General features: G+C 43.7%; 4 protein-coding genes and 1 long non-coding RNA gene across 5 annotated transcripts; 1 reads left to right on the forward strand and 4 right to left on the reverse strand.

The window, feature by feature from the left end:
* Positions 1-3,540: 3,540 nt before the first annotated feature.
* LOC123371477 (interleukin-8-like) lies at positions 3,541-6,233 on the reverse strand. Its single transcript, XM_045019150.1, has 4 exons — positions 6,155-6,233; positions 5,107-5,242; positions 4,221-4,304; positions 3,541-3,693 (listed from the first exon to the last, which is right to left on the reverse strand). The coding sequence occupies exons 1-4, from the start codon at positions 6,216-6,218 to the stop codon at positions 3,663-3,665; spliced, it is 315 nt and encodes a 104-aa protein (XP_044875085.1). The 5' UTR covers positions 6,219-6,233; the 3' UTR covers positions 3,541-3,662.
* An 18,750-nt stretch (positions 6,234-24,983) lies between these two features.
* Positions 24,984-27,667, reverse strand: LOC123371478 (interleukin-8-like). The gene is made up of 4 exons (XM_045019151.1): positions 27,518-27,667; positions 26,503-26,638; positions 25,659-25,742; positions 24,984-25,132 (listed from the first exon to the last, which is right to left on the reverse strand). The coding sequence occupies exons 1-4, from the start codon at positions 27,579-27,581 to the stop codon at positions 25,102-25,104; spliced, it is 315 nt and encodes a 104-aa protein (XP_044875086.1). The 5' UTR covers positions 27,582-27,667; the 3' UTR covers positions 24,984-25,101.
* LOC123371480 lies at positions 25,139-44,054 on the forward strand. The gene is made up of 3 exons (XR_006579806.1): positions 25,139-25,302; positions 37,876-37,878; positions 43,949-44,054. It is a non-coding gene; the product is annotated as an uncharacterized LOC123371480 (long non-coding RNA).
* Positions 38,887-41,842, reverse strand: LOC123371476 (interleukin-8-like). The gene is made up of 4 exons (XM_045019148.1): positions 41,679-41,842; positions 40,630-40,765; positions 39,618-39,701; positions 38,887-39,081 (listed from the first exon to the last, which is right to left on the reverse strand). The coding sequence occupies exons 1-4, from the start codon at positions 41,740-41,742 to the stop codon at positions 39,051-39,053; spliced, it is 315 nt and encodes a 104-aa protein (XP_044875083.1). The 5' UTR covers positions 41,743-41,842; the 3' UTR covers positions 38,887-39,050.
* LOC123371479 (interleukin-8-like) lies at positions 42,908-44,972 on the reverse strand. Its single transcript, XM_045019152.1, has 3 exons — positions 44,820-44,972; positions 44,306-44,389; positions 42,908-43,780 (listed from the first exon to the last, which is right to left on the reverse strand). Exons 1-3 carry the CDS (start codon positions 44,951-44,953, stop codon positions 43,750-43,752), a joined length of 249 nt encoding a protein of 82 aa, XP_044875087.1. The 5' UTR covers positions 44,954-44,972; the 3' UTR covers positions 42,908-43,749.
* Between the last annotated feature and the right edge of the window lie 25,314 nt (positions 44,973-70,286).

A 70,286-nucleotide genomic window follows, 5' to 3' on the forward strand; every position in this document is an offset into this window, starting at 1 on the left:
TTCTCCTGTGCTGGGGCAGCCGTGTGCCACTCCAGCGGTGTGCACCTGCCCTGAAAGCCTGGCTTCCCAGCAAGATCATTCCATCGCTGGGGAATTGCTAAGCGGCCCATGTAAAGCCTCCTAGCAGCTCTTGGGAGGGTTTCTGCCACTGCCTGTGAATTTTAGGCTGCATGTGCTTGCGGCGGGACATCAGCTCAGTTCAGAGCTGCTTCCAGATTAGGAGTGGGGGGTATGATGACATAAAAGCGAGTGAAGCCGGCTTTCCCACTCTCCCTACACAGCAGCACTCAGGGCCAGCTTTTTAAAGGCAACTAAGCGTTAGGTGCCTAATAGAATTTTCAAAAGCACCCAGATGCCTACATCCCCGGGGAGAGGGGCAGCACAAATGTGTCTAGGAGCCTAAAGATGAAGGTAGGTGCCTAGTTGGATTTTCAACAGCATCTCATCGGGCTAAATGCCTAACTCTCCTTGAAACCAACAGAATTAGGCACCTAACCTGCTTAAGTGTATGTGAAAATCCCATTAGAAGCCTCAATACCCCTGTAAATCTCACTTTGAATGCACCTGGCTCAGTGGAGGTACATTCCTGATTGATATCAGTATAGGTGAGATCTGAATCAGTTTCCTCTTCTTGAGCTACTGGGTTCTTTAAAAAGCAAACAACAAATAACTGGAGAGAACATAACACGTTACAAGCACGATCCACAGATATACGGATGCAGCTATCCACGGATCTAAAATGAATATCCATAGATTTGCAGGGCTCTACAGATCAGGAGCGGCTTCTCAAGGGAGAGTGGAAAAAGTTGGAGCAGGACATGTTGGGTTTGTGCACCATTAATGCAGCACGGCTGTACAATTCCCCTTGTGTGTTGGTATGCAGGGGTAGTCTGGGGAGGCGGAGGCTAGAGTTTGATGGAACAGCGTCTGTGGGAGGGAAGGTGGCAGAAGCAGAGGATCTGGCATTACCTGGATCTTCCAGTTTTCCCTCCACAGCAGCAGTAGGATACTAAGGCCACGGAGGCTATTCCAGCCATGGTTGTAACAATCACATCTGGGTTTTTGACTTTTCCAATGTTCAGAGGTGTTCGAGTCTCTGGTTTTGGTTTGTCTCACTTTGTAAGTAGGGCCAGCCACTAAATTTGGATCTATACCTAAGTTTGGATACGTGTTAGTGTGCCTGGCTTATTTTTGCAGTTATTGGTTCTCTCACCAGTCTGATGCTTAACTAAAACTCTTTTAGAGCATCTGTTGCAACTGCCTTGGAATTGCTGTGACTAAATATTATTTGTTCACTCCTTTGTATCTCTGAATTTTATTGCTACTTAATATTGCTTTTGGGGAAAGTACAAAAATGATCATAGACCCTTTAAATACACTGAGTTCGATCAGTTGAGGAGGCGCAGAGTCAGAAACAGTATCGTAGTTTAGGGTAAATGGAGTTTACCCACTTCTCTTTTGGAGAATATTAAGTTAATTTAAGTGTTTAGCCCCTTTTTTACCACTACAGCACTGCTCAGGAATAATTCTAGTCATGTTCCCTCAAAAACCAGTATTAGAAACCATCTGTTATTAATTCACGATAGTCCTTTTGTTCCTATGAATCCAGCAACGCTGGGCAAGTTGCTTGGATATTCAGACTGCAGTTTTCTAAAGTCCAAAGCTAAAATATTTCTGACTACTAACAATATGCCTGTCTGGAAACAAATGCTTCACTGAGCCACATCAGAACCCTGATGCCAGAAATGGATCCTCTACTTACTGACTCATGAAGCTTATCTGCACTCAACAGATTTGCCCAATAATTCAGTAGGAGAAATGATGCTATACAGCAGTGGTTCTCAACCAGGGGTATGCAGAGGTCTTCCAGGGGGTACTTCAACTCATCTAGATATTTGCACAGTTTTACAACAGGCTACATAAAAAACACTAGTGACATCAGTCCAAACTAAAATTTCATACAGACACTCACTTGTTTGTTCTGCTCTGGATGTGACACTGAAATGTAAGCACCATATTTATATTCCAATTGATTTATTTTATAATTGTGTAGTAAAATGATAAAATAAATAATGTGTCAGTAACGGTGTGGCTGTGACCCTTGGATATTTATGTCTGATTTTGTAAGCAAGTAGTTTTTAAGTGAGGTGAAACTTGCGGAATGCAGGATGAATCAGACTCCTGGAAGAGCTGCAGTAGTTGTGAAAGGTTGAGAGCCATTGCTATAAGGAGCAGCCACCCCCCCAGTCCCAACATTAATTCATCCCTTTCAGAACTGTGGAGACCAAACCCCATGGAGCACCCAGAGAAGAAGGTTCGGAGTGTGCATGGCATAGAGCCACCAGAACAGGTCTAGTGTGTTTTGCACCCTCTGCTCATGGAGCTTGCGTTTGGCCATCATTTTGAGAAATGCCAACTTAACCCTAACTGGGTTACTTCCACCTGCTGCAAATCTGCAGTTGAGCTCAACCTGAGTCTGGAAACTGGGCAGTGATACACAAGAACGCTCATACTGCATCTGACCAAAGGTCCATCTAACCCTGTACCCTGTCTTCTAACAGTGACCAAGGCCAGGTGCCCCAGAGGGAATGAACAGAAGAGGTAACCATCAAGTGATCGATCCTGTCGCTCATTCCCAGCTTCAGGCAAACAGAGGCTAGAGACACCATCCCTGCCCATCCTGGCTAATAGCCATTGAGGGACCCATCCTCCAGGAATTTAGTTAGTTCTTTTTTTAAACCTTGATATTTTTATACCATGACCTTTTCTGATGACAAAGATCAAGCCAAGTGCCAACAACTATGAAACAGAACACATCTTTTTTTAAGCATATAGTTTAATGTAAAAATGATTGAATTCCAAAGTGCACAGGAATAAAAAAATTGCAACATGAGCCTCAACATTTTTTCCATTCATTGAATAAAATAAATAAAATAATTAACATAACAAAATCCTAACACACACAACAGCAGGAATGTTAAATATTCTATCTTCATAAGGAATTAACATATTAGAATCCAGATGAATCAAAAATCACTTAAATAAATAGTTTGTTTTTTCTACTCAAATATTACCTTTTTAAATAGAGAGTGAGAGAGAAAAACATTGATGTGCTATAGCACAATACATAATGCTCCCCAAATAACAGCACTTTGGCTGCTTCATTTCGGAAAGCCACAGAACCCCAGGCAGTAGCCAGCCTCAGGCTGGCTCTGACTCACAGTGCTGTTGATGCAACATACCCGTGCAGGGGAGGGGTAACTGTTGCCAGTTTGCTGCTCTAACAGGGAAAGAGTCAGGCTTACAATAAATACAGCTGTGCTGCAAGTGCATTGCACTCATACAACCCTGTTCAGCTTCAGTGGTTTCCAAAGGGTCATTTCCCTCAACAAATCACTTTTCCCCATCCAGTGCTTTCAGCTGCAGAAAGTGGCATATCCCATGCACAACTGAGCCTTTTTTTTTAAAAACACTCCTAAAATGAAGCACCTCAATAAATAAATACATAAATAGAAAATAGGTACTGCTAGCTGGAATCTGCCTGAAAACATGTTAACAGAAGGAGGTGGGCTGCTTGCAGATGGACTGGCATTTTCACAGAGATGTTTCCTTCAAGGGGAAACTGGAGGAGAACATCAGAGATTTTTCTTCTTTGGTTTCTCTTAGCGTTTTGCCTCAGCATTGGCTTGAGCTCTGTAAAGAGGGGGAGAAAAGGAACAGCTTAGAAACCTGCTCATGGAACAATTCTCACTAGTTAGAACCTGAGAACTCTTGGGGCTCTGAGCCTGCTCTCAACCATATCAGTGAAACTTCATTAATTGGACATAGTTACTTTTGGTTCACACCAAAGGAAAATCAAGTGGTGGGGACGACACCCTGGTGTTTCAGAAGCACTGAGCACCTGTGAGTCCAATTGTCTCCAGAAGGAGTTGCAGCTGCCCAGTATATGTGGCCATTATCAGTGACTTCCCCAAGCTCACACAGGAAGTCTGGGGCAGAGCAGGGAACAAGAAGAACCTAGTTCCATAATCTAACCACTAGGCCACCTTCAAGGTAGGATATGGTGATTATTTATTTACTGGATTGAGAGAGACAAGTTTGGGGAAGATTACTATGCCCTGAGAAGAGGTCACTCTTACGCAGTTTGTGCTAAGGAACCACCTAGCTATTCTTTGAAAATAATTTTTTTCATGAAATCCTTCTGAGAATGAATGACTCACTTGTCCAAAATTGCTTTAATGATGATCTTCACCCATTGAGCAGTGGGATCCAAGCACACTTCTCTGCCGTCCTTGAGAGTAGCGCTGCAAAGAAGGAAAACAAAGGTCAGGCATCTATTGACTTGGGGGACTCTGTGGACTCTCATCAGGGTATCTTTCAACCTCTTAAACTACAGGCACGGCTGGTGTCAATTGATATAATTCCATTGACTTCACTAGACAGCTACACCATTTTACACTAGCTGAGGAGCTGGCCCTACATTTATTTGCTTAAAAATGTTCCAGGTGTGCAAAAAAAAAAAATCATCTCCCTCCCCCTATATATATATATATATATATATATATATATATATATATATATATATATACATTCAAGTTTTTTTTTTTTTAATATTGCCTGGTATTTCTCTCTCTCTCTCTGGACGTGTATATATATAAAATGTCTTTGCCTGCATTGGTATTGCTTTTTACATAAAGGGCTGAATCCTGCATTCCTCTGTCGGGGAAACCACTTATGTACTCAGTGGAGAATTTTCAGTGGGAGTTTTGCCTGCAGAAGGACTGTAGGAATTGGGTTGAAAGGTTGTATTGGGTATTAATAATTTTTCCTGTCCTTCTAATGCAGGTTCTAGCACTCTATAGATAATGCCCATTATTCCCCATGGGCATTTGTATTTCCACAATAGAGATCCTGGACACTATGAAAAGCAAAGTGCAATACCTAAAATTACATCTTTAGAAAGACTAAAAATCACTCTTAGGGAGTCTCCCTGGGTGGTGTGGGCCTGCTAGTGTTTCCCACCCCTTTGAAAACTCCTGGACCAGTACAAGGCAAAGCAGTCTCCTCCTAGTTTAGCAGCAGGTAGCATTTTGCAAAGCTACTTACATGATTTCAGTGTTCTGGCAGTGAGGTCCGCTCGGGGTCAGCTTCACATCCCGAATGTTCCTGGGAGGGATGAACTTGGAATGCAAGTCGATGCACTGGCATCGGAGCTCATTCCCCATCCTTGCCAGACTCATCCCTGGAAAAAAACAAGAGTTGTGTCAGGTTAGCTGAGTATCTCGCCATCTATACATGTGAAGCAGAGGGCTTGGTTTTGCTTGTTGCTTGATCAGACATGCTTGCTCTCTATTTGTTTTTTTCCACAAGGGTCTTGGCTAAAAGGTTACCTTGGTCCTCACCTCTAAAAGCTAATTATGAAAAGGTATGGAGAGCAGTTGATGCTGCTGCAAAATAATGTTTGGATTTGTTTTTAAAGACAATTCTAAGTCACCAGTTTTTCTTTTTTAAACCTGCTCTTGCTTGGCCAGATTCTGATCTAGTTACAATGATGATGAGCCTAGATTTAAAATCATGTAACTGAGGCTAAGAACTGGCTCCTTGCTTTTCTTCAGTTTTGAGGACTATCTGTGATCTTGTTCTGTGCTCCTATTGCTTATTCCCCACTCCAAGTTAAACCCTCTGGTGTTTGAGACAAGCAAGAGGCGCAGGTGAACATTGTAATCAGACGAGCCCGCCTTTAGCCTGCCTTTAGAACCAGGGGAAAAGCAGATAGTGAGAATGAGGCAGAAGCATAACTTTCTATAGCAAAGAGACTGTTTCTCAAAATTTTCCACCAGGTGTCAGTCGCTGCTCTGAAGAGCTGCTGATTTACAGCTCTCTCAAATAGGGTGACCAGACAGCAAATGTGAAAAATTGGGACGGGGGTGGAGGAAAATAGGAGCTTATATAAGAAAAAGACCCAAAAATCGGGACTGTCCCTATAAAATCAGGACATCTGGTCACTCTACCGTCAAATGAAGATTGTTTGTTTGAAAAAGTTTTAACACGACCTCAACTTTTTTAAAATAAGCCTAAAATGAAAATGTCTCTCCAGGGATAATATGCGCATAATTAAGCAAAGTCCTGTGAGCCCGAGGAAGGATTTTCTTACCTTCTGACACCGCTGCATAGGTTAGGAAAAGAGCCAAGACAGCAGCAACCAACTTGCTGTTCATGATGAGAGGTGAGACAAGCTTCCCTCTTGGATTCTCCTGGCTCTGCTTGCTAGGAAGGAGCAGTGAGCTCTCTTCTTGTCTCGGGAGGTTTCTGATGTCTGAGCTGTGGAACCAGCCCTCTTATATACCGTCCTGGGGAATGCGAGGCAGCACTGTGTTTAGATTGTGTCAGAGGAAATTCCAAAAATGTGCAAGATGCTATTGCAAAATGGCGTAAAACCCCTTCCTAGAGGGCCCTGAACTTAGTTCGTTATCCTTCCAATCACGCTCCTTGTGAATGGATTAAATATAAAAGATGTACAACATCGCCGCGTAGTTAGATCAGTGTAACTGGTGGGTTTCTATAACTCATTATTATTTTTTTATTATTAATATGACTATCCCTTTATATTCTTTTTGTCTTATCATGTGGCAGGTTAAGAAGACATTCAACTCTTGAGTTTCCCTGAGCATTTCTTTAATTGGATATTCTGGGAGGGTTAGTAGAGTTAGCTCCTACTTTTCTCCGTACATTGATTTTGAACACCTGAAATCCTGGCCCCATTGAAATCAAGGTCAAAACTCCAAATCGACTTCAATGGGGCCAGGAGTTTTGACCCTCTGTTTGTAGGATATAGTCTTAGTCTTATTCTCTGGCATTTTTTTTCCCTCCACACCCTAACCAGGAGTTTTCCTCTAACACAATAGTGCTCTGTAGTGTCCTCAATGTCTATTGGATCTCCTCATGCATAGAAAGGTATGTTCAGGGCTTGGTCAAAAGCAAAATCCTATGACTCTTTTTTTTGTAAACTTTGTCTAAAAGTTACTGGTATGGTGGACAGTTATCAGATGGACAGACTTGTTCCCGGCCACCCTGGGGCCAAGTTCTGAGGAGTGTGAGTTGTAATGGAGAGACTGAGACAGTAGTGGGCAAGTGGAAAGCATCTGCCCCTGGCTGACTCCGCATGGCCTGCGGCAAGGTTTTCTACAGGGCCACACCACCCCTGGGTTCCCTCCATTTTTATCATCTCACTGCTAGTACTCTGACGGAGTATGCTCAGGCGTGCAAGCTTAGACCTACGCTGCCCTCGAAAAGATTTGCCAGTATAGCTGAACTGGCAATGCTACACTGCCAAACAAGTCTAGTGTAGATGCACCGGCAAAAGAGGGCTGTTGTCAGTGTAGCTTATACTGGTTCCCTGAACAAAATTAGCTATGCTGACATGAGGATTTGTTTGCCAGGACAACTGAACCTACACTTTTCAGAGTGGTAGCCGTGTTCATCTGTATCAGCAAAAACAACGAGGAGTCCTTGTGGCACCTTAGAGACTAACAAATGTATTTGGGCATAAGCTTTCGTGGGCTAGACCCCACTTCATCAGATGCATGGAGTGGAAAATACAGGAACAGGTATAAATACATGAAAAGATGTGAGTTGCTTTACCAAGTGTGAGCTCAGTCTAATGAGACAATTCAATTGACAGCAGAATTCCAAGGGAGGAAAAATAACTTTGGAAGTGGTAATGTGTGGCCCATTTCAGACAGTTGGCAATAATGTGTGACTAACAGTAGGGGGAAATTAGTATTGGGGAAATTAGGTTTAGGTTTTGTAATGACCCAACCACTCCCAGTCTTTATTCAGGCCTAATCTGATGGTGTCCAGTTTGCAAATTAATTCCAGTTCTGCAGTTTCACGTTGGAGTCTGTTTGTGAAGTTTTTTTGTTGTTGAAGAACTGCCACTTTTAGGTCTGTTAGTGAGTGACCAGGGAGACTGAAATGTTCTCCTACTGGTTTGGAACATTGTGATTCCTGATGTCAGATCTGTGTCCATTTATTCTTTTGCATAGAGACTGTCTGGTTTGGCCAATGTATATGGCAGAGGGGCATTGCTGGCACATGATGGCATATATCACATTGGTAGATGTGCAGGTGAACGAACCCTGGTGGCGTGGCTCATGTGGTTAGGTCCTATGATGGTGTCCCTTGAATAGATATGTGGACAGAGTTGGCACCGGGGTTTGTTGCAGGGTTTTGTTCCTAGGTTGGTGTTTTTGTTGAGTGGTGTGTAGTTGCCGGTGAGTATTTGCTTCAGGTTGGGGGGCTGTCTGTAAGCGAGGATTGGCCTGTCCCCCAAGGTCTGTGAGAGTGAGGGATTGTCCTTCAGGATAGGTTGTAGATCCTTAATGATGCGCTGGAGAGGTTTTAGTTGGGAGCTGTAGGTGACGGCTAGTGGCGTTCTGTAACTTTCTTTATTGGGCCTGTCCTGTAGTAGGTGACTTCTGGGTACCCTTCTGGCTCTGTCAACCTGTTTCTTCACTTCACCAGGTGGGTATTTTACTTTTAAGAACGCTTGATAGAGATCCTGTAGGTGTCTGTCTCTGTCTGATGGATCAAAGCAAATGCGGTTGTATCTTAGAGGTTGGCTGTAGACAGTGGATCATGTGATGTGATCTGGATGAAAGCTGGAGGCATGTAGGTAAGTATAGCGGTCAGTAGGTTTCCGGTATAGGGTGGTGTTTATGTGACCATCGCTTATTAGCACTGTAGTGTCTAGGAAGTGGACCTCTTGTGTGGACTGGTCCAGGCTGAGGTTGATGGTGGGGTGGAAATTGTTGAAATCTTGGTGGAATTCATCAAGGGCCTCCTTTCCATGGGTTCAGATGAAGATGTCATCAATGTAGCACAAGTAGAGTAGGGGTGTAAGGGGACAAGAGCTAAGGAAGCGTTGTTCTAAGTCAAAATGGTGTCATACTGTGGGACTATGCAGGTACCCATAGCAGTGCTGCTGATTTGAAGGTATACATTGTCCTCACCCACAACCATTTCACATTTGGGGACAAAGTCTCAAAGTTCAGCCTCCAGGTTTGCCGTGATGGTATCGAGGATGCTATTCCTGATGGCTTGTAGTCAATCTTTGTGTGGGATGTTGGTGTAGAGGGCTTCCACATCCATAGTGGCCAGGATGGTGTTTTCTGAAAGATCGCCGATGGATTGTAGTTTCCTCAGGAAGTCAGTGGTGTCTCGAACATAGCTGGGAGTGCTGGTAGCGTAGGGCCTGAGGAGAGCGTCTACATAGCCAGATAATCCTGCTGTCAGGGTGCCAATGCCTGAGATGATAGGGCATCTACGGTTTGGGGTAGCAGATAGAATACCCCTGGTCAGGGCTCCAGGGGTGTGTCAGTGTAGATTTGTTGTGTTTCTTTAGGGACTTTCTTGAGAAGATGTTGTAGTTTCTTTAGGGCTTTTGCCAGTTTAGAAATGTTGTAAAAAATTCATTCCCCTAAGGGACTTTAGTTTCTAGTGTAGACCTGGCCTTAATCTGACATTTATTCCCAATGCCAAACAAGCTCACAAGATCCACTCTTATGACATATTCCCAGGAGCACAAGTAATCCCACCTGTAGGATAACTGAGGTAAGTAGGTACAACCAAACACTTCTAACTGATAGGGATCTGTACATTGAACAGCTGCCTTTTGGATGATACCTTTTTCTGGTTTATTTTATGCCAGTATGTGTCAGCTGTTAGTCAGGACGCATTTAGATTGCAATACGTATCAGTTCTCTGTTTGTTATATCCCTTTGTAGTATTTACTTAAGGAATTACCATAGTTCTGTCTGTCTTTCTTATTGCTTACAATGAACAATTAGGAGTCACAGCTGTCCCTTTACGGGGGTTCATTTAGCAAAGAATGGTAGATCAGCTCTTATTTTATCTCAATTGTATATTCTGTCCCGATCAAGGGCCAAGAAATGTCAACTATTTTTTGCATGTAGTGTACCGGGAGCTGAAGTTTATAAAGCATAACTTAGAAAATAGCTACTTTTTCCTCTCGGAATGTGGCTGGTGAACCATGATGTTCGTCCATCATTGTCGATGAAGACCTCAACAACTCATTCTTTCGATGACCGGACTCTGTGCGTCCGAAGATGACTGATCAGTCTGATTCGGGCATGGAACGTCCTGTCACACGTTGGGCAGACATGTGATGGCACTGTCGATGATGTGCGGGCAGCTCTGGACTTGCGCAGCTCACGCTTTCTTTCAGCCTCAGCAGTGCGCCTCGCCTCAGAGGTATTACTGCCTGTGTGAATGAGGCTGCGCCATGCTGGACGGTTCAGTGCGAGGGTTTCCCATGTGGCAGTGTTAATCTCAAAGGACTTCAGAGAGGTCTTCAGCGTGTCCTTGAACCGCTTCTTTTGTCCTCCATGGGAGCGCTTTCCCTGGGCGAGTTCTCCGTAAATGAGCTGTTTAGGAATGTGCTCGTCTGACATTCTCACGACATGTCCAGCCCATCTGGTCTGGGCTCTCATCAGCAGTGTGTGAACTGATGGCAGACTGGCTCTGATAAGGACTTCAGTATCGGGCACTCTGTCCTGCCATCTGATTTTTAGAAGCTTTCGCAGACAGGAAGTGTGGAAGTGATTGAGCCTTCGTGCATGACTCCGATAGACAGTCCACGTCTCGCAGGCGTGCAGCAGAGTTGGAAGCACCACTGCTCGGTAGACCTTCAGCCTCATTGGTAGGCTGATCCCTCGACGTTCCCAGACGTTGGAGCGCAATCGGCCAAATGCAGAGCTGGCTTTAGCAATTCTGCACTTTACTTCTTCATCGATTGACACTGCTCGAGAAAGGGTACTGCCCAGGTACGTGAAGTGGTCCACTGCCTGAAGTCTCTGTCCATTTACAGTGATGGACGGTTCTGAGTACAGAGTGTGGGGAGCTGGCTGGTGCATGACCTCAGTCTTCTTGATGTTAATGGTGAGGCCGAAGCTGTTGCATGCAGATGAAAACTTGTCCATACTGGCTTGCATTTCTGGCTCTGTACTAGCATTCAGAGCACAATCATCGGCAAAGAGAAAGTCTCAAAGTACAGTTTCCTTCACCTTGGTGATGGCACGCAGTCGCCTCAGATTGAATAGTTTCCCATCGGTTCTGTACTTCAGGCCTACTCCTTCAGTGCAGTGTTGAAAGGCATCAGTCAGAGTGGCAGAGAATATCATGCTAAACAAAGTGGGTGCTAAAACACACCCTTGCTTGACGCCATTGGTGACTGGGAAGGCCTCAGATGTTTCACCGTTATCCAGGACACGAGCCATCATACCGTGATGAAATTGACGTACCATTTGTATGAATCGGTCTGGACAGCCGAATTTCGACATGATCCTCCACAGGCCCTGGCGACTGACAGAGTCGAACGCTTTCATGAGGTCCACAAAAGTTGTGTAGAGTTCACGGTTCTGCTCTTGACATTTCTCCTGTAGCTGACGCGCAGCGAAGATCATGTCAATAGTCCCACGCCCCTTGCGGAAGCCGCACTGTGATTCTGGCAGTAAGCCCTGCTCCAGGTGAGTGATCAGTCGGTTCAACAAAACCCGTGCAAGAACTTTCCCCACTATAGAAAGCAGCGAGATTCCACGGTGATTGTCGCATACCTGGCGATTGCTCTTCCTCTTATAGAGGTGCACAATGGACGCGTCTCTAAATTCCTGTGGAATGGATCCCTGCTTCCAGAAGGACTGAAACAGCTCAGTGAGTTTCCGTAGCAGCACTGGTCCACCGACTTTGTACACCTCTGCTGATATGGCATCTGACCCTGGGGATTTGCCAGTTGACAGCTGGTTGATGGCTTTCTTCACTTCGTCCTCTTCTGGTGAAGCATCCATGGAGTCATTGACTGCAACCTGGGGCATCTTGTCGATGGCCTCATTGATGACTGAGGGGCAGTTGAGAACTGCTTCAAAATGTTCAGCCCATCTCTGGAGAATCTGCGTCTTCTCTGTAAGGAGCACAGTGCCATCAGAGTTCAGGAGGGGAAAGCTCCCAGAAGCCTGTGGACCATAGAGCGTGTTGAGGGCTTCATAGAACTGCTTATAGTCGTTCCTGTCCGCGTATGCCTGTATTTCATCTGCTTTGGTGCTCAGCCACAAGTCCCGCATTTTGCGCAGTCGGTTCTGTACTGTTCTGCGAGCGTTGATAAAGGTAGTCTTCTTTGCCGCTGAGGATAGATTGTTCTGATATGCGTGATGCAGGCGGTGCTTCTCAGCAAGTAAGGCCTGGATTTCTGCATCATTTTCATCAAACCAGTCTTGCCGCCTGCGTGTGGAGGGCCCCAATACCTTCGATGCAGCTGTATGGACAGTGTTGCGGAATCGCTCCCAGTCTCTCTCAGCGTCATTCTCAATACGAAGATCAGCAAGCTCGTTCTCTAGGTCTTCTGCTAGATTTTCAGTGATGCGGCTGTTTTTCAGCTTCGACACGTTGATCCTTTTGAGAGCCTTACAGCCTTGTGGTCGTCTCTTCGGCATGATACGGAGCTTCATTTTAGATACTATGAGCCTGTGATCCGTCCAGCAGTCAGCGCCGCACATAGCTTTTGTAACCCTGACATCTTGTCTGTCCCTTCTCCTGATGATGACATAGTCAATCAGATGCCAGTGCTTGGAACGGGGATGCATCCACGAAGTCCTGTTACGGGTAGGGAGGCGGAAGACCGTATTGGTGATCAGAAGGTCATGTGCTGCACAAGTTTCCAGCAGTAACAGACCATTGCTGTTACACTTTCCCACTCCATTTTTCCCGATGACTCCTTCCCAAGCTGAGGCATGGCCATCCAACTCTTGCATTAACATCGCCAAGCAGGATCAGCTTTCTGTGCGGTGAACTGATGATAGCAGAGCATCTAGTTCTTCATAGAATTTATCCTTCACATCCTCTGGGTTGGTCATTGTGGGAGCATATGCACTGATCAAAGTAGCTTGTTTTCCATTTTGAAGCGGAAGCTGCATTGTCATGAGACGATCATTCACACCCTTGGGGGGACTGGCAAGTTTCCGAACAAGATGATTCTTGATGGAGAAGCCAACTCCAGATTCGCGACGCTCATCGCCGCTGCAGCCACTCCAGAAGAATGTATAGCCTCCACCTGACTCGGACAGCTGTCCTTCATTAGCAAGGCGAGTTTCGCTAAGAGCTGCAATGTCAATGTTGTAGCGTGCGAGCTCTCTGGCGACAAGTGCTGTTCTTCTCTCTGGTCTGTCTGCCGTGATGTTATCCAGTAGCGTGCGCACATTCCATGTGCCAATGGTGATCGGTGTCACTCTAAGTTTTGTTTTTGTTCGACCGCTTTTATGGGATCCCCGCCAGCCGCGGTATGCTGGCCAGGGTAAAGTGAAGCAGGCAATGTTTAGGGCACCTTTTCTAGCCCCCTCCTCGTTCTACGGAGGTGAGAAGTGCAATCCTGAATAGGGCTGCTCAGTCGCTCAAGAAGATGCCGAGCTCCACCGCTGCTTCGGTCAGTGAGGAACGACCATTATACCTGAGCCGCCTGTGTGTAGGTCCGCGGCTACAGCTCCCAGTGTATCCACACCTGCTGCTTCGTCGCTCGCCCATCGCCACAGGACTTGATGTGATGTGATATGATATGATGTCGAGACTTGCGCGTGAATTGGATTAAAGTGAGGGAGAGTTGCGCAACATCTCTCTTCCCAGTTCCTATCTGTATCCAGGGCAGGACAAGAGTCGAGACTGCTGGAGATAGGGCAGGGCGCAGTGGATGACCAGGACGCCTATGTGTCTTGTCGTGCTCTTGAGCGTTCCACAACGCTTGCTGTCACCGCCTTCCTGACCATTGAACCAGGTTTCCTCAGTCAGCCGGATCCAGCCTTCGCATGCAATGGGTAGACAGGCCCTAACTCACCGAGGGTCTTAGACTCATCGGCTACCCTCACCTGGTTTAGCCCACTAGTCGAGACGGTTTCCGGGGTGTGGCCGCTGTCGCATGCTGACAGCTACTTGGAGCCACAGGTGAGAGCTGGGTGTCAAGTGGGGACCAAAGTGGATGAGCTACTCCTAGGAGTACGACTGCTCCCCTATCAGAGGTACTACCCCTCCCTGACAACCCCATACACAACCATAATAGTGATCTGAACCACAGTGCTTAATTGAACGAATTTCCATGATGGAAAGAATAGCAGAACTAAGGGCAAGCGTGTCACAGTGAATCTGATTCCTACACCAGTTTGTGGCCTTCATCTTCTCCTGTGCTGGGGCAGCTGTGTGCCACTCCAGCGGTGTGCACCTGCCCTGAAAGCCTGGCTTCCCAGCAAGATCATTCCATCGCTGGGGAATTGCTAAGCGGCCCATGTAAAGCCTCCTAGCAGCTCTTGGGAGGGTTTCTGCCACTGCCTGTGAATTTTAGGCTGCTTGTGCTTGCGGCAGGACACCAGCTTAGTTCAGAGCTGCTTCCAGATTGGGAGTGGGGGGTGTGATGACGTAAAAGTGAGTGAAGCCGACTTTTCCACTCTCCCTACACAGCAGCACTCAGGGCAACTAAGCGTTAGGTGCCTAACAGAATTTTCAAAAGCACCCAGATGCCTACATCCCCGGGGAGAGGCGCAGCACAAATGTGTCTAGGAGCCTAAAGATGAAGGTAGGTGCCTAGTTGGATTTTCAACAGCGCCGAATCAGGCTAAATGCCTAACTCTCCTTGAAACCAACAGAATTAGGCACCTAACCTGCTTAGGTGTATGTGAAAATCCCATTAGAAGCCTCAATACCCCTGTAAATCTCGCCTTGAGTGCATCTGACTCAGTGGAGGTACACTCCTGATTGATATCAGTGTAGGTGAGATCTGAATCAGTTTCCTCTTATTGAGCTACTGGGCTCTTTAAAAAGCCAACAAAAAAGTAACTGGAGAGAACCTAATGCTTTACAAATTGGTTTTGTGACTCAGGCCAGTTACTTGGTTTTGCCAGACTATTTCGGGGATTATTGTTAGAGGGAGAAAACATTGGATTTCCAACATTGCAATGCAGAGCATTTTATCTTTAGCAAGATAACAAGAGTCAAGCACCTTGGCTATATCTGCCTGCAGGACAAATGACTGACATCTGGAGCGAGGTCAAGTCCATCTAGCCACTTAAAAAAAGAGAGTGGGAGGGAGAGAGAGAGAGAGGTTCTTTTGGAGACCTAGCCCATGTATCTAAAAGAATTACCAGATTTCCACATAAGTGCAGCAGTGACTACTATCAAAGCAAGGTTCAGGAAGCTGAAGAGCTGAACTAATCCAATTTCAAATATCCGAGTCAGGGCCGGATTAAGGTTATGAGGGGCCTACGGCTAATGGGAGGGTAGAGCCTAAATGTGAATGACATATTGCAAACAAAATTATGAAGTCATCAAACATTTTTTCTACACACATTTACATATTTTTATTTCTGTAGAATTAACAAGTTTATTCTAGTCTCACGACACTCAATTCTCCAAACAGATACTTCCGAGTAAGAGGTAGCACGAATGATGCTACACTGTCCTTCTCTTAGGTAGTGGAGTGCTCGTCTGAATGAGGACGAACACTGCAACATCCTCCATCCTGCTCCTCTTTCAACCTGGTGCTTCTACCTTCAGCTCTCCACATGGCACAGTGCAAAGCCAAGCCCTGCAGGTGTTTTTCCCCAAGCTTGGACTCTATACCATATACCCTATCTCGCTCTGACTGCAATCTGGGAGGCAGCGAACTTTTTATTATGTAAAAGAAAACTACTCTGGTGTAATCTCCACTGCAGTAGAGGAAGTAGTAGTGGGAAAATTACATTGGGCGGCATTGTATTGTCTATTCTAGAATGTGTGATCAGCAGCTCTGACATGAGGTTTCTTAAGCACGAGTTCTGTGTGCACCAGCCCCCTAAGGTTTGCATCTGTTTGTTTTAAGCTTTCTGTAAGAAAAAGGTAACAGCTAGAAGGGACACAGATCTTTAGATGGTTGCCCAGTCAGAATATTTAGCACTTCTGTACTAGATTAGCTTTTCAAAAATCACTGTAAAAACATTAAACAAACTTAATCTAAAGCCTTTCAGCTTTTGAATGACTAGGAGTTTACAAAAGAGAGCTATTCCCTGTTGTGTTCTCTGTCCCACTGAACAAAAAGACTTCCTTGAAAGCCAGCATCTTAAAAGAACCATTAAGTATCTTTCAAAAGAACAATCCAGCCAAGGCTGCTGTAGTGATACCCTTGTTACATCAGGCCTGGGGTTTGTTTAAAAGGCTGGTGTAGAATGAAGGGAGCGCAGGGCCGGCTCCAGACCCAAGTGCGCGCTTGGGGCGGCGTCCCAGCGGGAGGGCGGCAGGCGGCTCCGGCGGACCTCCCGCAGGCATGCCTGCAGAGGGTCCGCTGGGACCGCGGCTCCGGTGGAGCATCCGCAGGCACACCTGCGGGAGGTCCACCGGAGCCGCGGGACCGGCGACTGCTAGAGCACCCCCCGCGGCGCGCCGCCCTGCTTGGGGCGGCCGAAATCCTAGAGCCGCCCCTGAGGGAGCGCTTCCTGTTTTGTTTACATGTGTAAATCAAGCAGACCTTGTGGGTTTTTTTCTTTTTTTTCCTTCCTTAAAATGCTCAGAGATTCTGCTTATACCAGGTGTGAAAAAGCAGATGGGACAAAAATTTATTCTTGTGCAAAAGTCTGCTCTCCCTGAAGTCAATAAGACTACACAGGTGTAACTGTCAGCGGGAATTGGCTGTGATCTCATTCTCTTCTCGAATCACACACATTCCGTGCTTACCCAACATTTTCCACTTAGGAAAGAACTTAGTTTGAGTTGGGGGGCAGAAGAATGAGGACTAACTTCAGGTTTATTCAGCTTTTAAGCTTTTGGAATGAAACTCAAAAGAAATCAAATGTGAGGTACTTGTATGATGGATTGAACGGCTAGAGAACCAGCATAACCGGCCTTTAGCTTATTCAGCCAGTCTTCCTATCCTAGCCTGCTAAGAAGTGGATTTAAAATCCTTGAGGGAGAAACCTACCACATTGTGTGCTGAGCTTCCTCCAGTGCTTTTGCAACCCCTTAAAAGTACAAAGCTGCATTGGCCTGTGGAACTAGGCTGAGCATAAGGAAAGAACTTGGTTGCCTGTGCATCCAAGTACAGAAAAATACATCAAAGAAGAATTCAGATGTCTTTAATTTTGAGTAGAGTGCAATGCAGTATTGAACACAGGGCATCATAAACCTGAAGCCCCTCGATGGAAGGCCTGTAAAAGTTAAAGGACTGGTATCCAGAATGGGAGGTTTGGTTTTGTTTTGCCTACAAATGTGCAGGAGTTTGTTCCTTAGACATGGAAGAGGCAATCGTTCTGGCTGGAGCTGGACAGAGTATGTGCAGGTTCTGTGCAAGCTTCTCACCTTGCCTCTCTGGTACTCCCTCTTCCCCTGCCTCCTTCTTCCCCCGGCTCCCCCACCCCCCGGCACTCACCAGCTGTCCAGAAATGGGACCCAGCATACCCAGAAGATGACAGTGATGGCACTAGGACCGAGGAGGCAGTGTCCTGGTGCCCTGCCAGCCTCAGCTGAGGAGAGGGACAGAGGGAGCTTCTTCCCTCCCTGACAGCTAAGCAGAGCTCCGGAGAAATCAGGGATGAGGAGAGCGGGGGTGGGGGACGACAGTGCCTGCTCAAACTACCCCCACGGCTGGCATGGGTTTCTGTGGTAACTGGATTTTTAGTGTCTGGTCACCAGTGTTAACTGGATCCCTGGCAGTGTGTTCCTGGAGCGCAGGGAGATGCAGCAGGCTGCCGGCTGAGCTCCTTCCAAGCCATGGGGCCTGCTTTGCCTTTCCTGCTGGCAGGAGCGCTCCAGCAGCTCCCTCCCCATCCCCAGGCCCTGGCCTGACCAGAGGGGCCTAAAAATAGGAGGCCCTAAGGCTATCGCCTTATGAGCCTATGGGTTAATCCAGCCCTCATCAGAGTTGGGTCTGAACCAAAAATCCCAGATCTCAATTTCCTCAAGTGTAGAGATGTTCAGATCCTAATTTTTCAATTTGTACCTCTCTAGTAAAAATCTCATTGTTATTGCTAATGGATGAAAATGTTACTTGATTCCCTATATAATAACTTGCATGCTACGCTGTCCAGGGCTTCCTTATATAGGGAAAACAAGCAGAGCTTGTAGGCAGAGGTCGGGGGAAGAAATGGGAGATAAAACAGAAAGAGGAAGTAAAACCATAAAATACTAATAATCTCAATAACACATGCATCCGACAAAGTGGGTATTCACCCACGAAAGCTCATTCTCCAATACCTCTGTTAGTCTATAAGGTGCCACAGGACTCTTTGCTGCTTTTACAGATGCAAACTAACACGGCTCCTCCTCTGATACTTAATAATCTCTTGTTTATTAAAACAGTTTTTTAAATTAAATAAATATTATGAATTGGGAATTTCAAAGCACTCTGTTAGGTTTACTTAAACAGCAGTCTAATCAGATTCCAGAGTGCTCCATTCAGCAGCCCCCCTCCTCCGCTCTGTCACCCGACTTTTAAACATAAGTGCCATGTAGAAAGTTTTTTGCAGCAATGTATAATCGCTTCAACTATTCCAGACCCTTTTAGCAGATAAAAGAACAGCAGCTTACCATGCCTCCAGTTTATTTATATGGCTATATCTCAGAACTGATGAATGCCTGAGACGCTGCATTAAAAACGGTGATAATTTACTTTGACCAAGAAATAAGCCAAGTTGCAAATATTTGAGTCACTCTAACATCTACACTATATAAATCCCTTACTATCAAGCAGTAGGAGAAATGTATTGCATGGAAAAAAATTTCAAATTCATAAACTTAATATTTGCTTAAAGAAATGTAACGCAGGTGAGCATTTGGTTAAATATTTGATTAGTTAAGAACAAAACCCTGTCACCGCCTCCCAAGCATTATGCAGGTGAAGATGTTTTGGTTCATCTACCTCACGTGAATCAGGAGGTGTGTTCATTTAGGGCCAGATACTGTCACCATTACTCACACGGAAAAGTATCTTACCCCACAGGTTGTTGCATTGATTTCAGTGGGATTATTTGCAGAGTGTGATACTGGTGCTGAATCTGGCCCTTAGAAGGAAACTTGAGATGAGGTGTATCCATTGGGTAACAGAGCATTGTTTCACTAGCTCAGGGGTAGGCAACCTATGGCACATGTGCCGAAGGTGGCACGTGAGCTGATTTTCAGTAGCACTCACACTGCCTGGGTCCTGGCCACCAGTCCAGGGGGCTCTGCATTTTAATTTAATGTTAAATGAAGCTTCTTAAACCTTTTAAAAACCTTATTTACTTTACAATAGTTTAGTTATATATTATAGACATAGAAAGAGACCATCTAAAAATGTTAAAATGTATTACTGGCACGCAAAACCTTAAATTATAGTGAACAATGAAGACTCGGCACACCACTTCTGAAAGTTTGCTGACCCCTGCACTAGCTTCAAATTCCCTTTTTAATACATCTGAAAGGTTGATCCTATGTGGCTTTTTCTGTAATGTACAGTGGTGGTGCTTAAAGAGATAGAAACTGCTTATGGTAATAGCTCTTGTGTTTCCAGATGGGTGAAACCTATGGTTTACCAACCACAGTGACAGTGCCTGAAATACTCAAGCGGTAGAACACCAATAGTTTTCCCCATCAGTCATGCATATAGGGCACTTTTATTTATTTTTTTAATAGGCCAGCCACAGACTTAAATACAAAGAATTCCCAAAAAAGAATCAAAGGACACACTCTCTAGTTAGATTTGATCAATTCATATCCATTAAGGTCAACTGTGTTGAAGCCAGGCCCTCAGCTGGTGGGAATCAGTTATCTCCATTGATTTGAATGATGCTACACCAATTTACACCAGCTCAGGCTCTGTCACATAGAGAAAAAAGGTAAAAAATACAAAGCTAACCATTTTTTCTCTTCAAACATATTTAGTATAAATGCAGTCTAAAAATACTGCATACTACACTATAGAACAATTCCTGCTCCCAAGGGCAACAAATCAGTAGAGTCCTGCCTGGATACAAAGTTTGTATCTGCATCTGATCCACAAGTATGGTCCATGGACATAGGCGGCAGGTTATATACACCTGCGGTGCCCGGGCTCCAGGAATATTCAGGGCCGGGTGCCCTGCTCCAGCAATATTTGGAGCTGGGTCTCTCCCCTGGCCCTGCCTGGATCGGGCCCCGGCCCCCGCGGGCCTCCCCCTCCCACCCCCCCGCTGCGTCCCTGCCTGGAGCAGGTCCCAGCCCCCGCCTGCCACACACCCCCTGCGTGTCCCCCACCCCGGCCGAGAGGGTAGTTAAGGACATTGAGGTCAATGGTAATTGGGACAAAATACAGCATGGTTTCACAAAAGGTAGATCGTGCCAAACCAACCTGATCTCCTTCTTTGAGAAAGTAACAGATTTTTTAGTCAAAGGAAATGCAGTGGATCTAATTTACCTTGATTTCAGTAAGGCATTTGACACGGTTCCACATGGGGAATTATTAGTTAAATTGGAAAAGATGGGGATAAATATGAAAATTGAAAGGTGGATAAGGAACTGGTTAAAGGGGAGACTACAACGGGTCATACTGAAAGGTGAACTGTCAGGCTGGAAGGAGGTTACTAGTGGAGTTCCTCAGGGATCAGTTTTGGGACCAATTTTATTTAACCTTTTTATTACTGACCTTGGCACAAAAAGTGGGAATGTGCTAATAAAGTTTGCGGATGACACAAAGCTGGGAGGTATTGCTAACACAGAGAAGGACTGGGATATCATACAGGAAGATCTGGATGTCCCTGTAAACTGGAGGAATAGTAATAGAATGAAATTTAATAGTGAAAAGTGCAAGGTCATGCATTTAGGGTTTAATAACAAGAATTTTAGTTATAAATTGGGGACGCATCAGTTGGAAGTAACAGAGGAGGAGAAGGACTTCGGAGTATTGGTTGATCACAGGATGACTATGAGCCGCCAATGTGATATGGCCGTAAAAAAAGCTAATGCGGTTTTAGGATGCATCAGGCGAGGTATTTCCAGCAAAGATAAGGAGGTGTTAGTACCGTTATACAAGGCACTGGTGAGACCTCATCTGGAATACTGTGTGCAGTTCTGGTCTCCCATTTTTAAGAAGGATGAATTCAAACTGGAAAAGCTTCAGAGATGGGCTACTAGGATGATCCGAGAAATGGAAAACCTGTCTTATGAAAGGAGACTGAAAGAGCTTGGCTTGTTTAGCCTAACCAAAAGAAGGCTGAGGGGAGATATGATTGCTCTTTATAAATATATCAGAGGGATTAATATTAGGGAGGGAGAGGAATTATTTTAGCTTAGTAACAATGTGGACACAAGAACAAATGGATCTAAACTGGACACTAGGAAGTTTAGACTTGAAATTAGACAAAGGTTAGACAAAGGTTTCTAACCATTAGAGGAGTGAAGTTCTGGAACAGCCTTCCAAGGGGAGTAGTGGGGGCAAAAGACATATCTGGCTTTAAGACTAAGCTTGATAAATTTATGGAGGGGATGGTATGATGGGATAGCCTAATTTTGGCAATTAATTTGGCAATTGATCTTTGATTATCAGCAGGTAAGTATGCCCAGTGGTCTGTGATGGGATGTTAGATGGGGTGGGATCTGAGTTACTACAGAGAATTCTTTCCTGGGTGCTGGCTGGTGAGTCTTGCCCACTTGCTCAGGGTTTAACTGATCGCCATATTTGGGGTCGGGAAGGAATTTTCTTCCAGGGCAGATTGGCAGAGGCCCTGGAGGTTTTTCGCCTTCCTCTGCAGCATGGGGCACGGGTCACTTGCTGAAGGATTCTCTGCAGCTTGAGGTCTTCAAACCGCAATTTGGGGACTTCGATAACTCAGACATAGGCTAGGGGTTTGTTATAGAAGTGGATGGGTGGGATTCTGTGGCCTGTATTGTGCAGGAGGTCAGACTAGATGATGATTATGGTCCCTTCTGACCTTAAAGTCTATGAGTCTATGAGGTGGGGGCGGAGTTTGGGGGGGCGGAGTTGGGGGGCGGGTTCTGGGCACCACCAAAATTTCTACAAACTTGCCACCCATGTCCATGGATATGCGGATGCAGATATCCATGGATATAAAATGAATATCCACAGATTGGCAGGGCTCTACAGATCAGGAGCGGATTCTCAAGCAGGAGTGGCAGAAGTTGGAGCAGGGGCATGTTGGGTTTGTGCACCATTAATGCAGCACAGCTGTACAATTCCCCTTGTGTGTTGGTATGTAGGGGTAGGCTGGGGAGGCGGAGGCTAGAGTTTGATGAAACAGCGTCTGTGGGAGGGAAGGAGGCAGAAGCAGAGGACCTAGCATTACCTGGATCTTCCAGGTTTCGGTCCACAACAGCAGCAGGATACTAAGGCCATGGAGGCTATTCCAGCCATGCTTGTAGCAATCGCATCTGGGTTTTTGACTTTTTTCTGAAGTTCAGAGGTGTTCTAGTCTCTGGTTTTGATTTGTCTCACTTTGTAAGAGGACCAGCCACTAAATTTGGATCTATACCGAAGTTTGGATACAACGTGTTAGTGTGGCCTGGCTTATTTCTGCAGTTATTGTTGCAAAACTTGGTCATCTCACCAATATGATACTTAACTAAAACTCTTTTAGAGCATCTGTTGCTACTGCCTTGGAATTGCTGTGACTAAATATTATTTGTTCACTCTTTGTATCTCTGAATTTTATTGCTACTTAAGGGGGAGGGATAGCTTAATACTTAATACTTAATACTACTATTGGGGAAAGTACAAAAATGATCTTAGATCCTCTGAATACATTGAGTTTGGTCAGTTGAGGAGGCGCAGAGTCAGAAACAGTATCGTAGTTTAGGATAAATGGAGTTTACCCACTTCTCTTTTGGAGAGTATTAAGTTATTTTAGGTGTTTAGCCCTTTTTTACCACTACACCACTGCTCAGAAATATTTCTAATCATGTTCTCTCAAAAACCAGTATTAGAAACCATCTGTTACTAATTCACGATAGTCCTTTTGTTCCTATGAATCCAGCAGCACTGGGCAAGTTTCTTGGATATTCAGACTGCAGTTTTCTAAAGTTCAAAGCTAAAATATTTCTGACTACTAACAATATGCCTGTCTGAAAACAAATGCTTCACTGAACCACATCAGAACCCTGATACCAGGAATGGATCCTCTATTTACTGACTCAAGGAGCTCATCTGCACTCAACAGATTTGCCCAAGAGTTCAGTAGGAGAAATGATGCTATACAGCAGTTGTTCTCAACCAGGGGTATGCAGAGGTCTTCCAGGGGGTACTTCAACTCATCTAGATATTTGCACAGTTTTACAACAGGCTACATAAAAAGCACTAGTGACATCAGTCCAAACTAAAATTTCATACACACACTCACTTGTTTATACTGCTCTGGATGTGTTACTGAAATGTAAGCACCATATTTATATGCCAATTGATTTATTTTATAATTATATGGTAAAGTGAGAAAATAAGCAATGTGTCAGTAACGGTGTGGCTGTGACCCTTGGATATTTATGTCTGATTTTGTAAGCAAATAGTTTAAGTGAGGTGAAACTTGGGGAATGCAGGATGAATCAGACTCCTGAAAGAGGTACAGTAGTCGTGACAAGTTGAGAGCCATTGCTATAAGGAGCAGCCACCCCCATAGTCTCAACATTAATTCATCCCTTTCAGAACTGTGGAGACCAAACCCCATGGAGCACCCAGAGAAGAAGGTTCGGAGTGTGCATGGCATAGAGCCACCAGAACAGGTCCACTGTGTTTTGCACCCTCTGCTCATGGAGCTTGCATTTGGCCATCATTTTGAGAAATGCCAACTTAACCCTAACTGGGTTACTTCCACCTGCTGCAAATCTGCAGTTGAGCTCAACCTGAGTCTGGAAACTGGGCAGTGATACACAAGAATGCTCATACTGCATCAGACCAAAGGTCCATCTAGCCGTGTACCCTGTCTTCTAACAGTGACTAAGGCCAGGTGCCCCAGAGGGAATGAACATAACAGGTAACCATCAAGTGATCGATCCCCTGTCGCTCATTCCCAGCTTCTGGCAAACAGAGGCTAGAGACACCATCCCTGCCCATCCTGGCTAATAGCCATTGAGGGACCTATCCTCCAGGAATTTAGCCAGTTCTTTTTTTTTTTTTTTAAAACCTTGATTTTTTTATACCATGACCTTTTCTGATGACAAAGATCAAGCCAAGTGCCCGCAACTATGAAACAGAACACATCTATTTCTTTTTTTAAGCATATAGTTTAATGTAAAAATGATTGAATTCCAAAGTGCACAGGAATAAAAAAATTGCAACATGAGCCTCAACATTTTTTCCATTCATTGAATAAAATAAATAAATTAACTAACATAATAATTAACATAAAATCCTAACACACACAACAGCAGGAATGTGAAATATTCTAACTTCATAAGGAATTAACATATTAGAATCCAGATGAATCAAAAATCACTTAAATAAATAGTTTGTTTTTTCTACTCAAATATTACCTTTTTAAATAGAGTGCGAGAGAGAAAAACATTGATGTGCTATAGCACAATACATAATGCTCCCCAAATAACAGCACTTTGGCTGCTTCATTTCGGAAAGCCACAGAACCCCAGGCAGTAGCTAGCCTCAGGCTCGTTCTGACTCACGGTGCTGTTGATGCAACATACCAGTGTAGGGGAGGGGTAACTGTTGCCAGTTTGCTGCTCTAACTGGGAAAGAGACAGGCTTGCAATAAATACAGCTGTGCTGCAAGTGCATTGCACTCATACAACCCTGTTCAGCTTCAGTGGTTTCCAAAGGGTCTTCATTTCCCTCAGCAAATCACTTTTCCCCATCCAGTGCTTTCAGCTGCAGAAAGTGGCATATCCCATGCACAACTGAGCCTTTTTTTAAAAAAACACTCCTAAAATGAAGCACCTCAATAAATAAATACCTAAATAGAAAATAGACACTGCTAGCTGGAGTCTGCCTGAAAGCATGTTAACAGAAGGAGGTGGGCTGCTTGCAGATGGACTGGCATTTTCACAGAGATGTTTCCTTCAAGGGGAAACTGGAGGAGAACCTCCGAGATTTTTCTTCTTTGGTTTCTCTTAGCGTTTTGCCTCAGCATTGGCTTGAGCTCTGTAAAGAGGGGGAGAAAAGGAACAGCTTAGAAACCTGCTCATGGAACAATTCTCACTAGTTAGAACCTGAGAACTCTTGGGGCTCTGAGCCTGCTCTCAACCATATCAGTGAAACTTCATTAACTTGGACATAGTTACTCTTGGTTCACACCAAAGGAAAATCAAGTGGTGGGGACGACACCCTGGTGTTTCAGAAGCACTGAGGACCTGTGAGTCCAATTGTCTCCAGAAGGAGTTGTAGCTGCCCAGTATATGTGGCCATTATCAGTGACCTCCCCAAGCTCACACAGGAAGTCTAGGGCAGAGCAGGAAACAAGAAGAACCTAGTTCTATAATCTAACCACTAGGCCACCTTTAAGGTAGGATATGGTGATTATTTATTTACTGGATTGAGAGAGACAAGTTTGGGGAAGATTACTATGCCCTGAGAAGAGGTCACTCTTGAGCAGTTTGAGCTAAGGAACCACCTAGCTATTCTTTGAAAATAATTTTTTCATGAAATCCTTCTGAGAATGACGACTCACTTGTCCAAAATTGCTTTAATGATGATCTTCACCCATTGAGCAGTGGGATCCAAGCACACTTCTCTGCCATCCTTGAGAGTAGCGCTGCAAAGAAGGAAAACAAAGGTCAGGCATCTATCGACTTGGTGGACTCTGTGGACTCTCATCAGGGTATCTTTCAACCTTTTGAACTACAGGCATGGCTGGTGTCAATTGATATAATTCCATTGACTTCACTAGACAGCTACACCATTTTACACTAGCTGAGGATCTGGCCCTACATTTGTTTGCTTAAAAATGTTCCAGGTGTGCAAATAAAAAATAATCTCCCTCCCCCTATATATATACATTCAAGTTTTTTTTTTTTTTTAATATTGCCTGGTATCTCTCTCTCTCTCTGGACGTGTATATATATAAAATGTCTTTGCCTGCGTTGGTATTGCTTTTTACATAAAGGGCTGAATCCTGCATTCCTCTGTCAGGGAAACCACTTATGTACTCAGTGGAGAATTTTCAGTGGGAGTTTTGCCTGCAGAAGGACTGGAGGAATTGGGGTGAAAGGTTGTATTGGGTATTAATAATTTTTCCTGTCCTTCTAATGCAGGTTCTAGCACTCTATAGATAATGCCCATTATTCCCCATGGGTATTTGTATTTCCACCCCAGAGATCCTGGACACTATGAAAAGCAAAGTGCAATACCTAAAATTACATCTTTAGAAAGACTAAAAATCACTCTTAGGGAGTCTCCCTGGGTGGTGTGGGCGTGCTAGTGTTTCCTACCCTTTTGAAAACTCCTGGACCAGTACAAGGCAAAGCAGTCTCCTCCTAGTTTAGTAGCAGGTAGCATTTTGCAAAACTACTTACATGATTTCAGTGTTCTGGCAGTGAGGTCCGCTTGGGGTCAGCTTCACATCCCGAATGTTCCTGGGAGGGATGAACTTGGAATGCAGCTCGATGCACTGGCACCGGAGCTCATTCCCCATCCTTTCCAGACTCATCCCTGGAAAAAAACAAGAGTTGTGTCGGGTTAGCTGAGTATCTCGCCATCTATACATGTGAAGCAGAGGGCTTGGTTTTGCTTGTTGCTTGATCAGACATGCTTGCTCTCTGTTTTTTTCACAAGGGTCTTGGCTAAAAGGTTACCTTGGTCCTCACCTCTAAAAGCTAATTATGAAAAGGTATGGAGAGCAGTTGATGCTGCTGCAAAATAATGTTTGGATTTGTTTTTAAAGACAATTCTAAGTCACCAGTTTTTCTTTTTTAAACCTGCTCTTGCTTGGCCAGATTCTGATCTAGTTACAGTGATGATGAGCCTAGATTTAAAATCATGTAACTGAGGCTAAGAACTGGCTCCTTGCTTTTCTTCAGTTTTGAGGACTATTTGTGATCTTGTTCTGTGCTCCTATTGCTTATTCCCCACTCCAAGTTAAACCCTCCTGTGTTTGAGACAAGCAAGAGGCGCAGATGAACATTGTAATCAGAGGAGCCCGCCTTCAGCCTGTCTTTAGAACCAGGGGAAAAGCAGATAGTGAGAATGAGGCAGAAGCATAACTTTCTATAGCAAAGAGACTGTTTCTCAAAATTTTCCACCAGGTGTCAGTCACTGCTCTGAAGAGCTGCTGATTTACAGCTCTCTCAAATAGGGTGACTAGACAGCAAATGTGAAAAATCGGGACGGGGCTGGAGGGAAATAGGAGCTTATATAAGAAAAAGACCCAAACATCGGGGCATCTGGTCACCCTACTCTCAAATGAAGATTGTTTGTTTGAAAAACTTTTAACAACATTTTAAAAATAAGCCTAAAATGAAAATGTCTCTCCAGGCATAATATGCGCATAACTAATCAAAGTCCTGTGAGCCCGAGGAAGGATTTTCTTACCTTCTGACACCGCTGCGTAGGTTAGGAAAAGAGCCAAGACAGCAGCAACCAACTTGCCGTTCATGATGAGAGGTGAGACGAGCTTCCCTCTTGGATTCTTCTGGCTCTGCTTGCTAGGAAGGAGCAGTGAGCTCTCTTGTTGTCTCGGGAGGTTTCTGATGTCTGAGCTGTGGAACCAACCCTCTTATATACCGTCCTGGGGCGTGCGAGGCAGCACCGGCTTCAGATTGTGTCAGGAAATTCCAAAACTGTGCAAGATGCTATTGCAAAATGAGTCACATGTCTGTGGGTAAAACCCCTTCCTAGATGGCCCTGAAATTAGTTCGTTATCGTTCCAATCACGCTCCTTGTGAATGGATTAAATATAAAAGATATACAACATCGCCATGTAGTTAGATCAGTGTAACTGGTGGGTTTCTATAACTCATTATTATTATTTTTTTATTATTAATATGACTATCCCTTTATATTCTTTTGTCTTATCATGTGGCAGGTTAAGAAGACATTCAACTCTTGAGTTTCCCTGAGCATTTCTTTGATTGGATATTCTGGGAGGGTTAGTAGAGTTAGCTCCTACTTTTCTCTGTACATTGATTTTGAACACCTGAAATCCTGGCCTCATTGAAATCAAGGTCAAAACTCCAAATTGACTTAAATGGGGCCAGGAGTTTTGACCCTCTGTTTGTAGGATATAGTCTTAGTCTTATTCTCTGGCATTTTTTTTTCCTCCACACCCTAACCAGGAGTTTTCCTCTAACACAATAGTGCTCTGTAGTGTCCTCAATGTCTGTTGGATCTCCTCATGCATAGTAAGGTATGTTCAGGGCTTGGTCAAAAGCAAAATCCTATGACTCTTTTTTTTGTAAACTTTGTCTAAAAGTTACTAGTATGGTGAACGGTTATCAGATGAACAGACTTGTTCCCGGCCACTCTGGGGCCAAGTTCTGAGGAGTGTGAGGAGTAATGGAGAGACTGAGACAGTAGTGGGCAAGTGGAAAGCATCTGCCCCTGGCTGACTCCGCATGGCCTGCGGCAAGGTGTTCTACAGGGCCACACCACCCGTGGATTCCCTCCATTTCTATCATCTCACTGCTAGTACTCTGACAGGAGTATGCTCAGGCCTGCAAGCTTAGACCTACGCTGCCCTCAAAAAGATTTGCCAGTATAGCTGAACTGGCAATGCTACACTGCCAAATGAGTCTAGTGTAGATGCAACTTATATCGGCAAAAGAGGGCTGTTGTCAGTGTAGCTTATACTGGTTCCCTGAACAAAATTAGCTATGCTGACATAAGGACTTGTTTGCCAGGATAACTGAACCTACACTTTTCAGAGTGGTAGCCGTGTTCATCTGTATCAGCAAAAACAACGAGGAGTCCTTGTGGCACCTTAGAGACTAACAAATATATTTGGGCATAAGCTTTCGTGGGCTAGACCCCACTTCATCAGATGCATGGAGTGGAAAATACAGGAACAGGTATAAATACATGAAAAGATGTGAGTTGCTTTACCAAGTGTGAGCTCAGTCTAATGAGACAATTCAATTGACAGCAGAATTCCAAGGGAGGAAAAATAACTTTGGAAGTGGTAATATGTGGCCCATTTCAGACAGTTGGCAATAAGGTGTGAGTAACAGTAGGGGGAAATTAGTATTGGGGAAATTAGGTTTAGGTTTTGTAATGACCCAACCACTCCCTGTCTTTATTCAGGCCTAATCTGATGGTGTCCAGTTTGCAAATTAATTCCAGTTCTGCAGTTTCACATTGGAGTCTGTTTCTGAAGTTTTTTTGTTGAAGAATTGCCACTTTTAGGTCTGTTAGTGAGTGACCAGGGAGACTGAAGTGTTCTCCTACTGGTTTGGAATGTTGTGATTCCTGATGTCAGATCTGTGTCCATTTATTCTTTTGCGTAGAGACTGTCTGGTTTGGCCAATGTACACGGCAGAAGGACATTGCTGGCACATGATGGCATATATCACATTGGTAGATGTGCAGGTGAACGAACCCTGGTGGCGTGGCTCATGTGGTTAGGTCCTATGATGGTGTCCCTTGAATAGATATGTGGACAGAGTTGGCACCGGGGTTTGTTGCAGGGTTTTGTTCCTAGGTTGGTGTTTTTGTTGAGTGGTGTGTAGTTGCCGGTGAGTATTTGCTTCAGGTTGGGGGGCTGTCTGTAAGCGAGGACTGGCCTGTCCCCCAAGGTCTGTGAGAGTGAGGGATTGTCCTTCAGGATAGGTTGTAGATCCTTAATGATGTGCTGGAGAGGTTTCAGTTGGGGGCTGTAGGTGACGGCTAGTGGCGTTCTGTAACTTTCTTTATTGGGCCTGTCCTGTAGTAGGAGACTTCTGGGTACTCTTCTGGCTCTGTCAACCTGTTTCTTCACTTCACCAGGTGGGTATTTTACTTTTAAGAACGCTTGATAGAGATCCTGTAGGTGTCTGTCTCTGTCTGAGGGATCAAAGCAAATGCGGTTGTATCTTAGAGATTGGCTGTAGACAGTGGATCATGTGATGTGGTCCGGATGAAAGCTGGAGGCATGTAGGTAAGTATAGCGGTCAGTAGGTTTCCGGTATAGGGTGGTGGTTATGTGACCCTCGCTTATTAGCACTGTAGTGTCCAGGAAGTGGACCTCTTGTGTGGACTGGTCCAGGCTGAGGTTGATGGTGGGGTGCAAATTGTTGAAATCTTGGTGGAATTCATCAAGGGCCTCCTTCCCATGGGTTCAGATGAAGATGTCATCAACGTAGCACAAGTAGAGTTGGGGCGTAAGGGGACGAGAGCTGAGGAAGCGTTGTTCTAAGTCAGCCATAAAAATGGTGTCATACTGTGGGACTATGCAGGTACCCATAGCAGTCCTGCTGATTTGAAGGTATACATTGTCCTCACCCACAACCATTTCACATTTGGGGACAAAGTCTCAAAGTTCAGCCTCCAGGTTTGCCGTGATGGTATCGAGGATGCTATTCCTGATTGCTTGTAGTCAATCTTTGTGTGGGATGTTGGTGTAGAGGGCTTCCACATCCATAGTGGCCAGAATGGTGTTTTCTGAAAGATTGCCGATAGATTCTCAGGAAGTCAGTGGTGTCTCGAACATAGCTGGAAGTGCTGGTAGTGTAGGGCCTGAGGAGAGAGTCTACATAGCCAGATAATCCTGCTGTCAGGGTGCCAATGCCTGAGATGATAGGGCATCTACGGTTTGGGGTAGCAGATAGAATACCCCTGGTCAGGGCTCCAGGGGTGTGTCAGTGTAGATTTGTTGTGTTTCTTTAGGGACTTTCTTGAGAAGATGTTGTAGTTTCTTTAGGGCTTTTGCCAGTTTAGAAATGTTTTAAAAATTCATTCCCCTAAGGGACTTTAGTTTCTAGTGTAGACCTGGCCTTAATCTGACATTTATTCCCAATGCCAAACAAGCTCACAAGATATCCACTCTTATGACATATTCCCAGGAGCACAAGTAATCCCACCTGTAGGATAACTGAGGTAAGTAGGTACAACCAAACACTTCTAACTGATAGGGATCTGTACATTGAACAGCTGCCTTTTGGATGATACCTTTTTCTGGTTTATTTTATGCCAGTATGTGTCAGCTGTTAGTCAGGACGCATTTAGATTGCAATACGTATCAGTTCTCTGTTTGTTATATCCCTTTGTAGTATTTACTTAAGGAATAACCATAGTTCTGTGTGTCTGTCTTATTGCTGACAATGAACAATTAGGAGTCACAGCTGTCCCTTTACGGGGGTTCATTTAGAAAAGAATGGTAGATCAGCTCTTATTTTATCTCAATTGTATATTCTGTCCCGATCAAGGGCCAAGAAATGTCAACTATTTTTTGCATGTAGTGTACCGGGAGTTGAAGTCTATAAAGCATAACTTAGGAAATAGCTACTTTTTCCTCTCGGAATGTGGCTGGTGAACCATAGTAATGATCTGAACCACAGTGCTTAATTGAACGAATTTCCATGATGGAAAGAATAGCAGAACTAAGGGCAAGCGCATCACAGTGAATCTGATTCCTACACCAGTTTGTGGCCTTCATCTTCTCCTGTGCTGGGGCAGCCGTGTGCCACTCCAGCGGTGTGCACCTGCCCTGAAAGCCTGGCTTCCCAGCAAGATCATTCCATCGCTGGGGAATTGCTAAGCGGCCCATGTAAAGCCTCCTAGCAGCTCTTGGGAGGGTTTCTGCCACTGCCTGTGAATTTTAGGCTGCTCGTACTTGCGGCGGGACACCAGCTCAGTTCAGAGCTGCTTCCAGATTGGGAGTGGGGGGTGTGATGACGTAAAAGCGAGTGAAGCCGACTTTTCCACTCTCCCTACACAGCAGCACTCAGGGCCAGCTTTTTAAAGGCTACTAAGCGTTAGGTGCCTAATAGAATTTTCAGAAGCACCCAGATGCCTACATCCCCGGGGAGAGGCACAGCACAAATGAGTCTAGGAGCCTAAAGATGAAGGTAGGTGCCTAGTTGGATTTTCAACAGCGCCTAATCAGGCTAAATGCCTAACTCTCCTTGAAACCAACAGAATTAGGCACCTAACCTGCTTAAGTGTATGTGAAAATCCCATTAGAAGCCTCAATACCCCTGTAAATCTCGCCTTGAGTGCATCTGACTCAGCGGAGGTACACTCCTGATTGATATCAGTATAGGTGAGATCTGAATCAGTTTCCTCTTCTTGAGCTACTGGGCTCTTTAAAAAGCCAACAAAAAAAAAGTAACTGGAGAGAACATAACGCTTTACAAATTGATTTTGTGACTCAGGCCAGTTACTTGGTTTTGCAAGACTATTTCGGGGATTATTGATAGAGGGAGAAAACATTGCATTTCCAACATTGCAATGCAGAGCATTTTATCTTTAGCAAGATAACAAGAGTCAAGCACCTTGGCTATATCTGCCTGCAGGACAAATGACTGACATCTGGAGCGAGGTCAAGTCCATCTAGCCACTTAAAAAAAGAGAGAGGGAGAGAGCGAAGTTCTTTTGGAGACCTAGCCCATGTGTCTAAAAGAATTACTGGATTTCCACATAAGTGCAGCAGTGACTACTATCAAAGCAAGGTTCAGGAAGCTGAAGAGCTGAACTAATCGAATTTCAAATATCCGAGTCAGGGCTGGATTAAGGTTATGAGGGGCCTACGGCTAATGGGAGGGTAGAGCCTAAATGTGAATGACATATTGCAAACAAAATTATGAAGTCATCAAACATTTTTTCTACACACATTTACATATTTTTATTTCTGTAGAATTAACAAGTTTATTCTAGTCTCACAACACTCAATTCTCCAAACAGATACTTCCGAGTAAGAGGTAGCACAAATGATGCTACGCTGTCCTTCTCTTAGATAGTGGAGTGCTCCTCTGAATGAGGACGAACACTGCAACATTAACAAACTTAATCTAAAGCCTTTCAGCTTTTGAATGACTAGGAGTTTACAAAAGAGAGCTATTCCCTGTTGTGTTCTCTGTCCCACTGAACAAAAAAGACTTCATTGAAAACCAGCATCTTTCAAAAGAACAATCTAGCCGAGGCTGCTGTAGTGACACCCTTGTTACACCAGGCCTGGGGTTTGTTTACAAGGCTGGTGTAGAATGAAGGGAAAGCTTCCTGTTTTGTTTACATGTGTAAATCAAGCAGACCTTGCTTATTTTTTTTCCTTAAAGTGCTCAGATTCTGCTTATACCAAGTGTGGAAAAGAAGATGGGACCAAAATCTATTCTTGTGCAAAAGTCTGTTCTCCCTGAAGTCAATAAGACTACACAGGTGTAACTGTCAGCAGGAATTGGCTGTGATCTCATTCTCTTCTCGAATCACACACATTCCGTGTTTACCCAACATTTTCCACTTGGGAAAGAACTTAGTTTGAGTTGGGGGGCAGAAGAATGAGGACTAACTTCAGGTTTATTAAGCTTTTAAGTTTTTTTGGAATGAAACTTAAAAGAAATCAAATGTGAGGTACTTGTATGATGGATTGAACGGCTAGAGAACCAGCATAACCGGCCTTTAGCCTATTCAGCCAGTCTTCCTATCATAGCCTGCTAAGAAGTGGATTTAAAATCCTTGAGAGAGAAACCTACCACATTGTGTGCTGAGCTTCCTCCAGTGCTTTTGCAACCCCTTAAAAGTACAAAGCTGCGTTGGCCTGTGGAACTAGGCTGAGCATAAGGAAAGAACTTGGTTGCCTGTGCATCCCAGTACAGAAAAATACATCAAAGAAAAAAATTGGATGTCTTTGATTTTGAGTAGAGTGCAATGCAGTATTGAACACAGGGCATCATAAACCTGAAGCCCCTCAATGGAAGGCTCTGTAAAACTTAAAAGGACTGGTATCCAGAATGGGAGGTTTGGTTCTGTTTTGCCTACAAATGTGCAGGAGTTTGTTCCTTTGACATGGAAGAGGCAATCGTTCTGGCTGGAGCTGGACAGAGTGTGTGCAGGTTCTGTGCAAGCTTCTCACCTTGCCTCTCTGGTACTCCCTCTTCCCCTGCCTCCTTCTTCCCCCACCCCCCCACCCCCCAGCACTCACCAGCTGTCCAGAAATGGGACCCAGCATACCCAGAAGATGACAGTGATGGCACTAGGACCGAGGAGGCAGTGTCCTGGTGCCCTGCCAGCCTCAGCTGAGGAGAGGGACAGAGGGAGCTTCTTCCCTCCCTGACAGCTAAGCAGAGCTCCGGAGAAATCAGGGATGAGGAGAGCGGGGGTGGGGGACGACAGTGCCTGCTCAAACTACCCCCACGGCTGGCATGGGTTTCTGTGGTAACTGGATTTTTAGTGTCTGGTCACCAGTGTTAACTGGATCCCTGGCAGTGTGTTCCTGGAGCGCAGGGAGATGCAGCAGGCTGCCGGCTGAGCTCCTTCCAAGCCATGGGGCCTGCTTTGCCTTTCCTGCTGGCAGGAGCGCTCCAGCAGCTCCCTCCCCATCCCCAGGCCCAGGCCATGCCCCCGGCCTGACCAGAGGGGCCTAAAAATAGGAGGCCCTAAGGCTATCGCCTTATGAGCCTATGGGTTAATCCAGCCCTCATCAGAGTTGGGTCTGAACCAAAAATCCCAGATCTCAATTTCCTCAAGTGTGGAGATGTTCAGATCCTAATTTTTCAATTTGTACCTCTCTAGTAAAAAATCTCATTGTTATTGCTAATGGATGAAAATGTTACTTGATTCCCCATATAATAACTTGCATGCTACGCTGTCCAGGGCTTCCTTATATAGGGAAAGCAAGCAGAGCTTGTAGGCAGAGGTGGGGGGAAGAAATGGGAGATAAAACAGGAAGAGGAAGTAAAACCATAAAATACTAATAATCTCAATAACACATGCATCCGACAAAGTGGGTATTCACCCTTGAAAGCTCATTCTCCAATACGTCTGTTAGTCTGTAAGGTGCCACAGGACTCTTTGCTGCTTTTACAGATGACGACTAACTCGGCTACCCCTCTGATACTTAAGAATCTCTTGTTTATTAAAACAGTTTTTTAAAATTAAATAAATATTAAGAATCAGGAATTTCAAAGCACTCTGTTAGGTTTACTTAAACAGCAGTCTAATCAGATTCCAGAGTGCTCCATTCAGCAGCCCCCCCTCCTATGCTCTGTCACCCGACTTTTAAACATAAGTGCCATGTAGAAAGTTTTTTTTGCAGCAATGTATAATCGCTTCAACTATTCCAGACCCTTTTAGCAGTGAAAAGAACAGCAGTTTACCATGCCTCCAGTTTATTTATATGGCTATGCCTCAGAACTGATTAATGCCTGAGACGCTGCATTAAAAATGGTGATAATTTACTTTGACCAAGAAATAAGCCAAGTTGCAAATATTTGAGTCACTCTAACATCTACACTATATAAATCCCTTACTATCAAGCAGTAGGAGAAATGTATTGCATGGAAAAAATTTTCAAATTCATAAACTTAATATTTGCTTAAAGAAATGTAACGCAGGTGAGCATTTGGTTAAATATTTGATTAATTAAGAACAAAACCCTGTCACCGCCTCCCAAGCATTATGCAGGCGAAGATGTTTTGGTTCATCTAACTCACGTGAATCAGGAGCCGTGTTCATTTAGGGCCAGTTACTGTCACCATTACTCACACGGAATAGTATCTTACTCCACAGGTTGTTGCATTGATTTCAGTGGGATTATTTGCAGAGTGTGATACTGGTGCTGAATCTGGCCCTTAGAAGGAAACTTGAGATGAGGTGTATCCATTGGGTAACAGAGCATTGTTTCACTAGCTCAGGGGTAGGCAACCTATGGCACATGTGCCAAAGGCGGCACGTGAGCTGATTTTCAGTGATACTGACACTGCCCGGGTCCTGGCCATTGGTCTGGGGGGGCTCTGCATTTTAATTTAATTTTAAATGAAGCTTCTTAAACATTTTAAAAAAACTTATTTACTTTACATACAACAATAGTTTAGTGATATATTATAGACTTATAGAAAGAGACCTTCTAAAAACAATAAAATTATTACTGGCACGCAAAACCTTAAATCAGAGTGAATAAATGAAGACTCAGCACAGCACTTCTGAAAGGTTGCCAACCCCTGAACTAGCTTCAAATTCCCTTTTAATACATCTGAAAGGTTGATCCTATGTGGCTTTTTCTGTAATGTACGGTGATGGTGCTTAAAGAGAGAGAGAGATAGAAACTGCTTGTGGTAATAGCTCTTGTGTTTCCAGATGGGTGAAACCTATGGTTTACCAACCACAGTGACAGTGCCTCATATACTCAAGCGGTAGAACACCAATAGTTTTCCCCATCAGTCATGCATACGGGGCACTTTTTTTTTTAATTGGCCAGCCACAGACTTAAATACAAACAAAAAAGAATCAAAGGACACACTGTCTAGTTAGATTTGATCAATTCATATCCGCTAAGGTCAACTATGTTGAAGCCAGGCCCTCAGCTGGTGGGAATCAGTTATCTCCATTGATTTGAATGATGCTACACCAATTTACACCAGCTCAGGCTCTGTCACATAGAGAAAAAAGGTAAAAAATACAAAGCTAACCATTTTTTCTCTTCAAACATCTTTAGTATAAATGGAGTTTAAAAATACTGCATACTACACTATAGAACAATTCCTGCTCCCAAGGGCAACAAATCAGTAGAGTCCTGCCTGGATACAAAGTTTGTATCTGCATCTGATCCACAAGTATGGTCCATGTTGGATATGCGGATGCAGATATCCATGGATATAAAATGAATATCCACAGATTTGCAGGGCTCTACAGATCAGGAGCGGATTCTCAAGCAGGAGTGGCAGAAGTTGGAGCAGGGGCATGTTGGGTTTGTGCACCATTAATGCAGCACAGCTGTACAATTCCCCTTGTGTGTTGGTATGTAGGGGTAGGCTGGGGAGGCGGAGGCTAGAGTTTGATGGAACAGCGTCTGTGGGAGGGAAGGAGGCAGAAGCAGAGGATCTGGCATTACCTGGATCTTCCAGGTTTCCATCCACAGCAGCAGCAGGATACTAAGGCCATGGAGGCTATTCCAGCCATGGTTGTAGCAATCACATCTGGGTTTTTGACTTTTCTGAAGTTCAGAGGTGTTCAAGTCTCTGGTTTTGGTTTGTCTCACTTTGTAAGAGGGCCAGCCACTAAATTTGGATCTATACCTAAGTTTGGATACAACGTGTTAGTGTGGACTGGCTTATTTCTCCAGTTATTGTTGCAAAACTTGGTCATCTCACCAATATGATACTTAACTAAAACTCTTTTAGAGCATCTGTTGCTACTCCCTTGGAATTGCTGTGACTAAATATTATTTGTTCACTCCTTTGTATCTCTGAATTTTATTGCTACTTAATACTGCTTTTGGGGAAAGTACAAAAATGATCATAGACCCTTTGAATACACGGAGTTCGATCAGTTGAGGAGGCGCAGAGTCAGAAACAGTATCGTAGTTTAGGATAAATGGAGTTTGCCCACTTCTCTTTTTGGAGAATATTAAGTTATTTTAGGTGTTTAGCCCTTTTTTACCACTACAGCACTGCTCAGAAATATTTCTAATCATGTTCCCTCAAAAACCAGTATTAGAAACCATCTGTTACTAATTCACGATAGTCCTTCTGTTCCTGTGAATCCAGCAACGCTAGGCAAGTTGCTTGGATATTCAGCCAGTCTTCCTATCATAGACTGCAGTTTTCTAAAGTCCAAAGCTAAAATATTTCTGACTACTAACAATATGCCTGTCTGGAAACAAATGCTTCACTGCACCACATCAGAACCCTGATGCCAGGAATGGATCCTCTATTTACTGACTCATGGAGCTCATCTGCACTCAACAGGTTTGCCCATGAATTCAGTAGGAGAAATGATGCTATATAGCAGTGGTTCTCAACCAGGGATATGGAGAGGTCTTCCAGGGGGTACTTCAACTCATCTAGATATTTGCACAGTTTTACAACAGGCTACATAAAAAGCACTAGTGACATCAGTCCAAACTAAAATTTCATACACACACTCACTTGTTTATTCTGCTCTGGATGTGATACTGAAATGTAAACACCATATTTATATGCCAATTGATTAATTTTATAATTATATGGTAAAGTGAGAAAATAAGCAATGTGTCAGTAACGGTGTGGCTGTGACCTTTGGATATTTATGTCTGATTTTTGTAAGCAAGTAGTTTTTAAGTGAGGTGAAACTTGGGGAATGCAGGATGAATCAGACTCCTGGAAGAGGTGCAGTAGTCGTGAAAGGTTGAGAGCCATTGCTATAAGGAGCAGCCACCCCCACAGTCTCAACATAAATCATCCCTTTCAGAACTGTGGAGACCAAACCCCATGGAGCACCCAGAGAAGAGGGTTCGGAGTGTGCATGGCATTGAGCCACCAGAACAGGACCAGTGTGTTCTGCACCCTCTGCTCATTTGGCCATCATTTTGAGAAATGCCAATTTAGCCCTAACTGGGTTACTTCCACCTGCTGCAAATCTGCAGTTGAGCTCAACCTGAGTCTGGAAACTGGGCAGTGATACACAAGAACGCTCATACTGCATCTGACCAAAGGTCCATCTAGCCGTGTACCCTGTCTTCTAACAGTGACCAATGCCAGGTGCCCCAGAGGGAATGAACAGAAGAGGTAACCATCAAGTGATCGATCCTGTCGCTCATTCCCAGCTTCAGGCAAACAGAGGCTAGAGACACCATCCCTGCCCATCCTGGCTAATAGCCATTGAGGGACCCATCCTCCAGGAATGTAGTTAGTTTTTTTTTTTAAACCTTGATATTTTTATACCATGACCTTTTCTGATGACAAAGGTCAAGCCAAGTGCCAACAACTATGAAACAGAACACAACTTTTTTTTAAGCATATAGTTTAATGTAAAAATGATTGAATTCCAAAGTGCACAGGAATAAAAAAATTGCAACATGAGCCTCAATTTATTTTATTCAATGAATGGAAAAAAATGTTAATTAATTAACATAACAAAATCTTAACATACACAACAGCAGGAATGTGAAATATTCACAGAGATGTTTCCTTCAAGGGGAAACTGGAGGAGAACATCTGAGATTTTTCTTCTTTGGTTTCTCTTAGCGTTTTGCCTCAGCATTGTCTTGAGCTCTGTAAAGAGGGGGAGAAAAGGAACAGCTTAGAAACCTGCTCATGGAACAATTCTCACTAGTTAGAACCTGAGAATTCTTGGGGCTCTGAGCCTGCTCTCAACCATATCAGTGAAACTTCATTAACTTGGACATACTTACTCTTGGTTCACACCAAAGGAAAATCAAGTGGGGCGGGGGGGGGGGAGACACCCTGGTTTTTCAGAAGCACTGAGCACCTGTGAGTCCAATTATCTCCAGAAGGAGTTGCAGCTGCCCAGTATATGTGGCCATTATCAGTGACTTCCCCCAAGCTCACACAGGAAGTCTGGGGCAGAGCAGGGAACAAGAAGAACCTAGTTCCATAATCTAACCACTAGGCCACCTTCAAGGTAGGATATGGTGATTATTTATTTACTGGATTGAGAGAGACAAGTTTGGGGAAAGATTACTATGCCCTGAGAAGAGGTCACTCTTGAGCAGTTGGTGCTAAGGAACCACCTAGCTATTCTTTGAAAATAATTTTTTCATGAAATCCTTCTGAGAATGATGACTCACTTGTCCAAAATTGCTTTCATGATGATCTTCACCCATTGAGCAGTGGGATCCAAGCACACTTCTCTGCCGTCCTTGAGAGTAGCGCTGCAAAGAAGGAAAACAAAGGTCAGGCATCTATTGACTTGGTGGACTCTCATCAGGGTATCTTTCAACATACACAACAGCAGGAATGTGAAATATTCACAGAGATGTTTCCTTCAAGGGGAAACTGGAGGAGAACATCTGAGATTTTTCTTCTTTGGTTTCTCTTAGCGTTTTGCCTCAGCATTGTCTTGAGCTCTGTAAAGAGGGGGAGAAAAGGAACAGCCTTTTCAACCTTTTAAACTAAAGGCACGGCTGGTGTCAATTGATATAGTTCCATTGACTTCACTAGAGAGCTACGCCAATTTACACTAGCTGAGGATCTGGCCCTACATTTGTTTCCTTTAAAATGTTCCAGGTGTGCAAAAAAAAAAATCATCTCCCTCCCCCTATATATATGCATTGAAGTTTTTGTTTTTTTTTAATATTGCCTGGTATCTCTCTCTCTCTCTCTCTCTCTCTCTGGACGTGTGTATATATAGAAAATGTCTTTGCCTGCATTGATATTGCTTTTTACATAAAGGGCTGAATCCTGCATTCCTCTGTCGGGGAAACCACTTATGTATTCAGTGGAGAATTTTCAGTGGGAGTTTTGCCTGCAGAAGGACTGGAGGAATTGGGTTGAAAGGTTGTATTGGGTATTAATAAGTTTTCCTGTCCTTCTAATGCAGGTTCTAGCACTCTATAGATAATGCTCATTATTCCCCATGGGCATTTGTATTTCCACCCCAGAGATCCTGGACACTATGAAAACAAAGTGCAATACCTAAAATTACATCTTTAGAAAGACTAAAAATCACTCTTAGGGAGTCTCCCTGGGTGGTGTGGGCCTGCTAGTGCTTCCCACCCCTTAGAAAACTCCTGGACCAGCACAAGGCAAAGCAGTCTCCTCCTAGTTTAGCAGCAGGTAGCATTTTGCAAAACTACTTACATGATTTCAGTGTTCTGGCAGTGAGGTCCGCTCGGGGTCAGCTTCATATCCTGAATGCTCCTGGGAGGGATGAACTTGGAATGCAAGTCGATGCACTGGCATTTGAGCTCATTCCCCATCCTTTCCAGACTCATCCCTGGAAAAAAACAAGAGTTGTGTCGGGTTAGCTGAGTATCTCGCCATCTATACATGTGAAGCAGAGGGCTTGGTTTTGCTTGTTGCTTGATCAGACATGCTTGCTCTCTATTTGTTTTTTTCCCACAAGGGTCTTGGCTAAAAGGTTACCTTGGTCCTCACCTCTAAAAGCTAATTATGAAAAGGTATGGAGAGCAGTTGATGCTGCTGCAAAATAATGTTTGGATTTGTTTTTAAAGACAACTCTAAGTCACCAGTTTTTCTTTTTTAAACCTACTCTTGCTTGGCCAGATTCTGATCTAGTTACAGTGATGATGAGCCTAGATTTAAAATCATGTAACTGAGGCTAAGATCTGGCTCCTTGCTTTTCTTCAGTTTTGAGGACTATCTGTGATCTTGTTCTGTGCTCCTATTGCTTATTCCCCACTCCAAGTTAAACCCTCTGGTGTTTGAGACAAGCAAGAGGCGCAGATGAACATTGTAATCAGAGGAGCCCGCCTTCAGCCTGTCTTTAGAACCAGGGGAAAAGCAGATAGTGAGAATGAGGCAGAAGCCTAACTTTCTATAGCAAAGAGACTGTTTCTCAACATTTTCCACCAGGTGTCAGTCACTGCTCTGAAGAGCTGCTGATTTACAGCTCTCTCAAATAGGGTGACTAGACAGCAAATGTGAAAAATCGGGACGGGGCTGGAGGGAAATAGGAGCTTATATAAGAAAAAGACCCAAAAATCGGGACTGTCCCTATAAAATCAGAACATCTGGTCACCCTACTCTCAAATGAAGATTGTTTGTTTGAAAAACTTTTAACAAGACCTCAACTTTTAAAAAATAAGCCTAAAATGAAAATGTCTCTCCAGGGATAATATGCGCATAATTAAGCAAAGTCCTGTGAGCCCGAGGAAGGATTTTCTTACCTTCAGACACCGCTGCGTAGGTTAGGAAAAGAGCCAAGACAGCAGCAACCAACTTGCCGTTCATGATGAGAGGTGAGACGAGCTTCCCTCTTGGATTCTTCTGGCTCTGCTTGCTAGGAAGGAGCAGTGAGCTCTCTTCTTGTCTTGGAGGTTTCTGATGTCTGAGCTGTGGAACCAACCCTCTTATATACTGTCCTTGTGCGTGCGAGGCAGTACTGGGTTTAGCTTGTGTCAGGAAATTCCAAAATGTTGCAAAATGCTATTGCAAAATGAGTCACATGGCTGTGGGTAAAACCCCTTCCTAGATGGCCCTGAACTTAGTTCGTTATCCTTCCAATCACGCGCCTTGTGAATGGATTAAATATAAAAGATGTACAACATCGCCGTGTAGTTAGATCAGTGTAACTGGTGGGTTTCTATAACTCATTATTCTTTTATTATTAATATGACTATCCCTTTATATTCCTTTGTCTTATCATGTGGCTGGTTAAGAAGACATTCAATTCTTGAGTTTCCCTGAGCATTTCTTTGATTGGATATTCTGGGAGGGTTAGTAGAGTTAGCTCCTACTTTTCTCTGTACATTGATTTTGAACACCTGAAATCCTGGCCCCACTGAAATCAAGGTCAAAACTCCAAATTGACTTCAATGGGGCTAGGAGTTTTGACCCTCTGTTTGTAGGATATAGTCTTATTCTCTGGCATTTTTTTCCTCCACACCCTAACCAGGAGTTTTCCTCTAACACAATAGTGCTCTGTAGTGTCCTCAATGTCTATTGGATCTCCTCATGCATAGTAAGGTATGTTCAGGGCTTGGTCAAAAGCAAAATCCTATGACTCTTTTTTTGTATATTGAGTTGAGCTCAACCTGAGTCTGGAAACTGGGCAGTGATACACAAGAACGCTCATACTGCATCTGACCAAAGGTCCATTTAGCCCTGTACCCTGTCTTCTAACAGTGACCAATGCCAGGTGCCCCAGAGGGAATGAACAGAACAGGTAACCATGAAGTGATCCATCCTGTCGCTCATTCCCAGCTTCAGGCAAACAGAGGCTAGAGACACCATCCCTGCCAATCCTGGCTAATAGCCATTGATGGACCCATCCTCCAGGAATTTAGCTAGTTTTTTTTAAACCTTGATATTTTTATACCATGACCTTTTTCTGATGACAAAGATCAAGCCAAGAGCCCACAACTATGAAACAGAACACATCTATTTCGTTTTTTTAAGCATATAGTTTAATGTAAAAATGATTGAATTCCAAAGTGCACAGGAATAAAAAAATTGCAACATGAGCCTCAACATTTTTTCCATTCATTGAATAAAATAAATAAAATAATTAACATAACAAAATCCTAACACACACAACAGCAGGAATGTGAAATATTCTATCTTCATAAGGAATTAACATATTAGAATCCAGATGAATCAAAAATCACTTAAATAGTTTAGTTTTTTCTATTCAAATATTATCTTTTTAAATAGAGAGCGAGAGAAAAAACATTCATGTGCTATAGCACAATACATAATGCTCCCCAAATAACAGCACTTTGGCTGCTTCATTTCGGAAAGCCACAGAACCCCAGGCAGTAGCCAGCCTCAGGCTGGCTCTGACTCACGGTGCTGTTGATGCAACATACCCGTGCAGGGGAGGGGTAACTGTTGCCAGTTTGCTGCTCTAACAGGGAAAGAGCCAGGCTTACAATAAATACAGCTGTGCTGCAAGTGCATTGCACTCAGACAGCCCTGTTCAGCTTCAGTGGTTTCCAAAGGGTCTTCATTTCCGTCAGCAAATCACTTTTCCCCATCCAGTGCTTTCAGCTGCAGAAAGTGGCATATCTCATGCACAACTGAGCTTTTTTTTTTAAAAAAAAAAAACACTCCTAAAATGAAGCACCTCAATAAATAAATACATAAATAGAAAATAGGTACTGCTAGCTGGAGTCTGCCTGAAAACATGTTAACAGAAGGAGGTGGGCTGCTTGCAGATGGACTGGCATTTTCACAGAGATGTTTCCTTCAAGGGGAAACTGGAGGAGAACCTCCGAGATTTTTCTTCTTTGGTTTCTCTTAGCGTTTTGCCTCAGCATTGGCTTGAGCTCTGTAAAGAGGGGGAGAAAAGGAACAGCTTAGAAACCTGCTCATGGAACAATTCTCACTAGTTAGAATCTGAGAACTCTTGGGGCTCTGAGCCTGCTCTCAACCATATCAGTGAAACTTTATTAACTTGGACATGATTTTCCTTTGGTGTGAACCAAGAGTAACTAAGTGGGGGGGGGGACGACACCCTGGTTTTTCAGAAGCACTGAGCACCTGTGAGTCCAATTGTCTCCAGAAGGAGTTGCAGCTGCCCAGTATATGTGGCCATTATCAGTGACTTCCCCAAGCTCACACAGGAAGTCTGGGGCAGAGCAGGGAACAAGAAGAACCTAGTTCCATAACCTAACCACTAGGCCACCTTCAAGGTAGGATATGGTGATTATTTATTTACTGGATTGAGAGAGACAAGTTTGGGGAAAGATTACTATGCCCTGAGAAGAGGTCACTCTTGAGCAGTTTGAGCTAAGGAACACCTAGTTATTCTTCTAAATTTTTTCATGAAATCCTTCTGAGAATGACGACTCACTTGTCCAAAATTGCTTGAATGATGATCTTCACCCATTGAGCAGTGGGATCCAAGCACACTTCTCTGCCGTCCTTGAGAGTAGCGCTGCAAAGAAGGAAAACAAAGGTCAGGCATCTATTGACTCTGTGGACTCTCATCAGGGTATCTTTCAACCTTTTAAACTACAGGCATGGCTGGTGTCAATTGACATAGTTCCATTGACTTCACTAGAGAGCTACGCCAATTTACACTAGCTGAGGATCTGGCCCTACATCATTTGTTTGCTTAAAAATGTTCCAGGTGTGCAAAAATCATCTCCCTCCCCCTATATATATGCATTCAAAGTATCTCTCTCTGTATGTGTGTATATATAAAATGTCTTTGCTTGATTTTGATATTGTGTTTTCCATAAAGGGCAGTCTCCCTGAGTGTTGTGGGCCTGCTATCGCTCCTCACCCCTTTGCTTTGTGCTGGTCCAGGAGTTTTCAGTCTCCTCCTAGTTTAGCAGCAGGTAGAATTTTGCAAAACTACTTACATGATTTCAGTGTTCTGGCAATGAGGTCCGCTCGGGGTCATCTTCACATCCCGAATGCTCCTGGGAGGGATGAACTTGGAATGCAGCTCGATGCACTGGCATCGGAGCTCATTCCCCATCCTTGCCAGACTCATCCCTGGAAAAGATTAAGAGTTGTGTCGGGTTAGCTGAGTATTTCACCATCTATACATGTGAAGCAGAGGGCTTGGTTTTGCTTGATCAGACATGCTTGCTCTGTTTCTTCACAAGGGTCTTGGCTAAAAGTTTACCTTGGTCCTCGCCTCTAAAAGCTAATTATGAAAAGATATGGAGAGCAATTGATGCTGCTGCAAAATAATGTTTGGATTTGTTTTTTTAAAGACAATTCTAAGTCACTGGGAGAGGCGGGGGTTGCTTTGGTTTGGTTTTTTTAACCTGTCTTTACTTGGCCAGATTCTGATCTGGTTACAACGATGATGAGCCTAGATTTAAAATCACGTGACTGAGGCTAAGATCTGGCCCCTTGCTTTTCTTCAGTTTTGAGGACTCTCCCTGATCATGTTCCCTGCTCCTATTGCTTATTCCCAACTCCGAGTTGCATCCTCCTGTGTTTGAGACAACATGGTGTCACAAGCAGGTTGATGACCTCATGCAGGGAAGAAGCAAGAGGCGCAGACGAACATGGCAATCAGACGAGCCCGATTCAGCCTGTCTTTAGAACCGGGGGGAAAAGCAGATAGTGAGAATGAGACAGAAGCAAAGCTTTCTATGGCAAAGAGACTGTTTCTCAAAGTTTTCCACCAGGTGTCAGCAGCTCTTCAGAGCAGTGACTGGTTTACAGCTCTGTCTCCAATGAAGATCGTTTGAAAAAAGTTTTAACAAGCCCTTAACTCTTTAAAAAATAAGCCAAAGCTGTCCCTCCAGGCACAATATGCGCATAACTAGGCAAAGTCCTGCGAGCCCGAGGAAGGATTTTCTTACCTTCTGACACCGCTGCGTAGGTTAGGACGAGAGCCAAGACAGCAGCAACCAACTTGCCGTTCATGATGAGAGGTGAGACGAGCTTCCCTCTTGGACTCTCCTGGCTCTGCTTGCTAGGAAGGAGCAGTGAGCTCTCTTGTTGTCTCGGGAGGTTTCTGATGTCTGAGCTGTGGAACCAACCCTCTTATATACCGTCCTGGGGTGTGCGAGGCAGCTTAGGAAATTCCCAAAGCGTGCAAGCCGCTATCGCAGAATGAGTCACATGGCTGTGGGTAAAACCCTTCCTAGATCACCCTGAAATTAGTTCGTTATCCTGCCAATCAAGCTCCTTATGAATGGATTAAATATAAAATGTACAACATCGCCGTGTACTGTAGTTATCTCCGTGTAACCGGAGGGTGGTTTCTTATTATTCTTTTATGATTGATTTTACTGTCACTTTTTATTCTTTTGTCTGATCCTGTGCCTGGTTAAGAAGATATTCAACTTGTGACTTTCCCTGACCATTTCTTTGATTGGATATGCGGGAGGGAGTAGAAATGAACTATGCTTTAAATCCAGTGGCCCGTCTCACACGCAGCTATATATATAGATATAGATCATTTCTCTTTTTGAATGTGGAGTCAGCTCCTGCTTTTCTCCCTACATTGATTTTGAACACCTGAAATCCTGGCCCCACTGAAATCAAGGTCAAAACTCCACACCGGCTCCAATGGGACCAGGAGTTTTGACCCTGTTTGTAGGATATAGTTTTAGTCTTAGCCTCTGGCATTTTTTCTTCCCTGCCATAACCAGGAGTTTTCCTCTAACACAATATGAGGATGAAACATCTCACATGGCCAGTGTTCTGTGAACGGCGTTGGGCTGTGATTTTTTTCCAAGATGCCTGCAAGGATTTAGATACCTGAGATTTTCAAAGCAGCCTGGAATTGGGTGTGTCAGCCCCTCAGTACCCTGAAGTACTTCTGGAAATGTGACCCAACAGACTATACAGAGGAAAGAATAGAACTGAAGGCAACAAAGTGTTGCCAGAGTAAATGTAAATAAACACACACACAGCCCCAGAGGAATAATTTTCTCTCTCTCTCCTTTCAATTGCAATAATCTTAGGTGTGAACAGATGATAAGCAACATAGATATCACGCGTCTGCCTGGATTATGTTTATCCCCTTTAAGGAATTCAGTTGTTTGTGATTTAAAGAAATGAATATGTTTTTTGTGGGGTGTGTTCGAAAAGGAAAACACCGGGCTGAACACGGATCTGTTGCATGATCCACCATGGAGGGTTGGCAGAGCATTCTGGGCTCCATGTCATGAGCAGAAATCGATCGATTTCCATGCAACTAGGGGTACCCTCTGGCTAACTGGAGCCTTGATGCTTGTGCCTTCCGCAGACTGGCCCCACAATAATTTTCTTCTTTCCGGACGCATCGCTCCCAGGTTCTCCAGTGCGTAGCGAACCACAGTCTGCACAGCATGTAAAGTGTAGTATTTGTGATGTTCTTAAACACTTGTCACTGTTTCTGCATCATCATTCCATGCATGGTGCTAAAATCCCTCTCCAGGTAGTGTTCCCATTTTGCTGCTGCTTCACAGATTTCTGCGTGGAAACCAATTAAATCCTGGAAAAGGCAGGTCATTCTGTGAATGCAGGAGAGAGGCACAGATATTCCAAGATGCCGAAGGTTGTTATGCTGGGTGTTTTGTTTGTTTGTTTACATTTGATTAAATTAACACTGGCTTGACCACCTGCCCTGACCATACTTTCTGGCGTGAGCTGTATTTCCTAAGATATGACATGTATATACTCAGATTGCCAAGATACTGACTTTCTTGGGCTAGATCTTCAGTTGGCCAATATCAGCATAGTAGTGTGTGTTTAATATTTTCATGTATATAAACCTCTTTTTGTCAGCCAGCTACTTGTGTGTGATAGCAGGCAACCAATAGAGTGGATTTCTATCACACTCGCCTCAGTTTTCTTTACGATTTGGGAGTCACAGCCACTCCTGAGCTCCAGCCCTGGGAGTACCATCCCCTACCTTCCCTCCCACAGCTGTGGGAGTGGGAGCTCGTCCGAACTCTGACATCACCTGCTTCCCCCACCCCAGCAAAGGGGATTGGCACCGGCAGAGTCTCCATTCCCTGTCACTGAAGTCAGGAAGCGCGTCTGGGCCAGCACTGCCAGCGGGGGGGAACTGTCAGCACTCGCCCCCACTGCCTGCTCCCACTTCCCCAGGGAAGCCAAGTTGCCCAGGGGAAAGGAGCAGTAGTGCTGAAAGCCGCCTTTCTCCTGTGGGGCAAGGGGAGGGAGGGACTACTGAGAAGACGGCAGGAAATGAAGACCCACCCTCCCCCACTCCTATTCCCCCTCCCCACCCTTTTGTCCCACAGGAGGGCAAGGGAGAGGAAGGGTTCTCCCTGCCCCTAGGTCAAAGGCCTCAGGCTTCCTCCTCCCCCCAGCCTCAGCCTTGTCTAAGAAAAAGCATGAACTGAGGAAAATGTTGGCCAGGAGTCTGGTTCTGCAGAAGGAGATTGTGTTTCCAGCTCTTGCTTTCCCTCTCAAGTGTTGGTTTGAGCAGGGCCAGGATTTGAGCTTTGGTGTTTTCCCTCAATCTCCAGCTCTTGGAGTCAGGAGACTATACAATAATCCCAGCTGTCATTTCATTTCACAGCGACCCCAACGGTCACCCAGAATCCTCCTAACCTCCTTAGGCAGTGAGTCCCAACAATCTAGTAATCTGGGTACTTAGTCTGACAGCTGGTAATTAATTTGTTTATATTTAGTAGCTAGTGTACTTGTTACTGTTTTAAGTAGCTTGTTAGTTAAGGGCCCTGGGGTGAGATTAGTTTGCAAAGCTTTTCTTCCCATCATAAAAGATTCTTCAATCCAAGTTCTTGGAGACAATTGCACAGACACACATTACATAAATAGACATGGAGATCAGGCCTTCTTTGCCAAGAAGCCAGCTAACTTTTGGGCGTGGTGGATTCAGAATCACATGAATGTCCCAGCGCTTCTCCTCGCAGGAGAGAAAAACAGTCTAGTGGACTCACTGAGCAGGAAACTGTACTCATTCCACCAATGGGAATTGAAAAATTCAATACTAAGTTTTCCAAGAACATGGACTTCCCCGGACAGCCTTATCTGCGACAGCTCAAAACAGGAAATGTCTGATATTTAGTGCTCAAGCAGGAAAGTGACCTGGATCTCTAGCAGACACATTCTTGAGTTGGTCACACACACCATTTACACCAATTCAAAGGATGTTACAGAAAATAAGGCAAGAAAAGGCTTGAGTTATACAGGTGGGTCCCCCTGGGCCTCACCCAGTTTTGATTCTCAGATCTGTTACTGTCAAATCACCAGTTTATCACACTCCCAGTTTAGGAGGATGGTATCACAGAGTCCTGGTGGCCTGACTCTCCACCCAAACCCAGCTGCTCTGTATCTCAAGGCTTGGATAATAGCTCAATAGACAGTGTTCTTCAGAGGTGCGGAGCATTCTTCTCCAAAGTAGAAAACTATCCACGAGGACTAGGTGCCCTGTCAAATGGAAACATTTTTCCTTATGAGCTAAATCTAAAGATTATCTCAGGTCAGTGTTCTATTGCGGTAGCATTAATTGCGGCTTATCTTTAAAGCACTCAGGACTTCCTGTCCCTTCAATCTAAGTCCATTGGCAGCAATATCTGCATTTCTTCCTCCAGTAGAGGGATGTTGACTTTTCTCTCTCATCAATCAGTGAACAGGTTTACAAAAGGGCTTGGCCATGTTTTTCTTCCTGTAAGAAAGATCACTCTAATACAGGACTTAAATATAGTGTTTTCTTCACATTTTTTTCACATGGATAGAGTAACTACAAGACCACATCTATAATTTAATCCTAAAAGTACTATCAGATTTTCATATCAAACAATTCACTCATTTACCAGTTTTCCCCCTAAAAACCCCATTCTTCACCTTCTGACTCTAAATTACATACTTTCAAAGTGAGGTTATAAATTTTTATTAGGTGGAACTAATCTTTGCCTAAAACATCCAGACTTTTCATTGTTCACAGTAATATTTTTTTCATCACTAAGACTTTCAAAAGGGGTAGGGGGATTGTATTGGAATTGCTTATGATATTAATAAGAATAATCCTCTGTCAAACGTCTTACTTCACTCCACCGGAAATCAAGCGGTGTGGATAGCATGTTTACATTGGCCTTTCAGTACTGGACATATGTGGAGCAGCTGCCTGGTCTTCAGCTCGTACATTTGCCAAACACTGTTGGTCACTCCTTGTAGATCTAGGTAATATTTAGTCCTGCCATGAGTGCAGGGAACTGAACTGGATGACCTCTGGAGGTCCCTTCCAGTCTTACAATTATGATCTGACCCTTTGCTCAGAAGAGCTGTTTTGCAATATCTTCTCAGATAACTCCTAGCTCCCAGGTACTTAAAGGTGACTCCTGACTAATCACCCTACGTGGCTCTTGAAAATGCTCTGCATACGTGGCTCTCGCAACCCACCCTCCATCCAGACATCTCAGAGTCTTATCCATGAGGGTGCTGAGCAGTGAAGGAACTGACTAACGGTTGGGGTTGCTGTGCCTTCATGCTGGGGGTGGGGGTCAGGGCACGCAGGGTGTATGTGTGATCACTACTGGCCACTGCTAGTGAAAATGTTCCAAACTCCTGTGCTGGAGCATGTGGACACTGTGAGATCAACATGCAGTAATTTCAGTGAACCACTGCCAGATAATTAACCCTTCTTTACATTTATTTAAAGGCTGGAAGCTCAAGGGGAGTTACTTGAACCTTGGAAAGCCCAGCCTGCTATAGAACTCAAGCTTTCTCTGACAGTGCTGGAATTATCTAACCCTAGATCAAAGTTTTTGTTTGAAATTTGTCATAATTATATAACACAGTCTTTGTGAATGATCATGGAGGAGGTATTGTTAATGATTAGCCAATATACAGCACTAAGCAACTATCACTTGTAAATTGTCACCTTTTGAGCAATGTAGCTATCATCTGGGCAAACAAGCATGTTCTAAGGAGAGGGACAGCTGCGCCTCGGGGTGAGATATATATCCATTACAAGGTGCAGAAATAATGGGATAGGCAGGAAGGTTCCCCAGAAACTAAAGTTTTTAAATACCTAATTTTCCATTGCAAAATAATGAAAAGTGCCTGGTTTCTGTGGAAATTTTCAACTTTTTGTGGGAAAAACTGGGGAAAAATGGTTTGGGGCTAAAAACCAAAATGTTTTGATTAGAAAATGTTACTGCAATGCCTCATGGGAGCTGTAGTTTAGGTGCCTCACGCTCCTCAGAGCCCCCCCACTGCCCCACTGGATTTTTCCCTCTCATGATGCACCAAGTCCAGGCGATTTTCCCCCGGATGCACCACCCAGCTTACCAAAAGGAGAGACATCACTGGGGATGTAGTCTGGCCAGGTCGTGCAGCCTACAGAGAAAAATGGCAACTTGAGGCACCCAAACCACAACTCCCAATAGGCAGTGCCTACACAGACAGTTCAAAGTATTTTTGTTTTCAGATGCAATATTTTGACTTTTGATTTTATTTAACCAAAAACTTGAGATTTTCCTCCAGGCAGCAAAACCCCTATTTTCCACCTAGTTCTAAGAAATAAGTTTTTAATTCCTGTATTTGATCTTCTATCAAAAATAAGATTTTCACTAACTTGCTGTAGATATATGTTAACTACCAGACATTAAATACAACTGTTCTATATGAAACACAGAGGATGAAACAAAAAGACTCCGATGAAGAGAAAGTACTGCCTGGTGCTCTTGAAAGAAACATTTCTGTCCTGTTGATTAAGGCAGGTGACACATGGTGTGAGTATCTATCTTGTTATGGCTCATGGGCTCAGAGACTGTGCCTGCAGGATCTCCTGTGACCACAAGGTGGGTAGAAAGAAGGCAAGACAACTGAAAGTAACAAGTCCAGTCACAACTATAAGTGGAGAGATTAACTGGAGCACTGTAATTAGTGTACAGATAGTATTGTCTCAATGGGACTGGTGTTGCATACTTTTGCAATCTTTGGTGTTTAAGAAACCATCTCCTGGATGTTTAAAACAAACATCTTTCATTTTAAAAACAAAGTAAGTTTCTAGCCCTCATGGTTGCAGAAAAAAGCCTGTAAAATGTGCCCCCCCCCAAAGGATCAAGAGCCAGAAGGTAAATAAAGAGTCCCAAAATTATTTTTTAAATCTCATGATTTTGGGGCCTGACTCATGATTTTTTGAATGCTTGAGACTGGTAATACCATGGACCAGATGTTCCTGAACATTTTAATGCATGTGGTGTCTGAATCAAATTCCTTTTGGTACAACTTTCAAAGATTACAATTCATTTCAGCTGTAGTATGATCTTTAAAATTCATCATGTGCAATCCGGTGTCAGACAAAATTCCTTTCTAGCTCCATACATTTTTTTTTTGTCAAGTGACTGCCACTCCTTGATGAAAAATAAGTCTCCATGCCCAAATACTCCACACTTTCATCAGAGCTGCAACAATAACACCTTGATACATATCAGATCTGATTGCTCATTAGGAACAACAGGAGCAATTAAGCAACAGTGGCATTGTAATTGTGTGAGAGACAGGGATTTTAGAAAGAGAGAGTGAACTTTATTTCCCGGCCATAGTCAAGTGATTTGGCTCAATGTTACAAAGTTTCCACTGTAGGCCAGTTCTAGGGATGGGCAAGCAGGACAGTTTCCCTGGGGGCCACCTTTGAGGGGGGTTTTCTCCCCCCTCCCCAATACACTTTCCACCCTGGCTGGCAAAATGGCTTGGGCTGCTTCTGTTTCCATCCCAGTCACATGACAGGTCAGCATGCATTCATCTGTGGTTGCTCCAATAAAACTGTAGAACACCACTGATCTAAGCTCCTCCTGTCTGAGTTTTTCAGATCTAACTGGTTTGGTTTGGAAATTCTGGAGTGTTACAATAGCTGAGTCAGTGAATGAGATTAATTCCTTTTTTTTAATCTTCAAAAATAGCAGCAGAGTCCATAAACAGAGGATAATCTCACTTACTCAATAGGTTTCTTTCAATCAAATTATTTCTCTATCTGGTCCTTCCAGGAATTTTTAATGCATAAACCTATGCATAATAATGACCTGCCAAGGAGAAAAATATTGGGTTGGTTTGTTTCTTAGCCTGTCGTTCTGCCTCTACCAAAGGCCATATTTTCTTGTGGCAGTGAAGCAATTTCTGCCCTCAGCCACCTCTGGGTAACTTGATTTGAGAGTTGAGTGAGGTTTGCGCAGATGTAACAAATGAAGAATTCAGTGCTAGGTCTAGGTCTATAACCTATGTATTTTTTTCTAAATGGACAACAGAAAAACCAGACTGAGGGAGATTGTCAGGTTTAAAAAATTATGGTGCCAAAAATACAGTGTATGCTTCTGAAAATAGAGATGGCACTCTAATAGATACATAACTTGGCTATCCATTGGTCTTCAGTCGTCTGTGAATGTGGCCCCATATATATCTGCCTACCCCCTCTATAATGCTTGTTTACTTTTATTTACATAGGGTGCTTACTCACTTTGAATAGTGCCTTACTCCCCAAGAAGGTCCTATTGCAATCCATGGGGCCACTTGTGCACGAAGGTGCTACTCAATACTAAAATTGCCAATATTCAAAGTAATTTTCAATAATAGCCCCAACATGAGACTCATCTTGCCTATGAACAGAGTCTTTACCTTTTAGCCAATTGCCAAAAGTGGAGACTGAGTCAAAACATTTCTTTGCCGACTAAGAAGTTTGTTGGGAATTTTCCAGAGTTATTCAAAAGCACAGTGCCCACTTCCTGGGGAGTCAGTCTTCACATCGAGGACAAATGTCCTATCGGAGACGCTGTTAGACTTAGTTTCTGGATCACTTCTGACAGGTGAAAATCAGAGCAATATCTGACTTGATTTATGACTTAATTCAGAGCAAGTATTTCCCAGGAATCCCCCTTCTTTGTTAGTCTAGCACATGGTTTTGGAGTCCTTTGAAATGCAGAATGTGTCCTAGAGTTGGCATTAGCCAAAGCTTCTCCTTAAAGAAGTTACATCCAATCCCATCATGATGTGTAAACATTGGCATTTTTAGTACAATGAACTCCTAAAATACTTAGTTAAATCTCATTGAATTAAGTTTTAAGATATTGCAGAATGTGTCATATCTATCCGTGTATTCCTGGGCTTTTCCCTATGTTGTGTGGTAGCACCATAGGAAATGAAGTCACCTCAAAAAGAGGAAGCAGCACTTAAAAAAAAATTAGGCAAAATGCTGGACTTGCTTGATACATGACTAGGATGCATGTGTTGGTTGGCATGCAACCACGCCTGCAACAGGAAAAAGGGGAACTCAGCCAATAGTTCTTTGACCTATTACATGGGATGAAGTTTGCATTATTTCTAAGAGAAAAGTTTATCACTGAATTTTTCTTGGTCTTTCCAGTATTTCTTTTTCAGTGACTTTCCCTCCCACCTCCTTTATTCCCTTCAACTCAGTGAAAGGGGAAATATGACCAAAACAAACCTAAGCAACACCAAATCTTATTTAGGCTCCCTTCTCCTTAACCCCCACTGTACTATTTGTTGTTATCCTTTGTCATGCTAGGTCTATACTGATATTGTAAGCTCTTTGGGGGCAGGGACTATATTTGTTCTATCAAGTACCTAAATACCTAGGATGCTCTATAAATAAAATAATAAAAATGTACTTGTATGTATTGCAAGAGTCTTGGGGGCTGGGGGAGGGAATGTGAGAGTGCAGAAGGAAGGTGTAAGCAGAGAAATGCAGGGCTGGAAGGGACGTTGAGAAATCATCAAGGCCAGGTCCCTGCACAGTAGCAAGACTGAGTAAAACTAGACCATCCCTGATGGGTGTCTGTCCAATCTAGTCTAAAAAACCTCCAGTGGCAGGTATTGCACAGCTCCTGTTGGAAGCCTGTTCCAGTACATAACCCTTAAAGTCAGAACGTTTTTTCCTAGTATCTAACCTACATCTCCCTTGCTGCAGATTAAGTCCATTACTTTTTATCCTACCTTCAGGACGTGGAGAATAATTGATAGCAGTCCTCTTTATAATAGGCCCTAATGTATTTGAAGACATCAGGTCCACCTCAGCCTTCTTTTCTTCAGACTAAACAAGTGCAGGATTCTTAACCTTTCCTCATCACTTATGTTTTCTAAACCTTTTATCATTTTTGTTGCTCTCCTCTGGACTCTGTCCAATTTGTCCACATCTTTCCTAAAGTGTGTGACCCAGAACTGAACACGCTGCTCCGTTGCTGAGTGGAGTGGGACAACTCCATCCCGTGTCTTATATATGATGCCTGTTAATGCACCCCACAATATTAGCCTTTTTAGCAGCTGTATCACATTGTTGGTTCCTGTTCAGTTTGTGATCCACTATAATCCCCAGATCCTCTTCAGCAGTACTAGCCAATTATTCCCCATTTCGTAGCTGTGCACTTGATTTTTTTTTCTTTCCTACGTGAAGTATTTTTCACTTGTCTTTACTGAGTTTCAGCCTGTTTAATTCAGGCCATTTCTCCAGTTTGCCGAAGTCATTTTGAATTCGAATCCTGTTCTCCAAAGTGCTAGCAAGCCATCACAACTTGGTGTCCTCTGCAGGTTTTATAAGTGGACTTTCCACTCCTTTATCTAAGAATATTGACTAGTATCGGATCCAGGACTGATCCCTTCAGGACCTCACTAGATATGCCCTCTCAGTTTGACAGTGAAGCATTGATAACTACTTTTCAAGTATGGTCTTTCAACTAGTTATGCATTCTCCTTATAGTAAGTTCATCTAGATCACATGTCCCTAGTTTGCTTATGAAAATGTCATGTGAGACTATGTCAAAATCCTTACTAAAATCAAGATATTTCACATCTACTGCTTCCCCCAATCCACTAGGCCAGTAATCCTGTCAAAGCAGGAAAATAGATTGGTTTGGCATGATTTGGTCTTGACAAATCCATACTGGCTATTGCTTATAACCCTATAATCCTGCAGGTGCCTGTAAATTGACTTTTTAAAATAATTTCTTTCAATATCTTTCTGGTTATCAAAGTTGGGCTGACTGATCTATAATTCCCTGGGTCCTCTTTGTTCCCCTTTTTTAAAGATGGGTACTATATTTGCTCTTCTCCAGTCTTCTGGGACTTCGCTTGTCCTCTAGGAAGTCTCAAAGATAATTAACAGTTCTAAGATTGCTTCAGCTAGTTCTTGAAGTACCCTCGGATGAATTTCATCAGACCCTGCAGACTTGAATATACCTAACTTATCTAAATATTCTGTAACCTGTTCTGCCCCCTATTTTGGCTCACATGCCTTCTCCCTTTGTTTGTATTAATGTGTTGAGTATCTGGTAACCATTAACCTTTTAATGAAGACTGGCAAAATAGGCATTAAACATCTGTTTTCTTGATGCCATCAGTTATTCACTCTCCTTCCCCATTTAGTACGGGACATACATTTTCCTTATCTTTCTCTTGCTCCTAATACATTTAACCTCTTCTTGTGGCCTTTTATACCTTGCTAGGTATAACTTATATTGTGCCTTAGCCTTTCTGATTTTCTCGCTTGTGCTATTCTTTTGTACTCTTCCATAGGAAATTGAAAATGTTTCCACTTTTTGTAAAGGATTCCTTTTTTCTTTTCAGCTCCTTTAAAGAGGTCCTGATGGTCACATTGGCCTCTTACTACTCTTTTTCCTAGCTTTCCTTCTCATTGGGATAGTTTGCAGCTGTGCCTTTTAATATTGACTGTGAGAAGATGCCCGCTCTCCTGGACCGTTTTCCCCCTTAGATTTTCTTCCCATGGGACATACCTACCAGTTCTCTGAGTTTCTTAAAGACTGCTTTATTTTTGAAGTCCATTATCCTTATTCTGCTGCTCTTAGTCCTTCCTTTTTTTAGAATGGAGAGATGGTGAAGGGAAAAGGGTACGGGCAGGGGAACTGTAAAGGAGACATGATTAAAGTGACTTGGCAGTAGGGAGGTCTGGCTTGTCTACATGGAGTAATGTGCTTTATGGAGGTGTGATTTCTAAAGCACACTAGCGTACATAACTTGGTCCTTGTAGACGCTGCTGGTGCACACTAAAGGCTCCCTTGTGTGCTTTAACATAGTATTGTTTCAACAGCACTATATTAAAGCATATCAGTAGGGTCTACACGGAGTAAGTAATACTCAACACTTTACTGCACTTGAGAAATCACAACCCCCTTGAGCACCTTACCCCACCACATAGACAAGCCCCTAGTGAGTTGAGCCAAATGTCGCTGCAGATGTCTGTGCTAATGTGGACACTTGTTGACAGTACTACCAGAACTCAGCTCTGAGACAGAGTGGTTCAGTACAAGGACAGTGAGAGAATGATATCAGGAACACTCAGAATTCTGAAGATAGAACTTTATTAGAATAAGGGGAAGAATATTAAAAATCCTCAGACATCCCAGCCCAGCTGAAGTCATCTGGAGTTTTGCTTCATTATAGTACTTCTGCATAGAATTTTCCCCAGCACATGCCTAGCTTCCTGCTACATATTTAAAGAAACAGCCCACACATCCTCACAGGGAAAGCAGGCACGGTTTGCCACAGTATTCTCCACTTCTGGGCAGATCATAAGTTGTAGGGTTCAGAGTTCAAATGGCTGACCACTCCAAACAGCTGCAAAATCAAAAAGGGGTGAGGACAGGATTTAATTCAGTCTCAAATTCATTTGCTAAAACCAGTCCAGTCCAGCTCCCCTGTAGATAAGATGGCTATAGGACTTATAACAATGTGTTTAGGCTTTGTGAAACGCTGGCACGTTGCTACAGGTATTAACCCTACTTATGTCTGTGTCCTGTGCTATAAGGTAAAACCGAAGTGTTTGCTAAGTAGCTGTAACATGTTTGTTCTGAACTATGTAGTTCACCAAACAAGGAAAAACTTTATCTAGTACAAAATGCTAAATCCCTATGAGCGGTATTACCTCTTACTCACCAGGAAGGGCTATCAAACTGAATGGGCCATTCTGGGACATCACAATACAAAAACTTTGTGAATTGCCCCCTGCACATCCATAGAGAGGCTACGTGCAAAAGGGCTCATCCCATCAGCGTGAATTCTGGAAAAAGGAAATAAAGGTAGTGGACAAGAAAATGTCTCTCCTCGCTGTTTAGACTCTGATGGAGCTATAAAACACAAGCCGAGATTCCCCAGGGTCAATATGGGTTAGCCCTGAAAGACATTCAGTGCGGACAGATTGCTACAACTCTGTCACTTTTTGGAACCCTAGACTGTAACTCCTTTATGTGTATGTTTGTCTGCTTTAACCTGTAAATAACTAGGAAAAAGAAATGAGAGAGTAAATACAGTCTGTCTTAGTTTTACTCTAGATTGGCTGCAAGCATTGTCTGTGGTGGGAGAGCCGAGGTGCAGATTGACCTGGGTAAGTGGCTGGCCTCTTGGAACTGGAAGCAACCTGAATCTTTTCTGATAGTTGGTTGCAAAACACCAAAGATTATCTGAGAGGCAAGATAGATGGGCGACCCCAAGGGGGCTGTCTGTGACTCCATGGTGAGATTGTCACCGTGATCCAGGAGTTCACATTTGTTACTGGGCTGGTGAAATCTAATTACAGAACCTACCACCCGTTTGAGGGGTCTGCCCTGCTTTTTCATAGTCTGCCTGAGGTTGGCATTCCCGGTCATGAACCACTCCAGACAGTATGATACAGGCGTCTTTGACATGATCACGATAAACACACACGTAAAGTGTCTTATTGTTAAGTTTTCAAAAATTCATTGTTAAGCTTTTTGGGGAAGGGACCATCTTTTGTTGTGTGTGTGTGTGTGTTTGTACAGCACCTAGCACCATGTGGCCAAGGTCAAGGATTGAGGCTACTGTGCACTACTGCAATACAAATAATTATTCCTAATAAGGGCACAAAAAGGGACACAATCCTGATTAGGGCTTCTAGGCAGTACTGCAATACAATAATAATAGTAACTTTTAAAAAGTATGGCATCGAATGGAAGTTTAAAATTGCTAATGGTTTAACAGAGGAGGAAGAACTGAGAATAAGTTCTTTATTAATAGTCTCCCTTGTCTATCAGGAATATCAGCAGTTATTTTTGATTGGCTTTTTGCTCCCTGTTTCACTAGTTGTTCTGGCTAATGCTCTAGTGGTTCAAAGCAGCAGCAGTTGTAATAGATCTCTAAGCCTTGGCTTTTGTAAACGATGATTAGCTAAGAATAGAAGCATTAATGTGCGACTGCTTTCTCCTCCCCCCCATTTATAATTTCCTCTTTTATTTGTCCGGGAGGAAGCCTTGTTCCCCAGCGCAGCGGCCTGTGGCTATGAGATATGGAATATAACAGTGGAAAAAGCAATGATGATGAATTGCTAGAGCAAAGTTTTATAGTGGTCTATTTTGATGAAGTGAAAGTCAGTTGCAGACCAACTAGTGTAATAACTTACGTCATCTGTTTATCTTAGGATTTTATACTGGTACCCATCAGTGAAGTATCTCAGCATCTCTCTCTATTATCAAATCTCCTTTATCTTGTTACATGTGTCTTTGGCTTTTTCGCTTAGACATTTACTAGCATGGTAGACCTGAGAAGAGACCCAACTTGCACAGAAATCTCAGGAAATGGATATCGGCAATCGGAGCTTCTGGGTGACTGAACTGTTACATAAATACTGGGATGGTTCACGCAAGGTGATTTTTCAAAAGTGCCTATGATACTTAGGCCCAGATCCTCAAAGTCATTTAGTTCCCTCGCAACTGAAATCAATGGACCTGAGGGGCCGGAATGCCTTTGAGAATTTGGGTCTTCGTCAGTGGACTCTGTGCTCCTAAGTGCCCTAGGTGCTTTTGGAAAATCCCACCCACCACCAGTACACATTGTGAACATATGCAGGGGAGATATGATGTACTCTGCTGGCAGCACATATCCACAGGCGCCGACTCCGTGAGTGCGCCAGGGCTGGAGCACCCCCAGAAAAAATAGTGGGTCCTTAGCACCCACCAGCACACAATTCCCTTCTTCCCCCCAATCCCAGCGCCTCCTGCCAGCCATGGGTCAGCTGTTCCGTGGTGAGCAGGAGGCACTGGGAGGGAGGGGGAGGAGCAGGGCTGGGGCATGCTCAGGGGAGGGGGCAGGAAGAGGCAGGGCGGGGCCTTGGAAGAAGGGGTGGAGTGAGGGGGAGGCTGACAGTGGAGAGGGGCAGGAATATGCAGGACAGGGGTGGGGGCTTGGAGGAAGGGGTGGAGTGGGGCAGGGCCTGGAGTTGAGGGGGGGGGTCGATCACCCCCCAGGTAGAGAGGAAGTCAGAGCCTATGCACGTATCATTCCTTTAGTAGAGATTCCTGCCAGGGAGTCTTGGGTGTCAAAAGAAAGGCCATAGAGGAGAATAGTGCATGTGTAGTGTTTCTTTAATAGTATTCCAACAGAATCTAGTTTCCCATGTAAGTCAGTGGAGTTACACAGTATAAAACTGCAGTGAAGCTGGGCTGAGGCAGGCCAGGAACTTTACTTGTATTGAGGGCAGATCCTGCCATCCTTACTGAGGCAAATCTCCTATTGATGTCAGTGGGGTTATTCCGGGTTTACACCAGTACAAGTGAGAAGAAAAGTTCCCTAACATTTTTAGGGATAAATAAATGGCAGTGGTCATTTTGTCATTCTTATTCTACTTTAGTTTGCTGAGCCAACAAACCAGAGTGCAAGTTAAATACAATTTCAATAATTAAACAGAGAATGGGCTCATTAGAGTGCTCAGAGCGCTATAACTGCACTGATTCATGATGCTATGATCAAAAAGTTGAGGCCTGGTCTACACTTTCAGCTTAAGTTGATCCAGCTATGTAATTCAGGGGGTGTGAAAAATTCACCCTCCCCCGAGAGATGTAGTTAAGCCCTGCTATATACACCACTAGGCAAGTGGAAGAATTCTTCTGTCAACCTAGTTACCGCTCGTGAGGAGGTGGATATACTACAGTGATGGGAAAAACTCCTTCCATTTCTGTAGCAAATGTCTACACTGCAGCAGTGTAGCTGTAGCTGTGCCGCTGTAGTGTAGATATCTCCTCAGTCAGTCTGGGCTCCACACCCCTGTTTTCCAACCGCACTTCATTTCCACCAATAGCCCCAACACTAGACAGTGATGGGACTCCACTTTGATCATGCTCTGGTATTTGGAATTCAGTGGAACGATTCCCACTGCACAGTGTATCCAGTCCTAAGTTAGCTGCATTTCAATGGAAGTCCACGGAGTTTCACTAAGTCAGTGGTTCCCAAACTGTAACAATCCATGAACCTCTTTCACTAAAATGTCAAGTCTCGTGAACCCTGCCTAAAAATGAACATTTCCAGGGATTATTTCCTTTATCTGAGTATAAATTATAAAAGCAGTGATCTTGGAAATATAAAATTTTGTTTTTATGATATGCTTATTACACACTATTTATTATTAATCATTGTAGTATTTTTATTATATTATGAAAACGGCAACACTCTTCCAAGATCTCACTTTTGTAGCTTGTCTCACTTTGAATAAGCCTGTTATAAGACAAGGCTCTGATGAAACATAAAGGAGTATCAGATGTGAAACAACATGCAGGGATTTAAGAAGCCAACTCAAAGAGTTCCTCCTACACAAGCATTCAGGTCTTGCACAGTCCAAGCAAACAACGCACGTTACAACAAAACTTCAACTTGTTCTTCATAATAATTTAAAAACAGCACTAGCAGCCTATTTAATTTTAAAAACAGCAAAAAAATCCACCTCCCTTTCCATTTCGTAAAAGGACTCTTGAAGTTTAAATCTCCTCAGCGTGATAGACATGCTTGCTTTGACCTGCTTAGCTCTTGGAAGTCCAGGGGCTCTGGGGTGCTGGCCAGGGTCCCTAGGGACAGCTCTGTCCACCATTCAGGAATTTTTTCCTGAGAACCCCCGGTAACATTTCACAAACCCCCAGGGGTTCACGAACCCCAGTTTGGGAACAGCTGCACTAGGGTAAAACTGGTCTAAGTGAGAGGTGACTCAAATGCATGGCCTTTCACTTTTACTTCTAAAAATTACTACTCTATAATGTATTTATTTGGGAAATTATCTACCTAAATGTCTTTTAAAATCAAGTCAAATTGTGCAGAGGACCAGGTGAAGGTAACTCAAAATATAGGGACTCTAAGTAGGATAATAAACTTATGTACAATATGGGCCAGATTTTTCAAAAGAGCTCAGCACATTGGGAGCATGTTGGGTGCTGAGCATGTTTTAAAAAAAATAGATCCTTATATAGGGGTCTACATGGGAACTGAGCTCTTTTGAAAATCCCACCCTAGAGGTTGAGCCCTTGAAAATCTCATCTCCCCTCACATTCCTATGTTGTTTTACATCAACTACTGCCACAAGATCCACTTTGTTTCTTTAACAAACTATTTCATTAGAAAAAAATGAATCCGGCTCTTAAAGAGCATTTTGTCTGCAAACAAATTACATAATTTTAACCACAGACTTTACAAACATCAATTATTTTTTCCTAGTAAAAAACTGACGGATTTGGCAAACCAGAAGATAGCTGACAGAAGCACACATTAGGAGGTATTTAGTCATAAGAGAATCTTGATACAAATTCCATCAGCCAGTGACTTGCTGAGGAATGAGTTAGGTTTTTGTATTTTTATTTTATTTTATTTGTGTGGGATTTTTAGAATTGATCGCATTGGTCCTACCCTGTTCCCAATTAAGTCAGGGTTAAAACTGCGCTCGCCTTCAATAGGCACACAATTAAGACCACACTGTGTAGTTGTGAAAAACCCATCCCTTACACTCCTTCCTGTATCCATCCAAGCTTAAAGAAAACTGGGTAAGAAATAACTATAGAGGAAGCCAGCGGGGGAAAACAACCAATCCCTGAAATGTCAAATGACAACCTACAATTTAAAAAGTTTTCAATACATCCCAGAAATCACTGATCTTTCCAGACCAGAGAGCTGCGAGTAGTGTGTAAGTCAGCTGCTCAATTACTGTACCATCTCTCACTGCTTTTCTGTGACTATCTTCCAATAAAAAATTATTTTAAAAGAAATTCTCGGTGTTGAATCCATGTGAGTCGAATACCTGTCTGTAATCAACTTCTCAATGGAGGCAGCAAGTGGATGAGCTAACTATTTCCTTTGAGGAACTGTCTTTGGCTTCAGTGGGACTTCCACATGGGGGAATGGTTATGACTCTGGACTCTTTTTTTGTGTAAACGACACTGTCCATCTCCTCTATTTAAAAAGCTTTTGCACTGGAAGGAACATGGTGTTTTGTAACATGCTGTAGGGAACTGATGCAGATGGGACGGCTCTGCATAGCAGTGTAAGAGATGGACCACGGTCTTTGACAACAATCCACTGGGTTTTGTATAAGAACTGTTACCTGCAAACTGGGTGTACGCAGTGGGCCTTTCATGTCCTTGAGAGTAGTGACCCAGTGGATCAATTCTTACTGTCAGAGATCAACCAAACCACTGAGCATGGATCCAGATTCAAATCTGAACTTGCCCCAGATTTAGAGGAGTCATTGGATTTGGTGTTCAGGTCTAGGTCAGTCCCTGCCAAAAGCTGGGTGATTTTTGCCATGCATGAGTCTACCAGGTCAGAAAGAGTGACCCATCTTTTTTAGCATGATATGGCTGCAGTTAAAGATTTTTATCAGCTTGTGGGAGTGCCACTTAGAACCATGATATCAACTGGTGTGGTAACAAAATGGGCCCGATCAATTTAAAATGCCCCGAGGAACATACTTCATCATGGTAGGGAGAAACTTTTGTTCATGTGCAGGTACCTCATTTGGTCACTTTTTTGGTAACTCTTTATGCACTGATCAATTACAGTGGTAACGATCAACCAAGGAAGACACTCAGATTAATCCTTGGATCAGAACTACTCTCAAAATTCCAGGCTGTTAAAATCTACAAAGTTGTACTAACAAGCATGCCCGGATGCCAACAAACTGAAGGCTAGTTTGTGTAATTTTCACATTGCTCTCTGTAAGGGGCAATACAGAGCTCTGCTGCCCTTTGGGCTGGATGGGAGAGATTGTGCCTTTTTCATTTTAAGTTTATTTTGATGCTGTTATGAGCCAAACATCTAAATATGTGATCTTCTCACCTTACTTTCTTGTGGCTCTTACGCTGTGAAACCCAAAGTCCCCATAAACTTCTCCTGTATTCACACCCCAACCTAGTTGCAAAGAGCACTAAGTACCTATACTAATGTGACACAATTTCTGGCAATTCCAAAGCTACTCGCCGTTCCAGATGTGTATTGAGTTTCTGCTGAGCAGGCTCATGCATGTTCAAAAGGCACTGTGGAATTCCCCAAAGGCTCTGGAAGTTCATTTCCCTTCAGAACTCTTTCCCCACCTCTTTCATCTCCACCTCCTTTCCCGTGGTATTTTCAATCGCAGCTCTGTGATAACAACACTGCTCAACAAATGTATTCCGCAGATTTCACTGCAGATCAGTTGGCAGCTGGACTTCCGGCACCGTGGTTTCTTTGCAACACAGGAAGTTGTGCTAGCACAGGATGTCGATAGTCTTATTGCACAAATCCATGTAAGTCAAGGGTAACAATTTTTTGTATTTAATGAGGTCATTGTTAACAAGAAAGGTGACAGCATGGAAATATGTGCTACCTCTTCATACTTCTATCACCACCACCACCACCCCCCCATTGCATGTAGGTCCCCCCCTAAAATGCTAGCAAATATGACACTAATCTATCATTCCCAGAATTCTGGATGGAAGGAAGAGAGGAATGATGTGAAATGGTAGCACATGCCATAGGTCGAAGGTAACCTGCTCTGCCCAGAGCTCTGCCAAGGCATTTTAGCCACAGCCACTGAAATGGAGACATTGAAGACACCTTTATATTAAGCAACAATCCTCGCCTAAGTAGAAATCACAAGCTCAGGCCAAGACTGGGGCTCCCACTCCTTGTCCTTGTGGGGGTGGGTCACAGCAAAGGAATAGGCTGGGTGTGTAGAGAAGAAATGCCACAGGCCTATTCTAGATTGGTCTGGGCATACAATGTAGCAGAATAACTTGCCCACAGAATGCCAATGATAGGTAAGAGAGGTGTCATTTGGTTCGTAAAAATCTACAGAATCCTAATTTCAGTGGCGTCGGGGGGACTCACTGTCCCCTCAGATCCAGGTCCTCTATCACTTGGAAATTTTGATAATACAGCATTGTCAGAAATGGATTGAGTCAGATGTCATTCAAAAGCCCTTTCTCCCACAAATACAATGATACCAAATGGTGACAAAGCTAGAACAATTATAAAGATACGTATTGGGGAAAAAATGTTTAAACAACTTTTTAAAATCCTACTTTAACACAGGGATGCATTTATGACATGGAAAGACGTTGATCTTTGGCAGTCCCAGGAAAGTTAGCCTTGGCATGTAGGACTGAAAACATTTATTCATCAAATCCTTCATCAGTGTCGTCTCTGTCTAGGGCACCAGTGCTAGACACGTCATACTGAGCATCGTCCATGCCGCACGCACAGGCTGCTGACCAAACAGAGTGGTGAGCATCTGCTCTTTGTGCATGGATATAAGACTAGCTGAAGGATTGATTCAGGAGACCCACCCATGTCTGAGAGGGGAGGGCAGTTTTGGATGCATTTGATCATCCCGGAGCCATTCCGTTGCTTGATAATTTGCCCTCTTGATAGCAGGTATCAATGCAGCCCTTGTTTGGTGATGATTTTTCTGAGCAAACTGAGTGGTCCCTGGGATAGTAGATATGATTGGGAGGATGCATACATGGATCATTTGCTCTGGCACCTTCAGTAATGCTGAATTAAAGGCGGTCCATGTTGGAATGTACCTATCTCCTGAAATGGTGTGGTATGGTGTGTCCTGGGTGTTTGGATCATTTCAGGGTACGTCTTCTATCTTGTCAGCTGAAGACATAATCAATGATTTTCCCCCCCTGGAGTCTATCATCTGCCACACAAAATATAAATCTACCCTTGAGGAAGCCTGGGGGAACGTACAACCCTTCATTCAGTTCCATGTGCGTGAAGAATCTCATTTGCAAGTGCAGTCTTTAGGCTAAGTAGCTGGTTGTAGCCAGTGAAGGAGCCAATGCTGTGCATAAGCAGCATGTGGAATTTGCTGCTATTTTTTACATGAATTGTTAAGCCAACAGCCACTTGTAGTGATTGATTACACATGCTGCACAGTTCTGTATGTGTTGGAAATCTGCCTTTTCTCTCAAGCATGTGTACATGAGGCTTTGTATAAAACAGGAGCCTTATGTTCTACTCACTGGTGCTGAAGTCACTGTGACCACGCGTGAACCACTTGAAGAAGTAGTACAGGTCATGCATTATTATGTTTTCAGGTTTGGATCCTTGAAACTTCCACATACTGCAGGACAAAATGGTTTTCTGTAAATAAATACACTTATTTTTTTAGCAGCTGGAAACAGAATCTTCATATCACTGTTGACATCAGTTCTTTCTTCTGCCTTTGATAGGGCCATGTCTTTTTCAGTTTTTAAGGACATGGGCTGTGAATCATTTCATGATGGGACTGCTAAAAATTACATCCATATCTCACAGCTCATCTTCAGTAAGTGCTGTAAGAGCCTTTCTGCTCAGCATTCGTTCCTCTTCAATCCCATTCAAAGCACATACTTCTCTGTACTTAACCTCTGCACTGGCCATCACCACCACGTTCCGGTCCATTAGATTATGAACTCCAGTGGAGGTGCACAGTTTGCAATAGTAGAAATCAGTATTTGTTTCTGTTGCTTTTGATGCAACATGTGACATACATTCTTGCTGTAACACTCAGCATGATAATGTCATATGTGTGGGCATCTTTTGGGTCAATGCACCCATTTAACTTGATATTCCATGTAACGTTCTCACTAAGAGTGACTGATTTTTTTTCACTTGTCATACGTGTAGGGTTGCCAACCCTCCAGGATTGTCCTGTAGTCCTCAGAAATTAAAGATGAATCTTTAATTAAAGATTGTCATGTGATGTAATCTCCAGGAATATGTCCAACCAGAATTAGTAACCCTACTTAGGTGTTAAAACTGTACTTAATGGATGCCCTTGGGCTTACCACAGAAGAAGCAGGTGTTCTTCTTGAAACTCATGCCATGAAACCTAGTCTAGGGCGAGTCTCGTCCCCGGCTGGCACTTGTCCCAGCATCTTCAATCTTCTTCCTGATGCTCAATGTACTCTTTCTCCAACCTTGCCAAATTCAGTTTGTGGGTGCACTTCTTTATAGTATGGAAAGTGCCACCAAGTGTTGTTTAACCAGGTCTTCCCAGATGATATTCTCCAAAAATTCACCTAATAGTCAGTACTCTTTATCCCCCCATTGATGCCTAAAAATGATCAAGACCAAAGTATAGACAAGGATTTTGCAATAAATTATTTTGGGATTGTCATGAATTACGATGTGTAATGTATGTTATGTAACTCTGTGCGTGCCATTTGTATTCCAGTAATTTCTGGCTGGATCCTGATATCTTAACCAATGCCTCATTACAATGTGCATAATCAACAAAGCTGCTAACTAATACCGCCGAATCACTTCTTTTTTGCTAATGATGGGAAACTAAATTGAAACACTTCTTCTATTTAGAGTAATCTGTAACATTAACAAAATTAATCTAGTATTGTGTTCTGAGCATTAACTGATAACACAGTAGTGTCAGTCAAGGGACGCAATTTAACTTTAAGGGCTGCATGTTTCACATGCTTGTGTTAAAAGTTAATTTTATAAAGTTGACTTTTTTAAACATTTTCTCCTATATATATGTTCTTGGTTTGTCATCTTTTGGTACCATTGCGTTCGTGGAAGAAAGGGTTTTCAGATTACTGTAGAATCTCATTCCCAAACACAATGGGAATGGAGGTTGTTTGTAACTCTGAACAAAATGTTATGATGGTTCTTTCAAAAGTTTACAACTGAACACTGACTTAATACAGCTTTGAAACTTTACTATGCAGAAGAAAAATGCTCCTTTTAACCATATGATTTTAAATGAAACTAGAACAGAAACAGTTTCCCTACCTTTTCAACTTTTTGTAAACTTTCCATTTATTTTTGTAGTAACTTTTATGTTTAACACATTTCTGTAAAGTATTTGGATTTTCTGGGTCTCTGCTGCCCGATTGTGTACTTCCAGTTGCAAATGAGGGGTGTGCTCGTAACTCTGAGGTTCTACTGTATACCCAACTAGAAGCATTTCCGATGACACTGTATTATCAAAGTTTCCACCAATTGGGGGACCTGGAGATGAGGGGGGCAGCAAGTCCCCTTTGCCGTGCCACGGAACTTGATACCATTGAAGGTACAATTCTGCAGATTTTTACGAAACAAATGACACCTCTCTTTTATCATTCATGTGCCCACGAAATTACACATACTCCCAGACTCATGGGCTGACTTCTGCTCTGGTATAAATTGACTAACTGCAATTAGGATTGAATTTGGCAATGTTTCAAAGGTATGTCATTTCCTACTGTCACCTAGCGGTGAAAGTATATAAGAAGCAGGTGAATAAAGATGGCTAATTTGACCTGGAAATTTGTTCGTATAAAATATTTCGCACATGCATTTTACACACATAAGTAGTTAAGCTTTGAAGAGAAGTGTTGTGAAAACAAGAAAAGGTGAATACCACACAGCTGTGAATACTTCTGTACCGTATGAATGCAACAAAATGTATCCAGTCGAAGGAGTTGCAGTGCTACTGCATTCATGCTCAGGAGCACTGCAGTAAATGTGTATCGGGGGGAAAAAAAAACATTGGACTGGCAGTGGTTGAGGATTAAGAAATATCACCTCGGCGTGCATGCAGCATGGGAGTGCAATGTTTAGCCAGTTCTAACCAACCTCTGAGTAACTGCCAAAACCAGAGTGTGCAACCTGTTGGCGTGAGAGAGACTCAGCGGATGAGTAAGTGAAACACAGCGGTTCTCAAGCTTCATTGCACCATGACCCACAGGTGCTAACTTTTCAAAGTGCTGGGGGGTGCTCAAACCCCGGCTCCACCCCTCCCCACAAAACCCTACCCCACCCAAGCTCTTCCTGCCCCCACTCCACCTCAGCCCTGCCTCTTCCCACACCCTCTCCCGAGCGTGCCACATCCTCGCTCCTCCCTCCCAGCCCCTGCAGCTGCAAAACAGCTGTTCATGGCAGGCAGGAGGGACAGGGAGGTGCTGATCCACGGGGCCCGCGGGCAGGAGGCACTGGGGGTGGGGGAGAGGTGCTGATGTGGGGGCTGCCAGTGGGTGCTAAGCACCCACCATTTTTTCCCCATGAGTGCCCCAGCCCCGGAGCACCCACTGAGTCACCGCCTATGCCTTGACCCCCTTCTGACAACTCAAACTACTACACAACCCCGGGTGGGGAACCAAAGCCTGAGCCCGCCCAAGCCTGGCCCCTCCAGCCGGGGGGCCTGTAACCTGAGCCCCATCTCCACAGGCTGGAGCCGAAGCCTGAGCTCTGCCACTCAGGGCTTTAGCCCTCGGGCTTCAGCTTCGGCTCTGGGCAGTGGAGCTCGGGCTTCAGCCCTGGGCCCCACCAAGTCTAGCACCAGCCCTGGTGACCACGTTAAAACGGGGCTGTGACCCACTCCGGGGTCCCGACTCACAGTTTGAGAACTCCTGGCTAACAAATTAAGGCAAAACACTCGGAAGTTGTGATCAATTACTTACAAGGGGGAAGCTCAACGGGACAATTTCATTATAGTTGCTTCCAGCAATACAGTTTCCACCTCCCTTTATTACACAAACTTATTTATAACTTTTTGGTTTTTCTTCTACATATGTTTTAATCTCTTATTTCCATGTTAACTCTCCTCCCTGTTCAGTACAGGTTTAGTCTTTTCTAGCTTTTTAGCTACTTCCCTTTATTTTCCTCAGAAACATGATTACTCTGCAATTTCTTACGCATGTGCAGTTCTGCTTATGCATATGCTGTTAAACATTCTCAGAACAGATTCCTAAAATTCACAGCTAGCTCCTATCAGGCCTAAATATTCATCCACTCTCCCCCCCCCCAAACCCCATATAAGGTCCTAGACTGATCAGAAGTTATGATTGAGGGCACGGTTCTGCCGTGGGGGTTCTTAAACAGGGACACTTGAGGAGTCTGGAGCAGCCCTAGGAGGGATTCTGGTGTTAACATCACCCTGGCAAGCAGGTTTGAACAAGGTCTGAGGCGGGATACAGAGACCTCAGCCTGCTCGTACCATGGCGCAAACACCATTAAAAATCCTTTAAACACTTTGTTAAAGATGTGGGGGGTGGACGGAGCATTTGAAATGTAAAGGACTAAATAGGCCTTTAATGTTTAACAACATCCCATGTTCCCATTCCCTTTAGCGTGAGGGAACTTTTTAGAAAAATCTACTCTGCCCCCTTGCCTAACAGTCTTCTGGACGG

The sequence above is a fragment of the Mauremys mutica genome, chromosome 5, assembly GCF_020497125.1.
Source record: "Mauremys mutica isolate MM-2020 ecotype Southern chromosome 5, ASM2049712v1, whole genome shotgun sequence".
NCBI classification, from domain to species: domain Eukaryota; kingdom Metazoa; phylum Chordata; order Testudines; family Geoemydidae; genus Mauremys; species Mauremys mutica.

What these genes read in the sequence shown, in the direction of transcription:
- LOC123371477 (XM_045019150.1), bottom strand. Translation starts at nt 6,218, where the DNA reads ATGAACAGCAAGTTGGTTGCTGCTGTCTTGGCTCTTTTCCTAACCTAT. An exon ending in TGCCAGAACACTGAAATCAT is followed by an intron (nt 4,305 to 5,106) that starts GTAAGTAGCTTT and finishes CCTTCTTTGCAG; the next exon opens with CGCTACTCTCAAGGACGGCA. An exon ending in ATTAAAGCAATTTTGGACAA is followed by an intron (nt 3,694 to 4,220) that starts GTGAGTCATTCA and finishes CCCTCTTTACAG; the next exon opens with AGCTCAAGCCAATGCTGAGG.
- LOC123371476 (XM_045019148.1), bottom strand. Translation starts at nt 41,742, where the DNA reads ATGAACGGCAAGTTGGTTGCTGCTGTCTTGGCTCTTTTCCTAACCTAC. An exon ending in TGCCAGAACACTGAAATCAT is followed by an intron (nt 39,702 to 40,629) that starts GTAAGTAGTTTT and finishes CCTTCTTTGCAG; the next exon opens with CGCTACTCTCAAGGACGGCA. An exon ending in ATGAAAGCAATTTTGGACAA is followed by an intron (nt 39,082 to 39,617) that starts GTGAGTCATCAT and finishes CCCTCTTTACAG; the next exon opens with AGCTCAAGACAATGCTGAGG.
- LOC123371478 (XM_045019151.1), bottom strand. Translation starts at nt 27,581, where the DNA reads ATGAACGGCAAGTTGGTTGCTGCTGTCTTGGCTCTTTTCCTAACCTAC. An exon ending in TGCCAGAACACTGAAATCAT is followed by an intron (nt 25,743 to 26,502) that starts GTAAGTAGTTTT and finishes CCTTCTTTGCAG; the next exon opens with CGCTACTCTCAAGGATGGCA. An exon ending in ATTAAAGCAATTTTGGACAA is followed by an intron (nt 25,133 to 25,658) that starts GTGAGTCGTCAT and finishes CCCTCTTTACAG; the next exon opens with AGCTCAAGCCAATGCTGAGG.
- LOC123371479 (XM_045019152.1), bottom strand. Translation starts at nt 44,953, where the DNA reads ATGAGTCTGGCAAGGATGGGGAATGAGCTCCGATGCCAGTGCATCGAG. An exon ending in TGCCAGAACACTGAAATCAT is followed by an intron (nt 44,390 to 44,819) that starts GTAAGTAGTTTT and finishes CCTTCTTTGCAG; the next exon opens with CGCTACTCTCAAGGACGGCA. An exon ending in ATTCAAGCAATTTTGGACAA is followed by an intron (nt 43,781 to 44,305) that starts GTGAGTCGTCAT and finishes CCCTCTTTACAG; the next exon opens with AGCTCAAGCCAATGCTGAGG.